Consider the following 72089-nt stretch of genomic DNA (forward strand, 5'->3'; position numbering starts at 1 on the left):
AATAAGCCAAGCACAGAAAGACAAATACTGCATAATTTCATTTATAAGATGTGCAATCTAAAAAAGTTGAATAACCATAAGCAAAAGGTATGATGGTGGTTACCAGAGGCTGAGTGGACTGGGAGTTGTTGATCAAAAGATATAAAACTTCAGTTAGACAGGAGGAATAGTTCAAGAGCTCAACTGTACATCATAGTGACTATAGTTAATAACAATATATTGTATATTTTTAAATTGCTGAAATGTTAAGTGTTCTCACCACAAAAAATAAGTGATATGTTAATTAGCTTGATTTCCACATGTATTTCTATATGTATTCCATTCCACAATGCATACATATATTAAAACACGTTGTAACAACACCATAATTATATACAACTTTTTTTGTCAACTTATCACAAAGTAAACAAACCTCTCTAACCTCCACTTAGGTCAAAGACTAGAATATTACCAGCACTCCAGAAGTGCCGCCTGATGTCCCCAATCATTCTTCCCTCCTTATCCCCAAAGGTAAAAACTACCTGACTTCTAACACCACAGATTAGCATTGCCTAATTTAGAACTTTATATAGCAGAATCATGCTTCTTTTGCATCTGGGTTCTTTCATTCAATGTTTATGAGATTCATCCATAATGTTATAAGTAGTCATTGATTTATTTTCATTGCTGTATAGTATTCCATTGTGACCACATCGATTTGTTCATCAATTGCACATCTGGGTTTCTAGTATTTGGTTATACATAACATATAATGCCAGTGTGAACTATCTTGTACATGGCCTTTGGTGCAAATTTGCATGCCTTTCGTTGGGAATATACCTAGGACAGGAATTGCTGGGTCATAGGGTTTATATGTACATGCAGCTTTAGTAGATAATGCTGAATAGCTTTTCAAAGCAATCCAGTCAGTTTGTACACATATAAGAGTCTGAGAGTTCCTGTCATTCTGTATCCTCACCAGCACTTGATTTGTCAGTCCTGAATTTTAGTCTTTTTGGTAGGTATGTATTCATATCTCATTGTGTTTTTTCTTTGCATTTCCCTGATAACTAATGAGGTTAAATGTCTTTTCACATATTTGTTGGCCATTTGGCTATAATCTTGTGAAATTTCTGTTCAAGTGTCTTGCCTATTTTCCTCAAGGGTTTTGTCTTTTTTGTTGATTTGTAGTTTCATATCTATCCTAGATAGATGTAGGTCCTTTGTTAGCTACATGTGTGCAAATATATTTCTCCAAATCCATAATACATAGGAAAACTAAATAACTAAATTTTGTTCTATAATTGAATAGTATATGGTATATATTTTAATTAAATGTTCATAGCAAAAAAAGTTTTTCATTATATCCTTTGAAAGTGTTTCAAAGAAGTGATGTTGTTCTTAATCCTTGCAAGTATTGTGTATGGAAGCTCAGAGAGACTAACAACTTCCACAGAAATAATGCATATGAAATATTTATAAACATTTTAGCCTATTCTGCTGTTGTATGACCATACAGATTTATTAGTGGGTTTGCAGTAAAGGGTAGAACACAATTTAGTAGACATCTCTGGATATAAATAGCCAACAACTTCACAAAAATCTTAAGAGGAAAATGAATTGGAGATCTGAGATTAAGTCCTGGGAGATTTCTATTGTGAATAGAAAGAACGCAGCTTCCTGCCCTCTTCCTGCAGCACTATCACCACTCCTACCTTCCATCCTAACACACACACCCCCGTCCATCCTAACCCTTTTTCTTCTCATCATGGGAAAAGACGGACTTTCTGTCCAAAAGTGCCTAGATTTATTACTTCCCAACTAAAAGACCTAGCCGATTTCTGTTAAAAAAAATTTATCATAATCACTTTTTTAAAAATTTCTTAAGAACTAGTTAAAATGCCACCTCTTTTATGTAGAACTTTTACCATGCTTCCAAGCCTGCTCTCTCTTTTTCTTCTATTCCTTGTTCTCTGCTGCTACTGCTGCTGCTTCAAAAAGTTGAAAGAGATATGGCCTCTGAGAACAAGTTGTTCTGTCCTATTTCTTTGCTGTGGGATCAGGAAAGAAATTTCTGGGTATCTTGGGTGCTCTAAACCAAAGGGTATTAAAAAAAAAAAAAAATCAACTGAGAAGGAACATTTCCTAACTCATTCTATGAGGCCGGCATTACCTTGATACCAAATCTAGACAAATATACCAGAAGAAAACTATAAACCAATATCCCTTATGAATATAGATGCAAAAATCTCCAACAAAATACTAGCAAACCGAATGTAACAACGTATTAAAAGTATTATACATCAGGGTCAAATGAGATTTCTCTCATAAATGCAAGGATGGTTCAACATAACAAAATCAGTATGATATATCACCTTAGTAGAACAAAGAGGGGAAAAACACAGTCATCTCAATTGATGCAGAAAACTATTGACAAAATCCAACACCCTTTCATGATAAAAACACTCAGAAAACTAGGAATAGAAAGGAACTTGCTCAACCTGCTAAATGGCATTTATGCAAACCTCACAGCTAATGTACTGAATGCTTTCCCCTAAGATCAGGCACAAGACAGGAAGCATACTTCCATCATTGTTAGTCAACACTGTACTAGAAGTTCCAGCCAGAACAATTAGGTAAGAAAAAAAAAAACGGCATCGAAACTAGCAAAGTACAACTATTTCTATTTGCAAATGGCATAATACTATATATTGAAATTCCCAAAGATTCCACAAGAAAGCTACCAGAGTTAATATTAATAAATTGGGCAAAGTTGCAGGGTACAAGGTCAACATACAAAAATCAGCAATGAAAAATACAAAAAGGAAACTAAGAAAACAATCCCATTTACAACAGCATCCAAAACAATAAAATACGTAGGAAGGTACTTAACCAAAGAAGTGAAAGACTTGTACACTGGAAGCTATAAACATTGCTGAAAATTAAAGAATTAACAAACTTCACTGCTCAGTCACTGGCAATACTAAAAAAAACAAGGCAGGCCTCTGTAATGCCAACATCACAGAGGAGCAGAGTACACTTTCTGCAGGCAAGCTGGCTTCCAAAGAAATGAAAGACTAAAGATGGAATTGAACCTCTAGACATATCTATGTTTCTCTCCCAAAAGCACCAAGATAAGTGCAGGGCAAAGAGATCTCCCTCTATGCTGAAGAAAACCTCAGCAGAGAAGACTAAGTGTTCTCCCTTAACACAATTCTTGGAGTCATTTTTGTAAAAGAAAAATCAAACTAATGGTTACCAGTGGTTCTTAAAGGTGGTCCATTGACCTCTGAAGGTCCTGGTGATCCTTTTGGGGGCTCTGAAAAAAATCAAAAATAGAACTAAGATGTTATTTGCCATTTTCACTGTGCTGACATTTGCACTGATGGTGTAAACACAATGGTGGTAAAACCATTAGACACCTTCGCATGAATCAAGGTAATGGCATCAAAGTGTACTCGCAGTAAAAAATTTTGCCACTTTCATGTAAGAATATCCTTCATGAAACAACACATCATTAATTTAATTAAATCTGACCCTTGAGTGGTCATCATTTTAATAATATGTGATGAAATGGGAAGTATATAAAAAGTACTTCTGCTATATAGCAAAGTATAATGATTTTCTCAAGGAAAGGTAGTTCTGTGATTGAACTGCAAGCTGAAGTAGTTATTGTTTTCAGGGAACAGCATTTTTACTTAAAAGAATGACTGACCAAAAAATACTGAGACTTAAGTATTTAGCAGTCATTTTCTCAAAGTGTGAGAAAACAACTGTTTATAGCTAATGATAAAAATCAAGTTTTTTATCTTACTCAAAATGAAGCAGAAATTAAAATTTTAGAAAACTTCTATCTCTGTGAGTTTGAGCTTTCCAATACTTAGACTTGCCCTACTGAGACCGGTGGTGATGTTAAAAAATGTGGGGTTTTTTGATATTAAGTAATGAAATGTGTCAACATTTAAAAAGTCTACAAAACTAAGTAAACCAGTATTTTCCAAATGATCAACACATGATGGTGCAAGATTACACATGAGTAAAAGATCCCTTGAAAGTGCATGCATGATTCACTAATGGATTTTAGTGTAACAGAGAACAAAAAGATCATTGAACAGAAAAAGATCAGTGGTTATCATGAGTTGAGGAGAGGGAGGGATAAACAGGCAGAACATAGAATTTTTAATGTAAACTATTCTGTACGATACTATAATGGTAGATATATGGTATTATACATTTGTCAAAACCCACAGAATGACCAAGAGTGAACTCTAATGTAAACTATGAAAGCTGAGTGATAATGACATGTCAAGGCAGGTTCATCAACTGTAACAAATGTACCACTGTGATATGAGATATTCATAGCAGGTGAGGTTGTGCATGTATGGGAACAGGAGGCACATAGGAACTCTGTACTTTCCACTCAATTTTGCAGTGAACCTAAAACTGCTGTAAAAAATAAAATTTGTTAATTAAAAAAAAGATCATTGATATGATTTTTGATTCCACACTGCAACCACCTTTAAGAAACTACCACTTACCAAGCTTTGGTGTAGCATCAAATTATCTGAAAAAGTCGTCTTTTTTTTCCAAATACATACCTCTAAGAGGCTGAAGTTTCTTTATACACAAGGTACTTACTTCCACTAAAAAAACATATCACAACAGATTAAATGCAGAAGCAGATATGAGAACCAGTTGCCTTCTGTTAAGCCAGATTTAAAGAGCTTTGCTAAAATGTAAAACAATGCCACTCCTTCTTTAAATGCTTTTCATAAATGCTGTATTAACATATTTATTATATTTTACTATTTTAAAAATTTAATTTCTAACATAGTAAATATCAAAATATGCAACACACATAAACACAAGCTCTTTGGGCTCCTCAATAATTTTTAGAACTATAAAAGGGACTCTGAGACCAAAAGGTTTAAGAACTGCTCCCATGTACCCATAGGTTTATTTTACATATAGTAGGGAATACCCATTGAAATGTTATACTTCTAGGAAAAATTTAGGTCTGTCTTCAAAGCTGACAGCCAGTTGTCCTTTGACTTATGGAATGGCAATCAACAAGTAAAGGCATGGAACAGAAGAGTGAACTCTATTCAGCTCTAGGACTTGAGCTCCTTTGAGAGAGAATGTGAGAAACAAACAAGAAGCCTAACAAATTCCTCCCATTTAGATTAAGAGGGTGAAGAAAGAGATACATTATTTGCAAACACAAGTAAGGAAGTAGAAAACTGAAGTGTGGTTTAACAAATGTTCTGGAGCCACTTCCAACTGAACTATATACAATTCACAGTCCAGCACTTGTTATCGCTGGCAAATCTACACGGTTTCACCGAGATTCAATTTCCACTTTATATTATACTATAAAAAAAGGGCAATATGTCTCCTAGGGTTTTAAGGATTAAATAAGGCAATAAACAAACCTCACAAAGCACCTGACATTCATCTCTTTGTTCAACAAAATGAACATCTATTATGACACTGTGATTATTATCGTCAGGAGGGCAAAAAGGATAAAAGACTAAAAAACCCTAATCTCAAATCTAGGTACGTGTGAGCATTTGGCAAGTAGATAAAGTATAAATTACATTACAATTTACTTATATTTTTAGCAATATTTTTACTGAATATGAAAGACACAGAAGTCCTCATATGTTATTAAAACTGACTAGCTGACTAAAGCCAGATAAGATTAAACTCTTAAACAGAACTCAAATCCTAAGTTATTTTAGTTATCCTAGATGGCAGCCCATGCAATTTTTTAAAATGTTAAATAGGACAGATTGTTCAAAAAGCACAAGGAAAGGAGTTAGGGAGACCCATGTTCAAATTTTACTTTGCAGAGTTGCTGACAGGATCAGAGCTAATGTACTTTAAAGTATCTAGCATCTTGTATTACTTTGCTGTAACAAAGGCTGCCATAACAAAGTACCAAAGACTGGGTGGCTTAAACAACAGAAATTTATTTTCTCACTGTTCTGGAGGCTAGAAGTCCAAGCTCAAGGTGTTGGCAGGTTTGGTTTCTACTAAGGCCTCTCCTTTGGCTTGTAGGTGGCCATCTTTCTGGGGTGTCTTCACATGGTTGCCCTTCTGTGTCTATATCCTAATATCCTCTTCTTAGAAGGACACCAGTCATATTGGATTAAGGGTCACCCATATGATCTCATTTTACCTTAACTGCCTCTTATTTAAAAGCCCTATTTCCAAATACATGCACACTTTAAGATACTGGGGATTAGGACTTCAACATGTAAATTTTGGAGCTATGAGCTTATAGTACATCTCAGTTGTTTAAAGCATCTAGCACTGTGCCTGGCACACAGTGAATCCTCGATATAGGTGCTATTAAGAAAAAAAGAAAAAAGAGTCCTGGAATGGTGGCTCATGCCTGTAACTCCAGCACTTTGGGAGGCCTAGGCAGGAGTATCACTTGAGGTTATGAGTTTGAGACCAGCCTGGGCAACATAAAAAGACCCCATCTCTGCAAAAATTTTTAAAAACTTAGCTGGATGTGGTGGTGTACAACTGTAGTCCTAGCTACTTGAGAGGCTGAAGTGGGAGGATCACTTGGGCCCAGGAGTTCAAAGTTGCAGTGAGCTGTGATGGTGCCGCTGTACTCCAGCCTGGGTGACAGAGCAAAACTCTGTCTCTTAAAATAAAAAAGAAGAAGAAAAAGAATAGTTCCTAAAAGGATTTAACAGCATCCCATGATAACAAGGGGGATTAGTTCTATAATTTAGAAAATACTGGATTGTTCTGACTAAAGGACTTCTAATTTTACTCCTTAAGGGAGCAGATAATCACTTTAGGAATCATAACACGTCCAGAATGGAAGACACAGAAAAGTTAGGAATGTTTCAACATTGTTCTAAGCCCATTAAATCGGGGGTGGGGGGGTGGGGGGGGGACTTTCTTTGACTTTCTCTACTGACATGATGTCATGAAATTAGGTGTATGCATTTGGACTTACATACATGTATCAGCACATTAGGGTATATTCTACCTCAAATAAAGGCAAAAGAAGAGATTGGAGGATACAGTAATTCTCACCCACCCTTCCCAGTGTATTCTCTACTTAAAGGGATCTAAAAGAGTTGTGTGGTGAGAAGAAAAATGGAGAGTTTTTTATATTAGACCTCCTTATCCACCTGGCCTCAGAAGTCTGCCACAGAGCCAGATCTGGGAAAGGTCAAATATGACTGGGTCCAAAAAGGAGGTACTTACCATTGCCTTCTCCTGCACCTCCTCAGCACCTATGCAACAAAGCAATTATGCTATTTTTCTGAAAATCCCTAATGCCGATTTACCCAAGTTTACTTAAGAGTTTTTTTGATACTGATTAATTTTTCATCCAATATGTATAAAATACAAAGCAATAAGAGACTGTCATCTAAAGGAATTTTCATAAATCACATTATTCTTAAAACTCTTAGTAATTTGTTTCATGAATTCAAACTTTTTAAATAATTGGCATTTGAGTGTAGTGAAGTATAATGAAGACACATGAAAATTACTTTTTAAATCAGGACAGAAAAAAACATTTTGATAGCACAATCTTTTTAAAGCACTTTATTAAGATATTTCTCACAAACTAAACTAGGGGAAAACTTATTTACTAGTAAGATAAAATTCTTATTTTACTATACAAGTGAAAAGCACCATAGAGAATTTGGCATCCTAACTCTGAACTCCAGAGTTCCCTGTTTCCAGTTCTTTTAGTACACACTGTAACACACTACTCAAAGCTTTCACACATATATACTTACATATCTCATCCAACACAAACCTTTCCTTGTAAATACACAGATTAAGATTAAATATAAAATACCATCTTTTTAGAAATTAGTACCAAAGCAGATTAGAACACAAATATTACTAATTGAAGAACCAGTAATTCTTTTACTTCAGATGGCATCAAATGTTCAACAATATTTTAAAGACTTTTCTATATAGGCTAAGATACAGCCTATTTTTCTTTTATGAGAGAAATGTACGTACAGTACCCTTGATTATACCCCTGCAAATGGGGCATTTTCTTAGAGAAGGGGCACATTCCTGGCACACTACCAGATGACCACAAGGAATAAATACAATGGAAACTTCTTTGTCCATACACACTTTACAAGTTCGTTCTTCTTGCAACCTCCTCAATTGTTCTTCCAGTGACAGTCCTGATAACAAAAAGTAACTTTTGTGAAATTCAGTTTCCATTTTATATCCCATAAAAAAAAGGGTAATATTTCATATTAGTTTTAAGTCTTAATTTTGTCTTACCTGAAACATCTTCTGTTGGAATATACTTCATATTCTTATCCACTGAGGAAAGAAAACAAACATACAAAAGGCATCACTCTACTAAATACAAAATTGCTTCACCTATTTGTTTTTCACCCACTACCTATTAAATGCTGTAGATTCTAGCTATCATCGTTGCATGTAGGAATACTACTTGGGTAACAAAAGACTTCACTTTTTTGGAACAAGTGAAATGTATAGATTATAGTTTGTTACTTAGATTTATTTTGCTCATGAGAGAGATGTACCTAATCCTAAGGATTTCTAAAATAATTTTCCCAAGAAACTCACCAAATAAGTTCTTATGTAACGTAGAGTCAATTTCTTTTAGACAGTTTTTGAAGATGTTGGCTGCAGCATTTCCTTTAACTAAAATGGTATCAATCAGTTCTCTTGCTTGTAAAGGTATCTGTGTTTTTTGTTTAATAACATCGTGTTCCTGTTTATTAATTACATTGGCCTTTAAAAGATTATCCAGGATTGGAAGCACACACGTCAGCTGCTGAAAAAGAGCCATTCTATTCTTCCGAATCAATGACAAGTCATCTTTATTTAAAAAAAAAAAAGGGAAAAAAATCCATTAGATTTTAAACTCCTTCAACTTTATTCATATAGTCACTAACAACCCTACAAACAATTTAGGCACTAAATAAATAGAGCTCAAAGAAGAACAAAATAACTTGTCTCATTTTAATATCTGTCATTTAGAAAACTTCCAGAAGATTTAGTTAAGATATATAGTACATACAGGATCTCTGTTTCTGTAATTTTTAAGTCTATATATTCACATGTTCTAGAATCCTGCTTTTCCTTTATTCTGTTGAAAGTAAGCAGAGAATTTTAGAAGACAGTAAAAATTTCCCAACTCTATATTCACCCCCAACCCATGGAATTAATATTGACTTCTACTTGCATTGTATCACTTTACTTTTATAAATACTTTCATATGAATTATCTCATTTGATACAAAGATCCTGTCAATTAAACAGGGTAATTGACTGCCTCTCATTTTCAGATAGGGAGAAAAAGACTCAGAAAAAAATGAGTAACCTGTCCAAAGTCACAGATAGAGTAAGTTGCAGAACCAGGTCTCCTAGACTAGTATTCTTTTCAGCACTCCATACTTAAGAAGCAGTAGTACGCTTGGGCTGTGAAGTCACGACAGACCAGGGTTCCCATGGTGGCCTAGCCACGTACTAGCTATGTGCCCTAATCTCCCTCCATACCACTCAGTTTCATCTGCAAAATATACATAATAACAGTACCTTCTGCAGAGTTGTGAAGATTAAACAATACATGTAAAGCATTAGCACAATATGTGGCACATAGTTCACTACTATTATTACATTTTATAAATATGTAGGTTTATAACAATTTTTTTAAAACCACATATGAATCAAGCCTGATTGTGCTTAAAAAGCAAATGTTTTTCCTTCACTCTCACATCACCTAAAATTCCATAGTTAATTTACATTTATGGAATATGACTGTTCCTTCTTTTGGTGATTTAATCACTATAAAATTTAATTGCCTGGTTTCAAAATAAACTTTCCAAAAAATTTTTAGAAGTACACCTCTATATGGTACAAGTTTAATGAGAAACAAATTATAAAAAGAGAAGTCTATTTTCCTTCCCCATTTACATCTTTCTAGCAAGTAAACTGCTCTATTCATCTCCGAACTACAAAATTCCCTTCTCTGACCAGAACTTATCCTTCTACCTTAATTCTCCTCACTGCTAACAAATTTGTTCCTTCACCTTTTCAAGATGTCCATGTCATTCTCAATTCTACTAGCACAAGAGCTGTCTCCTGGCTTTACTTCAAACCTCACATTCTAATCTAGGTATCAGTCAGGTGTTTCAATGATGTTCTCTTATTAGCACCCTTAACTCTTTCTTCCTCCTGATTCCTTATTTGGCCCTTTTCCTAATAACTCTGCCAAATCCATAATTCAAGACTATTCTCTGGCTCCCACAAAGTAGAAGAAAGTCACAAAACTAAGATGATTAGATTTCTTACAGTTATTTCATATAACCTTAGCTGTCTTTCATTACTGCTTAACACCCTTAAATCTTTTCATTTTTCTGAGGCCCTTTTTTCACCAAGTCCCTCCCACTTCCCAAATCAATCTACTTAATAAATTTTTTTTCATGTGCTAGGCACTGTGCTGAAGTGTTTTACTTGCAACATCTCATTTAATTCCTACAGCAACCCCACAGGACTAGTGCTATTTTACAGATAAGAAAGCAAAAAAGAAGTATCTTCCAACCCAATACCTCAATTTACACTACATGTGCAACCTTCACTGCTCTGCTGGCTCTTTAACCCTGTCTTTTAAATACTAGCCTCCCCAGATAATGTACATGCTCCTTGGGAGCGATCACTATGATTAGCACAGTATTTGGCACTGGTGCTCATGCTCAATAAATATTTCTTGAAGGAAAAAATGACTACTCAAAATACTTGGTTTGGGAGGCTGAGGCTTAATACAATCCAGATGAATACCAAAATCAGTTTCCCCACTATCCTTGGGTTGGGCAAGGGTTTCTCATCAAGCCCTAGGATTTCATCATATTTCTAGGTTTTGTATTTTTGTATAAGGATCACCTAGCAAAGATTGGGGAGTGAAATATATTTAAGAATACGATTTGAGGCCGGGCGCGGTGGCTCACACCTGTAATCCTAGCACTCTGGGAGGCTGAGGTGGGAGGATCGTTTGAGCTCAGGAGTTCGAGACCAGCCTGAGCAAGAGTGAGACCCCATCTCTACTAAAAATAGAAAGAAATTATATGGACAGCTAAAAATATATATAGAAAAAATTAGCCAGGCATGGTGGTGCATGCCTGTAGTCCCAGCTACTCCGGAGGCTGAGGCAGGAGGATCGCTTGAGCTCAGGAGTTTGAGGTTGCTGTGAGCTAGGCTGACGCCACGGCACTCACTCTAGCCTGGGCAACAGAGTGAGACTCTGTCTCAAAAAAAAAAAAAAAAAAAGAATACGATTTGAGGAAACTTTTTAAAAAAGTAGAAATAAGACTTGCACCCAAGTTTAAAATCTTGCTTTTACACAACAATTTAAATTTGTTATATATGAGGAAGAAATGCAATATATCTCAAGAAGAGAGCTTATTATGCTAAAATTCTCTGACTAGCATAAATTAGAGAATCTTATCAGAAAATAAACATATAGAAAAGCAGTAGTCAATGGTTCTCAACGAGGGACAGTTGAGAGGGGCGGAAAAGAGGTACAGCTTGGAAATGACGTGGGGGCTCCTAACAGCAGTTAGTGGCTGTGAGACACGGATGCTGTCCTGTAACATCTGAGACAGTCCTAGGAGCTCCATTAAGAAATAATGTGACTAACATTCCCAAATACCTGATGCCATTTCTTCAGCTTGTCTTTCCTTTTCTTCTTCTTTTTTTTCATCTTCAGCATTAAGAAGTGCTGATACAATATCACTAACTGTTTTGTAGTTCTCTCCAGTTGTTAGTATTTTACTCTGAACTGTCTGCTTTACCAAGCTTCTACTAAAGCCCATTTCCAAGGCAGATTGAACCACAGGTGTATTCATCATGACTGCATCTTCTGAAGAACTTTCTCCAGATCCAAAATGAACAACTATTTAAAAAGACATTTGCTAATATTAAATTCCACAAATATAAAACAATGGAAAAAAATAATGACTATGGCACAATCTTTGCTCTCATATCTTGGTAAGGAAGAAGAGCTATATGTATAAATTACCAGTAATTCCAGTAGAAGTTTGCACTTGGATAATGGTCAAATGAGAATATAATTAATATGCTGTACTTTTTAAAAATACCACTTCCCTGGCTACCTTGTAGACCTACTTAATGAAAGGCTCTTTAGGGATCTGTATCTTAAAATTCCCCCAAATGATTCTGATGTACCGCTGTTTCTGGAAACCAACAGGCCACACAAACTTAGAAGTGAGAAAGGATCTTCTCCAGCCAGGAAAAGTGAGAGAAATCACAAAGACTTCATGGAAAAGTGGCATTACAGTTTGGACTTGAAGAACGGACAGGGCCTAGACAGGTGCATAGCTGAGGTAGACAGAATAACATAAACAAAGATGGGAGGTATAGTAAAATGGAAAACTGGTTCACCCAAAAGACATAGTGAAAAAATATAAAATAAAGTAATATGACTTTTTAGATAGTGACAGATGCTCTAAAGAAAAAAGTAGTGTAAAGTGATTAAAAGAAACCAGGAGGCAGGCAGACAACTTAGGCAGGGTAGTCAGGGAAGCATTTTCTGCTAAAACAGTCAATGCTAGCTCATTTGGTACCTTTGTGAAAAATACAAAAAGATGTAATTCTGTGAGACATTTTACTGCCATCTACTGGAAAACTGTTATAATAAACATATAAATACACAATATCATCAATGTGTACTGCACTCCCTTGCTCAAACACATGTGGAATCCCTGTCTGAAAAGATAACATCAGAACAAAGATATGAATGAGAAGGAAGGAGCTATAGGAATACCTGAAAGAAGTGTTCTAGGCCAAGAGAATAGTAAGTGTTAAAGCCTTAAATCAAGGGAAAATCTTGACATGATCAAGAAATAGAAAGAAGGTGGTAGAAGGCTTATTATTTGCACCTCTCATTTGGCATTGCTTTGACCTATTTGTTGTTGTTTCTCTTGACCGTATCTTGTCTCCCCAGTTGGAATGTCAACACTTTAAGAACAAAGACTAGTATACTTCCTAGAATCCTCTAAAATGTCATTAATCTTAGATATATAATATTAGATAAAACTTTCCAGCATTCTTCCCTATGGCTTCAAAACCACCTTTTAAAAATATATTATTATTGTTCCTAAAATTCTCATAAAAATTCCCATTTTATATTTGAAATTTTTTCATACATACTTGGTGGATCAGCATTTTCATCTCCGGGAGTGTCTGACGTTGACAATAGCTATAAAACAAGAGAAAAGTTAATAAGTAAAATCAGAAATCTCAATCTGAACAGAGAAATACTAAGTTTACCTTAAGTAAATGTACATACTCTTTTGAAAACTAGGTAATTTATATACTTCACTTTGTTTTGTTTTACCCTGATTATCACATAGATTTCTTTAAACTTCACCTTATTCCAAATTAGAATTCAAGGATTTCTCCAGATTCAGGAAAGTAGAAAAATGTATTAATGGTTTCTCATTCCAGTAAGATTTGAACTGGGTTACTCTCAAAGGCTCTCAACTCCTAACAAGTTACTTTTTGTTTTTCTGGAAAAGAGTGAAGAGACACTAAACTTCCTTCTCCAACCTACCACAAATTTGTATAGTGGCATAATGAATGATTTTTCAAAAAACTAAAAACAATCTTTTTTAAAGCCCTCAATAAACAAGTTGGTTACAAAAGTAAAAATAAGAGGTGTCATTAATATAGATAGAAAATATGTAACTATAATTAACAAGACAACAAATGTAATTTCTAATATTTTTGCAATTATCATAAAGCAGAATTCAATGTTGTTGATCTTTAAAATGTATTTACCTGTTCAAGAAGATGAGGATATCTAGCTTGAATTTCATCAACAAACCCCTGCCCTTTCATGCGTATCAAGAACTCACACCTAAAACATAAGAGGATAATTATTTTAAAAATTGTTTCATATCAGAAATATAACATGATCATTCTAGAAAAATGGCTTTCAAACCTTTCTGATTGTACCCCATAATAAAAACATTTTACATCACAACCCAGTATACACACATATTTAACAGGAACAAAATTATCATGAAACAATATATATTCTATGTGTTGATGCATTCTGATTTAACACAACAAAAACAACAACCAAAAAGAAAAGAGTCGTGACCTGGAAAAAGGTATAAGCTAATGCTTGAAAAACGCTGTTAAGCACAATTTACTTTGTGGGCTGAATACAATTTCAGAAACTATAACTAAGTACTCCTAAAATGTGATCTTTCACAGTATAACAACTGCTAGACTTTCTCCAATGTTCACTCCTCCATTACATTTGAAACACAATTCACTACCCTCCCTCCAAAAAACACAGAATCAAATATTTTCACCTATACATAATGTAACAGTGTTTTTCAAATATTTGTTTTTAAACTACTAGGCCTTCTCCAAGATGTTCCGGGAAGTTCACATATCATCTGTTTCCACTGTGTACCTTTTGTTTCATCAACAAATGGTAGTAGGCTGGGTGTGGTGGCTCACACCTGTAATCCTAGCACTCTGGGAGGACGAGGCGGGAGGATCGCTTGAGGTCAGGAGTTCAAGACCAGCCTGAGCAGGAGTGAGATCCCCATCTCTACTAAAAATAGAAAAAATTAGCCGGGCACAGTGGCACATGTCTGCAGTCCCAACTGCTCAGGAGGCTGAGGCAGGAGGATTGCTTAAGCTCACGAGTTTGAAGTTGCTGTGAGCTAGGCTGATACCACAGCACTCTAGCCCAGGCAACAAGGAGAGACTCTGTGTCCAAAAAAACAAAAACAAAAACAAAAACACCAACAAATGGTAGTAGACAATTGGATATCCATATGCAAAAAAGAACAAGAACCTCAACCTATGCCCATAACTAAACTAAAAATGAATCATATACCTAAAATGCAAAACCTAAAACAATTAAAATTCTAGAAGACAGGAGAAAAATCCTTTTGTCCTTATGTTAGGCAAAGAATTCTTAGATAAGAAGCCAAAAACATAATCCATAAAAGATAAAATTGATAAACTGACATCAAAATTAAAAGCATCTCTTGTACAAAAGATACTGCTAAAGAAATAAAAAGACAAGCTACAAACTGAAAGAAAATTTGCAAAAATGACATCAGAGAGATGGCAGAGTAGAAGACACCAGCTTTCTTCCATCCACAAAAGAAGAGACGCCTATCCACAAATAAAAATAGCCCTGGGAGAAATCTATAGTCCAATTAACCTACAGCAATACAGTGAAGAAAAAAAAAGAATAATCACACTGGGGAGATTTGCTTAGCAGAGATGTGTGGAAATGGCTAAGAACAAAGGGGCTATATCCATCAGCCATCTGGTGCCATCACAACCCCCAGGGGCCTGCTCTGGGGAGGACCCAGCAGCCTTTGCCACTGAGGACCTCAAAAGCCTCTGAGATAGCCATAGACTTTCTGAAGGTTTCATAGTGAAAGATCCTGTGGTTCATTTGTACTGACCCCAGCAGCATACTCTGAAGAGGACACTGACAGCTCTGACCACTAAGGATGCTGCCGCACTCCTCCCCCTGAAAAAGCGCAGCTCTTGCACCACCCAGGGACAGAGCAGCCCCCACCCCTCACCTCCACACATGCTATAGAGCCCAAAGCTGCAGCTGCTACATGTGTACCAACACGTAAGATCCCTTGCTCTGTGGTTGTTCTCTTTGCACACACTCCAGATTCCAGCTTCACAGTTGCTCTATACACGTGTATGCCTGTATCTCAGGCACCAGAAGCACCCCTGCTATAGGCTAACCAACACCCCAGACCCCAGAGCCACTATTTCTCTGCAGGTACTACACTCTGAACCTTGACTCTGTGGCTGCTCCACAGGCATCCACATATCAGACACCAGTGCCACCACCACCATGAGGGTGCCAACAAGCCAGAACCAGCACCAAGAGGGATCCCCTTGGCCATGACATCTCCTGGGTGGGGGGGGAGGGGAGGGAATCAAGAGGTCCCCAAGCAGCCTTTGCCACCCAAAACCCAAAACCCCTCACTGTTGGTGTGAACACCCGCAGCACTGGATATTGAGAATCCCTGCAATCCTCGCTGACAATGACCTGAGCTAACAGAGCTGCACAGAGGCTCCACTCCATGGAGACAGAACCACCACACCCCTACCAATCAACACCCTCACACCACCCACAAGCAAAGATCTTTCCCAAACAAAACCAATTCTTAAATTCTAGAAGGGGTAACTGTTCAAGCAAATGCACAGATATCAACATAAGGCTACAAGAACAGGGAAAGGGAAGGAAAAAAAAAAAAAAGAAACATGAAACCACCAAAGGAACACAATAATTTTTCAGTAGTCAACCCCAAAGAAATGGAGATCTATGAACTGCCGGATAAAGAATTCAAAATAATTGTTTCAAGTAAGCTCAGCAAACTACAAAAGAACACAGACAATGAAATCAGGAAAATAATACATAAAATGAGAAGTTCAACAGAGAGAGGGAAAGCATAAAAAGGACCAAACAGAAGTTCAAGAGCTAAAGAATATAATTTAAAAAATGCAACAAAAAGCATCAACAGCAGACTTGATCAAGCAAAAGAATGAATCTGGGAACTCAAAGACAGGTCATTTAAAATTATCCAGTCAGAAGAGGGGGAAAAAAAGTGAAGAAAAGCCTACACGAATTATAGCATACCATCAAGCAAACCTGTATTTGCATTATGAGATTTCAAAGAAGAGAAGAGAAAAAGAAAGCGTAAAAGGCTTATTTAAAGAAACAATGGCTAAAAACTTCACAAATCCAGGGAGAAATAGAGACATCCAGGTACAGGAAGTTCATAAGACCCCATACAGATTCAACCCAAAGAGGACTTCACTGAAGCACATTATAATAAACCTGTCAACAATAGAAGATAAAAAGAGAATCTCAAAAAGAACAAGTGAAAAGAAACTCATCTCATACATGGTAACTCCATAAGACTGTATCAGTGGATCTCTCAGCAAAAACCTTACAGGCCAGGGTGCGGTGTTGTGCACCTGTAGTTCCAGCTACTTGGTAGGCTGAGGTGGAGGATTGCTTGAACCCAGGAGTTCAAGGCTGCAGTGATTACAGTTATGCCACTGCACTCCACCCTGGGCAACAGAGCGAAGGTCTCTAAAAAAGAAAAAAACTTTGCAGGTCAAGAGAGCGTTGGATGACATAATAGTCAAAGTGCTGAAAGAAAGAAACTGCCAAACAGGACTACTTTACCCACCAAAGAAAGCTGTCCTTTAGAAATGAAGGTGAGATAAACATTTTCCCAAACAAAAGCTGAGGGAGTTCATTACCACTAGACCTCACTTATAAAAAATGCTGAAGAGCTCAAGCTGAAATAAAAGGAAACTAATTAGTTACATGAAAACATATGAAGTATAAAACTCACTAGGTAAAGATAAATATATAATCAAATTCAGAATACTCTAAATTTGTAATGGTAGTGTGTAAACTTTAATATAAAGTTTAAAAGAGAAAAGTATTAAAAATAACTATAGTTACAATAATTTCTTCATGGATACATAAAAAGACATAAATACTGACATCAAAAACAAAATGGGGGGTTCAGAGTAAAAAAGAGTTTTTGTATGCAATTGAAATTAAGTTGTTAGCAGCTCAAAATAGACTGTTATAAGATGTTCTGTGTAAGCCACATGGTAACGACAAAGTAAAAACCAATAGCAGATCCACAAAAGCATACCACTACAGAAAATCATTTAACCATAAAGACAGCAAGAGAGAAAGAACAGAACAAAGGGTCTACAAAACAACCAGAAAACAATCAACAAAATGACAGTAAGCCCTTACCTATCAATAATTACCTTGATTATAAATGGTTTAAATTCTCCACTCAAAAAAACATACAGTAGCTGAATGGACTAAAAAAATAAGACCCAACTGCATGCTGTCTACAAGAGACTCAATTCACCATTAAGGACACACATAGTATGAAAATGAAGGGATAGGAAAGATATTCCATGCAAATGGAAATCAAAAGAGAGAAGAGGAACCTATACTTAGATAAAATAGACTTTAAATCAAAAGTTATAAATAGAAACAAAGTCCACAAGAGGATATGATAATTGTAAATATATATGCACCCAACATCAGACCACCTAAAATACATACATAAAGAAAATATTAACAGATCCGAAGACAGAAATAGACAGCAACACAATAATAGCAGTGGACTTCAATATTCCACTTTCAACAACAAAAAAAACCAGACAGAAAATAAGGAAATATTGGATTTGAATGACACATTAGACCAAATGGACCTAACAGATATACAGGCTGAGTATATCCCTTAACTGAAATGCTTAGGACCGGAGTGTTTTGAATTTTAAATTTTTTCAGATTTTGGAATATTTGCATTTTATTTGCCAGTTGAACATCCCTAGTCTGAAATCTGAAACCCAAAATGTTTCAATGAGCATTTCGTTTGACTATCATATCAAAAAGTTTCAAATTTTAGACCATTTCAGATTTTGCATATTTAGATTAGGGATATTCAACCTTTATATACAACATTCCATCCAACAGCAGCAAACCACACATTCCTCTCAAGCATAAATGAAAAATTCCTCAGGATAGATCATATCTTAGATCACAAAACAAGACTCAATAAATTCATGAAGGCTAAAATTATATCAAGTATCTTTTCAGACCACAATGGTATGAAATTAGAAATCAGTAACAGGACAAAAGCTGGAAAACTGACAAATATGTGGAAATTAAACAACACATTCTCAAGAATTAATGAATCAAAGAAGAAATCAAAAGGCAAATAAAAAAAAATCTAAGCAAAGTGAAACACAACAAACCAAAACTTATGGGATATAACAAAAGCAGTTCTAAGAAGAAAGTTTATAGCTATAAATGCCTACATTAAAAATGAAGATCTCAAATAAACAACCTGACTTTACATTTCATCAAACTACAAACAGAACAAACTAAATCCAAAGTTAGCAGAAGGAAGGAAATAACAAAGACGAGAAAAGAGATAAATGAAATTAGAAACAAAAGAGGAGGATATTACAACTGATACCACAGAAATACAAAGGATCATAAGAGACTACTTAAACAATTATTTGCCAACAAACTGGATAACCTAGAAGAAATAAATTCCTAGAAACATGCAACCTACCAAGGCTAAAATCATGAAGAAATGGAAATCTGAACAGCCTTATAACTAATAAGGACATTGAATCAATAATCAAAAATCATCTAACAAAGAAAAGCCCCTGACCAGATAGTTTCACAGCAGAATTCTACCAAATATTTAAAGAGGAATTAATCTCAATCCTTCTCAAACTCTTCAAAAAAAATCAAAGAGGAGGAAATACTTCTAAACTCATTTTACAAAGCCAGCATTACCCTGATATCAAAGCTAGACAACATTACAAGAAAAGAAAATTACAGGTCACTATCTCTGATTAACACAAATGCAAAATCATCAACAATATACTACCAAACCAAATTCAGCAGCGCATTAAAAGATTCATACGCTATCAGCAGTCCCCAGCCCTTTTGGCACCAAGGACCAGTTTCGTGAAAGACAATTTTTCCACAAACCTGGGGGCAGTGGGGGATACGAACAATGGGGAAGGAAGCGGCTGTGAAAACATACGAAGCTTTGTCCACTGCTTACCTCCTGCTGTGCGGCCCTTTCTTTCTAAGTTTCATGGAAGAATTTTTCCATGGAATGGGGGGTGGGGCACACCGCAGAGCTCTGCAGCCCAGTCCCTAACAGGCTGCAGACCAATATCGGTCCCTGGCCTGGGCTTCGGGGATCACAGCGTGATCTAGTGAGATTCTTCCCTGGGATGCAAGGATGGTTCGACATACACAAATCAATAAATGGAATATACCACATTAACAGGATGAAGGAGAAAAATCATATAATCATCTCAACTGATTAAGAAAAAGCATTCAACAAAATTCAACACCATTTCATGATAAAAACTTTCGACAAATAGCCATAGAAGAAATGTACCTCAACACAAAGACCACATATGACAAGTCCACAGCTAACATCATACTAAATGATGAAAAGCTCAAAGCTTTTCCTTTAAGATGAAGAACAAGACAAGGGCCCTCACTCTTGCCACTTCCATTGAACATAGTACTAGAAGACCTAGCCAGAGCAATTAGGCAAGAAAAAGAAATAAAAGGCATCCAAATCAGTTTAGAAGAAGTAAAATTGTCTCTCTTTGCAGATGACATGATCTTATGTATAGAAAACTCTAAAGACTCACCAAAAAACTGTTAAAACAAACTAATTCAAAGAATACAAAATCAACTTCACAAAGGGCAGTAGCGTTTCTATACACTAACAACGAACTATCTGAAAGAGCAATCAAGAAAATACAAGTAATCCTGTTTATAATAAAAAACAATAAGATACTTATGAACAAATTTAACCAAGAAGGTAAGGGTTGTACACTGAAAAACATAAGACGCCGATGACAGAAAGTGAAGATAACAGAAATAAATGGAAAGATATCCTATGTTCTTGGATTAAAAGAATATTGTTAAAATGTCCACACTACCCAAAGCAACCTACAGATTCAATACTATCCCTATCAAAATTCTAATGACATTTTTCACAGAAATAAAAAAACAAACAACCCTACAATTCATATGGAACCACAAAAGGCCTGGGCCAAAGCAATCTTGAGGAAAAACAAAAAAGCTGGAGGCATCACACTTCCTGATTTCAAAACGATATTATAAAGCTACAATAATCAAAACATTATGGTACTGACATAAAAACAGACATACAGACTAACGGACCGAATAAAGAGCTTAGAAATAAATCCACACATATACAGTCAACTAATCTTCAACCAGGGGACAAAGAATACACAATGAGGAAAGGATAGTCTCTTCAACAAAAGGTGCTGGGAAAACTGGATATCCACATGCAAAAAAAATTAAAACTGGAACCCTATCTTACACCACCTACAAAAATTAACTCAAAATGAGTTAAAGACTTAAATGTAAGACCTGAAACCATAAAACTTCTAGAAGAAAACAGAGAAAAATCTCCTTGAAAATGGTCTTGGCAATAATTTTTTGGATATGACACCAAAAGCACAGTCAACAAAAGCAACAATAAACAAGTAGGACTACATCAAACTAAAAAGCTTCTGTTCAGCAAAGGAAACAATAAAATGAAAACACAACCTATGGAATGGGAGAAAATATCTCCAAACTATGTAATTAATAAAGAGTTAATATCCAAAATAGTTAAGGAACTCATACAACTCAATAGCAAAACTCAGTAGCAAAAAACCAAATCATCACATTTAAAAATGGACAAAGGATCTGAATAGACATTTTTCCAGAGAAGATATACAAATGGCTAAAAGATACATGAAAAGGGGTTTGACATCACTGTCACCAGGGAAATGCAAATTAAAACCACAATGATATATCACTTCACACCTGTTAGGATGCCTATTATCAAAAAGACAAGAGATAACAAACACTGGCGAATACATAAAGAAAGGGGAACCCTCCTACAATGTTGGTGGGAATGTAACTTAGCACAACCATTACAAAAAACAGTACAGGGGTTCCCCAAAAAATTAAAAATGGAACTAGCATATGACTGAGCAATCTCCCTTCTGTGTAGGTATCTGATGGAAATGAAATCAGTATTTTGAAGAGGTATCTCTAACTCCCATGTTCAAGCAACTTTATTCACAATAGCCAAGATATGGAAACAACCTAAATGTTCACTGATGGATGAGTGGACAACAAAAATGTGGTAAAGATACACAATGGAGTATTATTCAGCCATAACAAAGAAAATCCATTTGTGATGACATGAATGAAATGGAGAGCATTATGCTAAGTGAAATAAGCCAGACAGAAAGATAAATACAGTTGACCCTTGAAAAACATGAGTTTGAACTGTTCAAGTCCATTTATATGCGGACTTTTTCAACCAAATGCAGATGAAAAATGCAGTATTTGTGGGATGCAAAACCCATGTATATGGAGGACCAACTTTTTTAGATTCACAGGTTCTGCAGGGCCAACTGTGGGACTTGACTATGCACAAATTTTGGTATACATGGGGGTCCTGGAACCAATCCCCCAAGTATACCAAAGGATGACTACACTGTAGAGTATTACTTACATATGGAATCTTAAAAAAAAAAAAAAAAAAGTCAAAATTATAGAAACAGAGTAGAATGTTGGGTGCCAGGGGTTAGGGGATAGGTAAAATGGGGAGATGTTAGTCAATGGGTACAAAGTTTCAATTAAAAGATGAGTAAGTTCTGAGGATTTAATACACAGCATGGTGACTACAGTTAACAATACTGTGTTGGATACTTGAAATTTACTAACACAGTATCTCTTAAGTGTTCTAGCCAAAAAAAAAAAAAAGTTACTATGTAAGGTGATGGATGTGTTAGCTAATTTGATTGTGCTAATCATTTCACAATGTATACATGTAGTGAACTTTAAACACATACAATTTTATCAATTATACCTCAATACAGCTGAAAAAACAAAAAGTTTGTAAAACACATCTGGTAAAGGAATTGTATCAGAATATATTGACTCTCAAAACTTAAAAATTTTCAATAGGCAAAAGATTTAAACACTTTACCAAAGATACACAGATGGCAGATAAGCACATCAGATGTTCAACATCATTAGTCATTAGTGAAATACTAATTAAAACCACAAGACACTACTACTACACACCTATTAGAATGGCTAACATAAAAAAGATTGACATGGGCTGGGTGTGGTAGCTCACACCTGTAATCCTAGCACTTTGGAAGGTCAAGGCAGGAGGATTGCTTGAAGCCAGCCTGAGAAAGAGCAAGACCTCATCTCTAAAAAAAAAGGAAAAAGAAAAAAAAGAAAATTAGCCTGATGCCGTGGCACATGCCTGACCCCATGAGTTTGAGGTTGCAGTGAGCCATGATGAGGCCACTGCACTCTAGCCCTGGCAACAAAGTGAGACTGTCTCTCAAAAAAAAAAAAACCAAAGGACTTAACAACCAAGTGTTAAGGATGTAGAACACCTGGAAGTCACATACATTGCCAGTGGAAATTCAAAATTGTACAGCCTCTTCAGAAAACAATTTGGTAGTTTTTTATGAAGTTAAAACCAACACCTGCCATACAATCCACCCACTCCTAAATATTTACCCAAGAGAAATGAAAACATGTTCATAAATATTTGGAGTGGCTTTATTATTGCTCCAAACTGGAAGCAACCCCAGTGTTCTTCAACTGGTGAATGGGTAAACAAATTGTGGTATGCAATACCAATACCTAATGGGATATTACACAGCAATAAAAAAGATCAAACTACTGATACACACTGCAACATGGAAGAATCTCAAATATACTATGCCAAGTGAAAGAAGTCAGACTCAGGCTATATACTGTATGATTAATTCCACTTATATGACATTCTGAAAAAGGCAAAACTATAGGAACAAATAGGAAATCAGTGGTTGCTAGGACTGGGGATAAGAGGAGAGACTGGCTATAAAGGGACATGAGGGAACTTTCTGGTGTGATGGAAACATTCTATATCTTAATTGTAGTAGTGGTTACATGACAGTATGCGTCAAAACTCACAGAAGAGAATTCCATGTAAATTATACCTCAATAAACCTAACTTTAAAAAGAAATAAAAAAATAAAATTATTCCTTCTCTTTTAAAACAATACTTTGAGAGGGTCAAATATAATAATCATGTACAGAAGTTAGTAAAGATCCCATAAGCATGCTCAAGACTCGTTTATTAACTAGATGACAAAGCCACTTGTCATTGCATGCTCGATCTTTATATAATTTTAAATTATTTTTACTCTGACAATTTATATTCACGTTAAAGACAGGAAGTACAATGGCCCGTTGTATCTGTGGGTTCCACGCCTGTGGATTCAACGAACCTCAAATGGAAAATATTAAAGAATAAAAAATACACCAATGAAAATACAAATTAATTTACATTGTATTAGGTATTATAAGTAATCTAGAGATAATTTAAAGTACACAGGAGAATGTGTGTAGGCTATATGCAAATCTATGCTATTTTATTTTTTTATTTTCAAATTTTTTTTTTTTATAGACAGGGTCTTGCTCTATCTCCCAGGCTGGAACTCCAGGCTCAAGCAATCCTCCAGCCTCAGCCTCCCAAGCAACTGGGGCTACGAGCAAGTGCCACCACACCTGGCTAATATTTCAAAAATTTTTACAGAGACAGGGTCTCACTATGTTGCCCAGGCTGGTCTTGAACTCCTGGGCTCAAGCGATCCTCCTACCTCTGTCTCCCAAAGCTCTGGGATTACAGGCATGAGCCACCACATCCAGCTCTATTTTTTTTTTTTTTTTTTAGAGACAAGGTCTCGCTATGTTGCCCAGGCTGGAGTGCAGTGGCTGCTCACAGGACACTGCAGCCTTGAACTCCTGGGCTCAAGTGATCCTCCCACCTCAGCCTCCTAAGGAGCTGGGGCTACCGTCATGTGCAACCATACCCGGCTTACCATGCCATTTTATATAAGGGACTTGAGCATCTGAGGATTTTGGTATCCTTGAGGGATCCTGGAACCAATCCTCCACAGATACCAAGGGACGACTGTATAATGAACTCTGCCTACCCCGTATTTCCCTCTTCTCCAATAAACTTCATGAGGACGGAGATTTTTCTGTCTTATTCACTGTTATATCCCCAGCATCTAAAAACAGTACCAAGTACGTACCCAAATACTTGATAAATGAATAAATTAACTGTGTTAAAATATAGTAATAACAATTCTCCATTTACTTTTTCATTTGCTGAGATTAAAGCTTATTCACAATTGAAATTTGTTGTTTTCAGAGAAGTATTTACAAAAAACACCCTTAAGTCTTTTCCCTTATTTAACCATTTAAAACAAAACATAATTTACAAAAATAAAGATTTTGTTTCATAAAGCACAAAATGTAGCAATTCAAACACTGGAATTTGGAAGCTGTTTTTGTCTCTGACACCACAACATCAGTTAAATTTTAAATTACATGTATACAATCTCATAGAGCCCAGCATAATTCACTTAAAATTCTGAAAAAAACATGCTTTTTTCTGACACAATTTAAAGTAAATAAAACATGTCACTTTTCAGAGCAAAAGAAGTCAAAATTTATCTTAAGGGTATGTTGGTACTTTGAGACAGGAGTCTGCCAACCTCCTCATTTGCTGGCAAATTAAAAAACTCCTCTTTCCTTCTCTTCAAAAAAAAATTATCTTGATATATCATGAATATTAATATAATTTTAAAATATAATTTAACAATGTTCTGATCTAAAGTATCTGTTACTTCAAAGTTTTTCATCATACATCATACTAAGTGACAAAAAGATCTTTTAATTTCTTGGAGGGGTTCAAGAGATTCTTTACTATTGTAAAAGGCACTCACAGGTCAAAACATTATCTATACTATATGATTTCACTTATGTGGTATCTAGGGTAGTCAAATTCACAGAGACAGAAAGTAGAATGGTGGTTGCCAGGAGGTGGGGAGAGGGGTAATAGGGAGTTAGTATTTAATGGATACAGAGTTTTCGTTTCAGAAGACGAAAAGTTTCTGGAGATGGCTGGTGATGATCACCACAGAATATGAATGTACTAAATGCCACAGAACTATACTCTTAAAAATGACTAAGATGGTAAATTTTATGTTATGTATATTTCATCACTACACAAAAAATTATCTAGTCCAAGTTCACATAGCTACTCAATTACAAAGACAGAATTAATCTCTAATTCTATTTCCACTAACAACACTGCCCCTAAAGTCCTTCTAGGCTTTAATAAAAATATGAGACACTACCAGAGACAGAGTACCCAAAAGGAGGTTAAGTGATCATAAAAAGATAAAATTGTACAGAAAAAATAATTTACAATTATAATTAAAATTAGCAGTCAGATAGGATTTTATTATATGCATTTTTATTTCATTTTTTAGAGACAGGGTCTTGCTTTATTGCCTAGGCTGGAGATCATAGCTCACTGCAGCCTCAAACTCCTGGCCTCAAGCCATCCTCCTACCTCAGCCTCCCAAAGTGCTGGGATTACAGGTGAGCCACCACACCCAGCCTTATTATATGCATTTTTGTATCTGTCTTATTCCTACATCCATTTTATGCCCCTTCTTGTTTTCCTTTTTCCTTCATACTTTTCTCCAATTTATGTTCTTTTTGTTCTATTTTACGTATCTTTGTAATCCTCATGTCCTCTTTAAAACAAAAATGAAAATAAATGAAATGTAGGACCATAATTGTATATAAGTCAACAAGAATAAGTTAAATTGTATCTTGTATGCATGGCTTACAAAAGAAGAACAGTACACCGAAGACTGCAGAACATTTTTCAATAAAATAATTAAAATGCAAATTTGGTCTTTGAGAAGGCTAATTCTCCAATGGTATAAAAGAGGCTTTGTTATGATTTAAATGTGTAGACAATCACGTAAGCATGCCTACTTCTTTTAAGCACAGAGATCTGTATAGAAATACCTTTTCAAAACAATTACCTTGGAAACCACTTGGCATGTTCTACCCACGGATCATCTCCAGATTCCCAACACCTCAAGCCACCATCACAACAAAAGCATTTCACATCGTCATTGCGACCTAAAAGAGGGGGGAAAAGACCAAAAATTGCATGAACATATGTTTTAACATGTAAATCAAAACGAACTAGATAAAATGTATAGCTATTAATTTAGTTCCTTACCCACATAATAAAAACCAGCACTTGCAAGCTGCTCAGGCTGAACTGGAACAATAGATGGCCAGTACATAAACGTTCTCATTCGAGCTGCATGTGTCTGCATGCTCAGATTTGAAATGCTAAACCTCAGCGTTTCTAGAGAATTTTCTAAAAACGGACAGTTGGGAAAATGTCTCCGGTGTTCTGACATAGCATCATCCTTTGGTTCCCAGTTACTTAGCTTTCCACCACAAGCAAAGCAGGCTACCCTATCTCCAGGCCCTATATAATAAAAACCAGCTCTTGCCAATTCTGATGGTGACAAAAAGGTTAATGGCCACATATGGTAAGTAAGAAATCTGGCTTCTTCCGTACTCATCGCGTAACTGTAGGGGTTAGTCCTCAATAGAGAGAAGTCTTCGACTGCTCTAGAATTAAGAGGGTTTGGTGAAAGGTTGGAATAAGAACCACTGAATGAGCCACTATGTTCCAAAGTGGGAGATAATGAATGTGCAAAACTGTTCCTCATCGGAGAAGTATTCTTAGAGGTGGTTCCCATGCTAGATGCAACCAGATTCTGAATAAAGCTACAGCTAGGATATAGCTGTTTATGCTTTTCAATAGGATTGTCTCCTTGTTTCCAGTTATCCAGCATCAGACCACAACAGAAGCATTTGACCTTGTCATTCACACCCGTGTAGTAGAAACCAGCACGAGCAAGACTCCTTTCTGAGACAGGAACACCAGCAGGGAAAGTTGAATATGTAGACATTCTGTAGAGTTCACATGAAAAGTCATACTTCATTTTTTGTTTGTTGCCATTTGTCCAATTTGACAAGATCGGGCTATCTTCCATTATACTCTTAATTTTTTTGATGTGAGGGACCTGGGACAAGTCTTTGGGAGGTAGTTTTGTGCATGAGTAGGTGATAGCACTGTTTGAGGCTAAAACCTTCACATGAAATTTCCCATCTCTTCACACTAAATTAGATTTTTACCACAAAAAGGGAATCAAATTATAGACTCTTACTTATATAGAATTCACTATACCTTCTTCACTGGATGCATATGTGTTTACACTTAAGTAGAACAAAAATCTCTCCTCAATTACCAAGATACTACTTAGACCTCTTAGGGATTATAATAAACTCTTTTAGATAATTCAAGTGCTATTCACTCATAATTTGGCATAAAAGTAAACTAAAGGCCTGAAAAAGTTGATCCACTTCTGAAAATATGCTAAAACACTTAGATTTTTCAAGGAGGTTTATATTCTCAAAATTCTAAACAACTGTAGAATACCAAATTATGCCTTTAATTTACTCTGGGTTATAAGCTATGAAGCCTGGATATATATACCAGCCCAATTACTGACTATGCCACAAGAGTAAAAAATTATATGTAGCCTTCTTTCCCTAAAACCACTTTAATACATCCCTCCCCAAAATCTCATTTTATTCTAGTAAATAAAAGTAATTAAAGTCTTCAAATAGTCACACTATCTAAAAGCTAATTTCATATAGCTTATCATCATAGTATTTAGTTAAGTGGGTTACATTAGCTTCAGTTAACAACTTTTGGGGAAGTCAACACCCACAACCTTTGTTGAACCTGTGCCTATTGCAGTGTGTATGATGTCAAATTAATTTTGCTTGAAGTTCACAAACTGTAAACTCTTTCATCCTTGTTAAATATTATATTTGTTTCCATTTCCTGCAGCAACATTTAGTCTTTCTAACTTTGTATACCACTCAATCAACAGAAGGTATTTTTGCCATCAACTTAACTAGTTAACCATAAAATTTCCACAACACACATTTTTACACTGCATTTAAAAAATTAAATAACCTGTTCTACATTTAAGGACCATTCAGGTCAAATATCAGTCATATTGTAATTAAAGATGAATCAATTTATCAAAAAATACAGATTGTCCTTTCCAGTGTTATCAAAAATTCCTAACAAAAACATTGTATTACCAACAGAATTACTGCTTAGCATAATGACCAAGTAATTAACTCTCCTAGCCTTCTTTCTGAAAACTCTTCAATATTTTTAAGATATAATTCATACACAAAATTACACTCCACAGAATTCAAGCTATATCCCTTTATAAAGTTGCAGTGTCTCCATAATGGGATTTATTACTGCAGGGGGTTAAAATGGGAGGGAAAAAGACTCTTCAGGGCTGTAAATCTGAAAAGAAAGAACAAAAGGTATTTTAGAAAACTGTATTTGCATGGCAAACAGAACTTACAGACTATTCAATTTATTCAGTAAAGTCTACAAATGATTTACACTTTAGATAATACATCTTAACTTCAGCACTTTGTCACCAAAACTTTCTACCTGGAAAAGCTTTTAATTAAAATAAAAAATGCAAGATACTCCCATAACACTAATATACATGTCTTTAAAATGCACAACTTTAAAGACAGATGGACACTTCCACACAGGAAAACATTTGGTCCTTGGTCTCCTACCCTTTTCTGATTTAAAGGTATCTCCGGCACTTTGCTGGAGGGGCAGTGTTTTAAAAAAAAAAAAGCCTCCGCTACGCCCAGTCAGCAACAATACAGCAACGTTATTTTTTAATGTCAAGTCTCTCCCGGACTAGGCAAACTGCTGTAAAATGCGCCAGGACTTATCAATATAAACCCTTAAACTCTACCATTCCCTCAAAATTTGAAAGCAACAACCACCTGAAAGCAACTCAACAAAACATAAAGCAAAGGCTTGTGAAACAGTGGCCCTGGCAATCAATAATGACCACCTGCACGACTGCTTTAATTATACCAGGTCTTGTATTTTTAAATTATAGATTTTTATCTACAAACACCGTACTGTTGATTTTGCTCTCTTTAAGCAATCTGTAGCTGGGCGGGGGATAAACTGGAAGGGAAAAGACGAGAACCTATGGGATTTACCTAATAACTTCCCAGAGTTATTTCTCACTACACACAATAGACGACTGCTAAAGCGACAGAGCGCAGTTGGAACTATCTGAAATATGAGATCCTACAACCACAAAAATGTTCCCAATATATTAAAGGAATGCCAAAGACTAAATTTTAAAATCTCGCAAAAAATCCAAGAGAAAAAACATCTTGGTCATAGTCCAAAGGCCAGAAAAGTGGGCGGCGGCCAGAGTAGGCTTGAAAACAAGTCATTTTTTAAAAAATCACTTTCGATTACAAGTCTTGAAGTTGGGGCTTCCTAACTAAATAAAAACCTCGGCGAGAGAAGAAAGCAGAGAGCCCCTGGCGACGCTCGACCGAAGGACCCCAGGCCCTGTCCTTCCTTGCCCCGTCGCAGCCTCAGGAAGGGGGGCTCCCGCGGGCCCCAGCGTCCCAACCCGCCTCGCGCCACCCGGGCCCGGAAGGAGCAGCACTCACCGCAGAGCCGGCGCAGCAAACACGGAAGCTGCGCGGCTGTCTGCAGACCTCCTCCAACCGGGGAAGCAGCGGCGCCCACAGGAGAAGCGGCCCGTGAGCCTCTGCTCCGGCGCTCCCGAAGCCCCCAGCCCCAGCCGAAGCCACGCCGACGCACAGTGACGTCAGCGCGCCCGGCCGGAGACCCGCGTCAACCGCAGCGCAAGGGCGCCCGGGAGTCTGCGGCCGGAAAGCGGAACCCGGCGCGCGTTCAGCTGTGGGGAAACGCCGGGAGGCCCGGGGAGGCCCAGCGCAGCGTGGGCGCCCACCCGGAGCTGCGCGGGCGTCCCGTGGGGAGAGGCGCACTATCCACATCAACTCGGTGTTTCTTTTTTTAACCCCGCGGTTTGTGCACCCTTAACATTTCCCTCTATCTGTCCCTAACATTCTCTTGAGAGAGGACATTGCCAACCGTGAGCCGTTGTGTTTGAATCTTGGGAAACCCTGCGGAAACGCCCTGGCGCCGATGGTTTTGCGCCTCCCCTGCGTCACCTCAGAGTTATGGTCCAGCCCCCGGCAAAAGTCCTCTAGTGTGAAGCCTCCTCTCGTCCGAAATGACCGCATTTGAGGATGAAGTCAGTCTGGTGGCATTTTTTGCTTCAGTTAGGTAAACAGTTGTAACCGTTTTTCTCAACGCGCTCCTACGTCGTGTCAACGTTCCACAGCTGGTGGTGCAAATCGAAAACGAAGCGTTGGCAAGTAGGAGAGCGTCAGAAGATTAACTTTGAAGACTTGATGTATTTTCTAATCAACCAGTGTATCTTTTGTTTTTCAACTCTTGGTTTTCGGTTCTGAAGACATAAACAGTAACAAAAAGAGTGTGCTTGAAATGCACATCGCTAGCAACGTAAAGGGTATTTCAGGCCAGGCTTCACTCCCAGGATTTTCTGAATGTTTGAATAAAATGGAATATATACATTAGTGTGCGAGTACACACAAATACAATTGTACATGAACCACAGAGGAGCCCACAGAAAAATTTTAAATAGTTAAGTGAAAGAAAATTTGTAAATAAAAGTCCTTTGTTTTACTGATCATGGACCTTTTGTCCGACGTCTGCAGACACAATGACATAAGGTAAATATTGTATGGCAGTGAACGAATTTTTCAATTTACATTCTGTAAAGTCACTCTTTGCCAATGAATTCAGATGCTTGATTGTCTCTGGGGAACTCCAGGGGGCAAACCTTTTAAAAACTTCCAAATAAGCCACTTAATTAAGCAGCCAGGGGAATTCCAAGACCCTGAACCATTTCCCATTTCCTGTCGGTGTCATTTCTGCCTGCCAGTCAGTCACAGAACAGGAGGTCTTCTGTTCAATGTTAATAGTCAAAGTATTTGTAGCTGTTTGTGATATGCAGAAAAAAAAATGCCGTGGCTCCCAATGACTAAAAACTTCCAAAAATCCACATGAGTCTTGGTAGTAGTTCAGTATTTAGTTCAAGTCACTATTTCTCGGAAAGTTACAGAACATTCCTAATGTATGTGGGAAAATACATATAGCAAGAACGTTCATTCTGAATTCAAGGTTATTTCTCTTTTTCAGTTCTTGTCCTGACCAAAAAAGTAAGATAATGAATATACTTGAGTGTAGGGGAAATTTGGCATTTCAAAAACTCGAAAGCATTAGATATTTTTCCCAAAAAAGAATGCAATATAATTCAGGTATAATAAGTAGTACCTTATAACTTTTAATCTTGTATAACCTTATAATCTAGTGTTAAATTTATCCAGTTAATTACCCATTTATTCCATTTTTAGTATTTTTTTCTTATATTGCCAGTGTAGCGTTGCTGGTAATTTTTAAAAATAGGCTATATATGTATGCTGAGGTCACTATTCTAATATTCTTCGTATTTATCTAGAAAAAATATTTACAAGATCCAAGACAATTTTGAAGAAGAAATATAAAGTTGAATGAACTTGTCTACCAGGTAGCAAGTTACATACAAAAGCCATAGTAATTGAGACAGTCTTGTATTATTAAATGAACAAGGATGGGCAATTAAAGGAAAAAGACAAAGAGCTCAAAAATAGAGACCCATGTATAGGTATATAGGAACTTGATACATGTCATTGTTATTGCGTATTAGTGATAAAAGGATTAATGAGTAATGCTGAATGAATGGTTATTCTGATGGAAAAATAAAATTAGATCACTACTTTATAGTATTTTTAAAAATCCTGATGGATTGAAAAAAAAAGAAAATTCCTTAAAAGTGAATAGCCATCCTTATGGATCCAGGGTTAAATTTGGTGAGTTGCAGTGCATTGCAGTTACTGTCACTATTAGTGCTCAAACTGTTTTATTTTAGGCCAATAGGAGCTTATTCAGGTTAGCTACTGAGTCTTTTTGAAATGACCCTAATAGTCTTTGATTACTTTCCAGGCTCATTTTGTATATTTATTACCCCATACACATAATAAGCCATGTATCCAATGCATCCTGGATCCTTTAGTAGGAAATGGTATTTAAAGACCATATTCTGAATGTTTGTCATGCTAATTGTTAATGAGTTCTGTTGTTTCTATATCTGTTGTGTGGACAGAACTGGCTAATATGACTTTGTTTTGTCTTGTTTTTTGAATAAAATATGTCATGAACTTATATTGATACTTCCAATTTAAATTCAGTAAGTCAAGTTTTTATTTAACCTCTTTGATTGTACATCAGACTTTTTTCCTTTACTCTGAAAATCTGTATTCTCCTCTCTAATCCCTTCCTGCCCCATGAATAATGACTTAAACACTTTTTTTTTTTTTTTTTTTTTTTGAGACAGAGTCTCACTCTGTTGCCCAGGCTAGAGTGCCATGGCGTCAGCCTAGCTCACAGCAACCTCAAACTCCTGGGCTTAAGCAATCCTTCTGCCTCAGCCTCCCAAGTAGCTGGGACTACAGGCATGTGCCACCATGCCCGGCTAATTTTTTTTTCCATATATATTTTTAGCTGTCCAGATAATTTCTTTCTATTTTTAAAATATGATTATGTATATTTATGCCCTTATAAATAGCATACTTTTTTCCACTTTTTTTCACTTAATAATCCTAGAGATCACTCAATACTGGTATATAGAAATAGATATTTATCATTTCAATATAGTACTCCACTGTGTAGATGTACCATAACATATTCAACTTGAACAATTTGATTCCAAAAGCAGTCAAAGACCATTAAGGGTATGTCAAAGACTAAGAAGCCAACCTGAATAAACTCCCCTAGCCTAAGATAAAACTAATACCATCTTAAATTCAGCTTCTTCCCTGTTGATGGACATCTGGGTGGTTTCCAGTCTTTTGCTGTTACAAATAGTGCTGTAATGAATAGTCATGGGCATACATCTTTAGATATATTTCCAGAAATTGGATTGTTAGTTAAAATGGTAAATTCATATGTAATTTTGCTGGGTATGGCCTTTCCATGGTGATGTTGGCATTTTGTAATCCAACCAGAAATGCCTCTTTTTCCCACAGCTTCACCAATGGACTAAGTTGTCAAACTTTTGGATTGTTGCCAATTGGTTAAATAAGAAATAGTATTTCAGTGTAGTTTTAATTTCATTGTATGAATGAAATTGAAAATGTTTTCCTATGCATCAATTATATATGTAGTGTGTTATTTATTTTTGAAAAATTAAGCAAACATAAAAGAGTGTTAATATTGTTCGTATGGTATTGTTAAAGAAAAAAGTGTTCTGACACTTGTTGAAATGGTAAGGCAGACTATTCAGGACTATGCAATTAAAGCATTGTAATAGGAAAGAGAGATTGGGCTTAATTTGAAATACAGCAAAGGCAGCTGGAGATTTATAACCAACAAGCAGAGTGAGGAGGGTCAATGTATAGAAAAGTACTAAAAGTACTAAGAGGTGACATCAAGGGCAGTAGAATTCTTGCTTAAGGCAGGCAAAGGGCTTATACAATGAGGAACTTAATCAGATATCAAGGGTGATCAGATATCAAGGTTGGGAGGGATCCTCACTAAATTGACTTAGAAGGATTCTTGGTAAGACTGAGGAAAGCAGGCAGGTTACAGGTGGTGCAGGAGTTGGGCCCAAGGTCCAGGCCTACTTGAGAACAGGGCTTGGAGGAGTTGACTAAAGTTTTGTCAAGGAGAGAGTCTTCGTCAATATGTACACAGATGAAATGTGTACTTTACTGAATTTTTGAAATATTTTATTTTTAAAAATTCAAATAAATAGAACCCTGGACATTAAGAACTTGCAAATTTTGACCACCTCAGAATTTCCCTCCTCAACTTTTAATTACTTAATAAGCATCCCAAGCATTACCTTTTCATCTGTTGGGGAAAAAAATCACTTTATGTTTCTGTGGTAAGACTTTGGATTTTTCTTTCACAAAATCTTTCATTAGGGTTTTAGAACTAGAAAGAATCTGATAGCTCACTTGGTTTAATCAATTTATTATATATATGAGGACTCAGCCAAAGTAACTGACAAAAGATTTTTACAGATATATTGAGAATCTGAACACACATGACAGCTTTAAAATTTTGGTATCTGTATCAAAAGTCAGGTTTTTTAAATTTACAGAAATATTATTTAGAGGCGTAATTAGTAATGTTAATCATTTTATAAATATAAATTATTAACGTAAATTAGAATCTCAGCAACACTAGTTTCAAAAATAAATGAGTTAGAGGCTGGGCGCGGTGGCTCACGCCTGTAATCCCAGCACTCTGGGAGGCCAAGGCGGGCGGATGGTTTGAGCTCAGGAGTTTGAGACCAGACTGAGCAAGAGCAAGACCCCGTCTCTACTAAAAATAGAAAGAAATTATATGGACAGCTAAAATATATATATAGAAAAAATTAGCCAGGTATGGTGGCTCATGCCTGTAGTCCTAACTACTCGGGAGGCTGAGGCAGGAGGATCGCTTGAGCCCAGGAGTTTGAGGTTGCTGTGAGCTAGGCTGACGCCACGGCACTCTAGCCTGGGCAACAGAGTGAGACTCTGTCTCAAAAAAAAAAAAAAGAAAAATGAGTTAAAAGGTAGAATGGAGGCCAGGCAAGCTGGCTCATACCTGTAATCCCAGCACTTTGGGAGGCTGAGGCGGGAGGATGGCTTGAGGCCAGGAGTTCGAGACCAACCTGGACAACATGGTGAGACCCCCATCTCTACAAAAAATTTAGGAGTGGTAGGGCATACCTGTAGTTCCAGCTACTCGGAAGCTGAAGTAGTAGGATTGCTTGACCCCAGGAGTTTGAGGTTGCAGTGAGCTATGATGACACCACTGCACTCCAGCCTGGACAAAGAGCAAGACCCTGTCTCTAAAAAAAAAAAAAAAATAGGATGGTAAAAGTGTTAAAGATGGTCCCATATTGTTTACTTCTTCACAGGAGGCTGGGACCATTAGCTCAAAAGCTCATCCTCCCCAAGCTCAAATTTTTACAACTCCAATTGCTTTAACTATAGCTCAGAAGACCATGTTTTTAGCCATTTAGACCCTGCCTGCTCTGCATACCCTAGCAAACCACACCTGGCATCTGCTAGCCAAAGATAAGACAAACCCCTGGGGCTACAAAACACTACAAGCCTCTACTACCCTTCCGAGTTTTCTGAGCCAGAGACTCCCCATCTTGCTGTTGGACAACATCACCTAGACAAGTAAACCCCCTTCTGGTTCTCCTCTCCCCCAGGGATTCCCTTGCCTTCTTCCCCTTCTGTCTCCACACACCTCTGTCTCCAGGTCTCCTGCTGTAGGGAATGTCCCCTTTGCCTGCAATCTGTCAAGCACCACCCAAATAAAGCTCGTTGCGTGCTGCAGCCACCTTGTGGTCACATCTTTTCTTTGATCAGCCCCAAATCCGTGAACTCAACAGAAAAGCCTCATGATGGGGGAAGAATAGTCACCAGAAGTGACTAGGCAGAGAGGACCTTGTTCTTTCTATAAATAGTTCCTGTCAAAGAAGGAAAAAAGAATTCCAGGATCTAAAAGGCTGATGGAAGTCCAGGGAAAGCCTTTCCTATGGACTTCCAGAAAGCAGTCGTGGGAGGTTGAGCACACAGAGGCACAGAGATATTAAAATAATTTGCCCAAGGTTACTCAGCTGTGATTGGAATCCAAAGCTTGCACTTTTAATTCCTATGCTACTGCCTCTGAAATTGCAGTAAATCTCAAATAATATAACGTATATAGACACTACATTCAAGTACATAAATGCCCATTTGTTATAATTAAGATTCTAGTGCCCATATTTGTGCCTTTTCTTATGCACTTTCCAGAGTTGAAATGCCATGGCTCATCATTCAGAAAACAGTTCCAAGTCCCATCTCCTACATGAATACTTTCTTAACTAGGTTGATCTTTCCTCTCTAAATATTCCTTTTGAAATCTAAAGGAGTACAGAATTTGGCCCATGATTCTCTACTTTATCAATCATTATGCCTTAGTACTTTATCAACAGTGGTATTTAAGTAGGAAGAAATCCCCTCTCACATGCCACCTCCACTCACGGGAAGTCATTCATTCATTCATTCATTCACTCAATAAGGGTCTGTTCTGTCAGGCCCTGTGTTAAGGTGCTAGACATATAGGTGAACAAAACACATGGTTCTTGTCCTCATGGAAATTTTGACAATAGAATATGGCATTAAACAAACAAGAATGTAAATATAAATTGTGATAAGTGTTATGAAGAACAAAGGGTTCACTAGAGAGGAGATCAAAGGGATATAATGTAGATGGGGGAAGTAGGAGAAAGCCTTTCTGAGAAAGTAACATCTAGGCTGAGACCTGAAGAATGAGTAGGAATTTGCTAGGGAAAGAGTGAATAAAAAAACGTTCCAGTCAAAGATCCTGAAGTGAAAAAGAGTTTGCTATATTTAGAAACTGATGAAAACCAAGGTGGCTGGGAGATAGAAGTGGGGATAGTGGCAGAAAGTGAGGTTGAAAACTATGCAGGGCCATGCTGACTTAAGGAGGAGCAGGGATATTATGCAACTTGAAAAAAATACCTGTTATTTGCACAGTACAAACTCTAGAAATTATACCTTGCCTAAATCTTCTAAAGGCTTGGGGATGGACAAGTTTTAAAATGACTAAGGAAAAAATAAAATACAAAAAATGATTAAGGAATACTGACTTCCTCTTTGTTTCAAGGGTATTCATATTACTTTTTTTTTTTTGAGACAGAGTCTCACTCTGTTGCACAGGCTAGAGTGCCGTGGCGTCAGCCTAGCTCACAGCAACCTCAAACTCCTGGGCTCAAGCAATCCTTCTGCCTCAGCCTCCCGAGTAGCTGGGACTACAGGCATGCGCCACCATGCCTCGCTAATTTTATATATATATATATATATATATATATATATATATTTTTTTTTTTTTAGTTGTCCATATAATTTCTTTCTATTTTTAGTAGAGACAAGGGGTCTCGCTCTTGCTCAGGCTCGTCTCGAACTCCTGAACTCAAGCAATCCTCCCACCTCAGCCTCCCAGGGTGCTACAATTATAGGCGTGAGCCACCTCACCCGGCCCATATTACTTTTAAAATAGTGAATCTCTTAAAACATCACATCTGATTGTTTTGCCTGGAATTTACTTAGTAAATAAACACCCATACTTTTTATTGTCGTGTGCAAGACACCAAAAGGAGGTGAAGATGGTTAGGTCACGTTACCTATGACCACAAAGGAACTTAATGGCCAATGGTGTCAAGTAATATAAGGAAATTAATAAAAAGGGTGAATGGAAACTAATGAGCATGGCCTAAGTATGAAATCAAGACTGCAAAGTTCTGAATTACAACACTTATTGTCTATTGTATGTTGAGGTTTAAATCATCTACCCAATTGTGGTGACTGAAGACCAGGTTGGGTAGGGGTGGGCTGGAGGCAATCAAATGGGTTAATGCATGTCAAGCACCTTGAAACAGTGCCTGACATATGGCCAGCTACCATTATTAACTACAGTAATGTATTTCTTCCAAAACAAAATTTCAATTCAACTAACATGTAGGGGAATAACATATTTGAATAAATAAGTTGGTATGTTAGCTATTTATTGCCAAAATGAGAAATGAGTAAGAGTTTTACAATGGAGATGGCAAAGTAAATTCAAATATTAACTATAGTATGTAGTAAGAACAAGACAAAATAGATGTTGCAAACGGGTATCAACTATCTAAATATTTATCCTATAGCTGAGTTATAAATCACCTAAGCAATATTACAATTAATTCAACCCCAGGAGCACACTAGCTAGCACATGGCAAGCCAGGTGAGCCTTTTCGCAGAGGCAAAATCAGTTACATCTCAAGGAAATAGTCTCCCAGCATCAGAATGAAGAGGTGACCCTTGTTTGGTCCCTAATCTTTCTCTTTAGAACTCTGGCAGAATTGGGGCTCAAAAAAATCATACACCAAAGTGAAGGCCTCAGAAGCAGGCTCAGAAACAAAGTTTCTCTCTCACCGTATTCTGCCCTGCTATCTCTTGCCCCTCATTCTCCCCCAAGGAAGCCATGGAAACTAGAATTCCTCTTCCCCAAGGCAGATCATAGAAACCAGAATCACTTTTTCCCACCAGCCATAAAACCTAAAAATATTACTCTAACTTTCCTTTGACTTACTGTGTAAGAGAGGGCCATAAAGAAATCCTCTGACCTACCTTGTTTGGTAGTAAGTCATAAAAGCCCCATTCTAGAAAGTGTCCTGCCCCATACTCAGGAGATAGGAATGCTGCACAGAGAGGCCAAGAAGAATCTGAACACACAGCTCTTTCTGAGTTTTCCCACTCAGTCTACTCCCATTAGCTCATACCTTTTTTGTACAATCACATTCTACATGGCTGTCCGTTCTTTGTCAAACCCGAGCATAAAAATAGTTTCCCCTGCGTCTCTGGGTCTTCATTCTGAAGCTTCCCATGTCATGTAAAATTATAATTAAATAAATGTGTTATGCTTTTCTCATTAACCTGGCTTTTGTTCTAAGAGTGTCAGCTGTGACTATTATAACAGGGAGGAAAAGGATCAACACCTTTCCGCCCCTACGCAGACTTTTGGGACTGGTTTAGATGATTGGCCTTTGCCTGTCTTCCCCAGAATATTCCCTATTACAGTCTTACTTGTGGCCCTAAAGCCTTAATACCTCTATAGGAAACAAAGGATAGAGAATTATGAGTTGGTCATGTTGAATACCAAAAAAGTAATGGAGAGGAGGAAATTTTGCTGCACTGACAATATATTAATAGAACACATTTATTCACCAGAGAAGCTGTTGGTCCCAAGAGTTGCTAACAAGCATACTCTCTAAGTCCCAGAATTAATACCAAACTGGTAAGAATAAAATTAGGGGCTTTTCCCAATGGGTAGGTCTGGCACAAGACTTCTTGAATGAATCAATAGACAAATAGATAAACAAAGTTATTGATGGGATTGTTTGATTTTTGTCTCAGGCATCCCATAGAATCGTACAGATTAAAGACAGATGTGGTTGAGCTCTGTCTTCTACAAGTGTAAACGAGGAAGCGTCTTCTAGGAAGGGATATAACTTGTAGTTCAGTATTCAAGAGGTATTAAGGAAGTATGGAAGGAGTCTGGGAGTGACTAAACTATCAAATATCATAGAAATAAACATACAAAGAACAGAGTAATTTTTTGTTGCTTTATTAAATTGTCCTCACAGAATTCTTTACAAAAACACCATGTCCCTATAAAGTCATTCAATGAATATGAAGACTTTCTATGTATGGGACACTGATCAAAAAAGGCAGAGAATTGTATTCCTGGTTCTTAATACAACTCCAAAATATTTAAAATTCTGACAAATAAACTCAAATATCTTAAATTTTACTTTACTTAAAATTTCAATAATGCTGAAATTTTGATTGAGTATTGTGTTTGTAGTGCTCTATTTTTTGTTCACAAGAACAAAAGTATTCATATATATATAAAATATATAATTTTCTGAGTTGTAAATAAATAAAAGAAATTTAAGGAAACCAAATCAATATAAAAGTTAAAATTATAGTACATTTTAAAAATGAATTCTAAAGTTTAGACAAAGTTTTCAATCTTCCTCATGAAAGAAATGTACGAACTGTACCCTTGATTGTACCCCTACAGATGGGACATTTTCTTAGAGAAGGAGCACAATCTTTGCATACTACTAGATGACCACAAGGAATAAACACTATGGACACTTCTTTGTCCATACACACTTTACATGTTCTTTCTTCTTGTAGTCTCCGCAATTGTTCTTCCATTGGTAGATCTAAGATGAGAAAACAATTTTTAATGAAGGCAATTTGCTCCTCCTCCAAAGAAAAAGCAAAAAAAAAAAAAAAACAAAAAACAAAAAACAATGTTTTCTACAGGTTTAAAGTGTTAATACTATTACCTGAAACATCTTCCGTGGGAATATACCTTATGTCCTGTCGTACTAAGAGAGAAAAAGAAAAAGCATTACTGTAACAAAAAAAAAGTTAATATTTAGCCACAGAATATATTTTTAACAAACAGTTTAGACTTTGGCCATACTCATGTTAAGGCAACGAAAGTCTTTAATCTTTTTGTGCAATTAATATTTATGAATTAGATTGAATTATTTTCAATAATCACAAATTATTAACAAAAGCATATTTTCAATTGACCTAGAAAGTTCCAAAAAATAATTTTCCAGTGCTCACCAAATAAATGCTGGTATAATGTGGGGTCACATTCTTGTAGAGAGTTTTTGAATATGGTGGCTGCAATATTTCCTTTTACTAAAATAGTATCAATCAGTTCTCTTGCTTGTAAAGATATCTGTGTTTTCTGTTTAATAACATCATGTTCTTGTTCATTAATCACTCTGGCAGTTAGTAGACTATCCAGGATTGGAATCACAGAAGTCAATTGTTGAAAAAGTGCCATTCTGTTCTTCCGTATTAATGATAGATCATCTTTATAAAAAAGAAAACAAACACATACATGTTCAAACTCTGCTTACAAACTTCCTTCCATATCTACATATATAACAAAATAAAAACTGTCTTTAATTCATAATCAGTAAGGCATTGATGTTGATTGCTAGGTTTGGGAGTACCTCATCCCTTGTGCCTAATAATGCTAATTGTAATAGGGACTAACACATGTATTGACCCATTTCATCTTTACAACAGCCCTTTAAAATATGTACTAATACTTTCACTTACAGATAAGAAAACAGAGCCACACTGAGGCAAGTAAACTGCCAAAGGGCATATAACTCCTAAAAGTCAAACTAAGGCAATCCGGTGTCATGATCTGTGCTTTCAACCATTCTGCCTCTAACCCCATAAAAGTTAGAACCCAATAAAATTGAAATTTCAATTCAATCTGGTCAAACTGAGGAAAGGTAAAATCAAGAGAATTAAAATATTTTTTCCTTAAATTATCATTCTTCCACAAAATTTCTTTAAAATTCCATCTTAAGTTGAAATTTTAATTATTTTCTCAAATCAGGCATATTGTCATTACCTAAATATTTTATAGTAAGGGGAGAAAAGCACTAAAAGCATTTTGAAAAATAAACCCTATTTGTCAGTGACTACCTTCTTGTCTTACAGGATCATCTTATTCTCCAAGATCTAGATTTTGTATCTATTGGTAAAATGCTTGTATTTGAAACTGCAATTTTATTATCTCTTTGGAATACGACTTATGAATATAAAGTTTACTAGTTAACTATCATATAGTTTACCACGATCTATAAAGCTATTTGTATAAAATAACTACTAACAGAAATTGGGCTAGCTGAAGAAAAAATTGTTTTAGGAGAGATGATTGTTAGGTTTTAGACACATTTTGCCAAGTAGTAGGACACATAAATAGAACCATCTAAAAAAGAATAGAAGATGTTTCTTAGAAGGTCAAGGATACAGAGATACATTTTGAAGACAACTGAAGCTCTGAAAGTAAATGAGAAAAGGATCAGGACCTAGAATAGTCCTGGGCACAAAGTTAATGCCCCATAAGTTATCTGTTGAACAAAGGTAACCACACCACGCCTTAGTACTATAATTTAAAGAATAAAAATAAAAAAGTAATAGGCAGAGGGAAAGAGAACTAGAACTTAATATATTCTGTTAAATTATCTATATTAGAGAAGCAGTAATATGTTAGAAAGTAAAAATGTAATTTGTGAAGTATATTAGTTTTCAATTTAAGTTTTATTTTTCTTATTATATTTTACTTAATATAATAACTTCTTTGAAATTCTTAAGATTTCTAAACTTTCATTGCTAGTAACTGGAAAAAGTCTCATTTCAAAGTCACAGATTGTATTTTGGCTTATAAGTTGTGAGGACTTGAATATACCTTTAAAGTATATTGTTCTTTTATTCTAGAAAAAATATCCTAAATTGCCTCTTTATTTACATACCTACTGTTCTTGGGAAACTATAAAGTAATTAATCTAAACGTAAGTATTTTCATTCACTCATTCAAAAAATATTTCTTGAACACAGACTATGTGCAGATACCGAGCTAGGTAGTAGATATAATGGTGAGGCAGAGACACTAAGGGCTCTTTTTGACAAGGTAAGATCATTATATTTAATATATTCTTGACTCAGTCATCTTTGGAGACTTTATTGATTGTCTTTGGAAGAAATAAAAATATTTTATAGATGAATGTCTTTAGACTTTGGGGGGGTTTCTTAACAATTGTTGAGATGAATGTTCTCTTCTTTGAGCAATTGTTGGCTGGTGACTAACGGCTAAAACTGAGAAAACTACAGAAAACACTTGTCTGATCTTCACAGGGAAAAAGAGAACCTGTCAAGTGGCTGGGCAAAGATGAACTTGGACTGTGTTGCTGCTGTACTGGTGGTGTATCGGACTGAGTAATTCACACTCTGGTAAATATACTATGCATACTATTATACTATGGGCCGATGTGTTGGTCTGGGTTGGGCCAGAAGACAAATCTGTCTTCATGAGCGGGGGTAGGTTTATCCCTGAATGGAGTGGACAATATGACTGGCAGTCATCCTGGGAAGAAAGAGATCCCAGATGGCCTCGGAAAAGGATAAGGGGAAAACTTTTTTCTCGTTCTGGGCTGTATGGATATTTTGGGGCCTGAACTTTGATAAAGGAAAGCATGGTTGTGACTTTCCAATGATTTGTGTCAACTGGCCACCGCTACACAGAGATAAACCAGAACCTAAGAAAAGAGATTTATGAGGATGGGCTGAGGGGCACTAAGAGAGGCCACATATGGTTAAAGTTGTAAATTGCCATCTGTGATATAATTCCCTTCTGTTATCCCTAAATCTCCAGTAAGAGCTTGCTAAAAGTTGCAGTCTGTTTTCAGCTGTGTTGAAGGGATTTCTGGTCCATGCCTGGCAAAGGAGAGATCAGCATTCCTCTTTGTCTAGGCCAGAGTGATCAGAGCAGTCAGAGCAGCCAGAGCAGCCAGATGAGAATGGACACACCCAGAGGAAGAGTTTTCATGAAGGGCAACAGAGTAGAGAATAGAGTAGCAGACAAGACCAGTGTGGAAGAACATGGGTAACTTTTCCTAAGGGAATGTGAAACAGCATCCTAGGACTTGCCTTATTTAGGGGTAGATGCTGTGAAGGGGAACTTCTTGTGTGGTCAGGTATTTATCTGGTATTTAATGCTCTGGTTTCTCTTTAGATCGTATAAATCTTTCGCCTTTTATCTGGTATTTATTTATAGTCACAGGCTAAAATATACTGTTATGCTAATGTTAAAATTAATAATTGTCCCTGATCCCACCCCAATTTACAGCAAAGAGTGGTGGCCAACTAGCCTGGGATCAAAAATGTCAGGTATAATTGCATACAAAGTCAACCACCCGGACAAAAAGTATAAATTAAGGAAAAACAGGAAGTAATACTTTCGATATACACATTTTAAATTGAATGAGCAACTCAAATGTATTTTATTGTGAAGAAATTTTTTAGAATTTGAATTCAGAATACTAAATATAAGAAAAATCTGACTGGATCGATGAGTACATTTTCAGTATTTTGTAGAGTGATATCAAATCCTTACGGAAATAGAGGCCATATTAATAAATATACATACCTGATTCTTTTTCCTGAGTTGCTCTTTCTTTCTCCTCTTCCCTTATTTCATCTTCTGCATTAAGCAAATCTAATACAAGATCACTGACGGTTTTATAATTCTCTCCAGTTGTTAGGATTTTACTCTGAACTGTCTGTCTTACCAGCCTTCTACTAAAGCCCATTTCCAAAGCAGCTTTAACCACAGGTGTATTCATCATGACTGCATCTTCTGAGTGGTTCTCTCCAGGTTCAAAATGAATAACTATATGGAACAAAGAATTTAATACACATGAGGATAGTCTCTATATTTTTTAAATTGAAAGTTATTGCAATATCAAAAACATAAAATCCAGATCATGTTTAGGTACTATTTTGTATGAACTTTGTTAAATTTAAAGTGATATTCATGCTCAGTCACCCAAATAAGAATATGGAATATTGCATTTAGATATAAAATATGCATTATCCACCATAACTGTGTATATGTATGTGAGCAGGAGAAGGAAACAACGTCCGCAATCACCCCCCACTAGAATTTAGATTCCTTTTTCTCTATGTTGAATGAACACATGGAATTTCTAAATCAAATGTTTCACATATTTTTGGCAGAGGCTAGTGTCATCTCTCACCTCTATCACTGCAACAGCCTCCTGCAATATTGTTCCCTTCCAGTTCATTGTCAACAGTGCAACCAGAGTGTCTTTTTAAAAACTCAAATCTGAGTGTGTCACACTCTTTAAATTCCATCAACAATTCCCTTGCTCTTAGGAGAAAATCTAAAATTCAATTGTGGCTCACAAGTTCTCATACAATCTGGACCCTGTTTACCGCTTCAGCCTCATCCCACTTACACATTTGCGTTCCACGCTTAGCCTGGAAGTCACAAACTGATGGCTCTTGTGTCAAGTTCTGCCTGCAGTGATGACCATGACCACTTTTAGAGTTCCTGCTTCACTTATTTACCTGTTGGCAACACCTACTGCTGGCCATACAGAATTTTGTTCAGTCTTTCAAAGGTGCCTGTTCCTTACATGCTGTTCCTTCTGCCTGGAATACTCGTTTCCTCCCTTTGTCACTTGGTTAACTCCTATTCTTCTTCTCTTGGGTTCTCTGCTAAGACAAACACTTCCTCTGGAAGGCCTTTCTGCTCCTCCAGGTCTGGGTGAATTGTCCTGCATGCACTCTCAAATCACACTTTCCTTTCCCTACCATATCCCTTTCTCCTAGCTGTGCATTTGTCAGTATTCCTTAGGTTATTAGCTCATGAGGCCAGGAGTTATGTTTATCCTGTTTTCTATTCTTTCCTCTGAACAGCAGCTATACAATAAATATTTATTGAATTGGATTGAACATAAGAAAACGGAGCAGAAGAGCTTGTTCAAATGTTGGTTCTATCATCTTTTAGGCTAAAGCTGATAGACAAGTCACTTAATCTGTCTGAGCCTTGGGGTCACTATTAAAGAATAGGAATAGTATTTTCTACCCTCTCCATTTCACAGAAAGAATATGTGAGCAACCTAATGTTATGGTATATCTGTTCCCACACTGGACCAAGAACAAGGGTTAGGCTAGATATATATAGCTCGTTAAAACTATAGATGCCCAAGCCCCACCCTTAGATACTCTGATTCAATTCAGTAGGTCTGAAGCAGAAACTGGAAATCTGTAATATTTTTTAAAGTTCTTCAGGCAACTCTAATATGCACTGAAGTTTGAGAAATATCAACACAGTATACTTGAAAATGCATTATAAATTATAAATCAATACAAATGCATATTATTATTGTCAACTTCCAATATTAACACTACCAAATGGTTCTATTTAAATGCAGTAATTATTATCAGTGCACATACTTGGTGACTCTGCATTTTCATCTTCTGGAGTGTCTGATGTAGATAATAGCTGCAGAAAAAAAAGGATATAAATTAAAATATAAACCTTGCCCATTGCAATAAAAATGAGTCAACAGACCTATTAATTTCAGGTGTTGCAAAATGACTTGCTTGCTGGCAAAATAATTTTTTTAAACCAAAAGCAATATTTTATTTCATTCAATAGTTATTCGCTAGGCCATAAACTAATAGAGTTTCTGTGTGTGTGTGTGTGTGTGTGTGTGTGTGTATTAACAAATATTTTCATTAAGGCAGGAAAATGTCAGTTCCATTGACCACGGTTAGGAAGTGTTAATATTAGGCCATCAAACTACTATCTAAGTTCTTATTTGCTTTTCCAAGAAGATTAGAAAGAGTAACAAAATTCTCTTTCTCAAATCTTTTGAAAAAAATTACTATATAGTAAAACTATTAAATCCTAGCCAGTTTTTTCCCTCAAGTAGTTTAATTTATTGCAACTCGACTAGACAAATGCTTAAAGAGAAACATAAGAAGTATTATTTTCAGATTGCTAATTATGAACCTATTCTCCAAAGAATAGTAATTTCTAATATCATGTCAGGTTTTATTTTTAAAAAATGTATGAGGCCGGGCGCGGTGGCTCACGCCTGTAATCCTAGCACTCTGGGAGGCCGAGGCGGGTGGATTGCTCAAGGTCAGGAGTTCGAGACCAGCCTGAGCGAGACCCCGTCTCTACTAAAAATAGAAAGACATTATATGGACAACTAAAAATCTATATAGAAAAAATTAGCCGGGCATAGTGGCACATGCCTGTAGTCCCAGCTACTCGGGAGGCTGAGGCAGTAGGATCGCTTAAGCCGAGGAGTTTGAGGTTGCTGTGAGCTAAGCTGACGCCACGGCACTCACTCTAGCCTGGGCAACAAAGTGAGACTCTGTCTCAACAAAAAAAAAAAAAAAAAAAATGTATGTTTTAAATAACTCTTGTCTTTTCATTAAAATAGCACTCGCTGTAATTATAAGAAAATAATTTCTCTGTTGGTAACCAATGATTAAAAAAAAACTTTCCCTTCCTACCTGTTCAAGTAGGTGAGGGTAATTGGCTTGTACTTGACTAATAAATTCTTGTCCTTTAATTCTTATCAGGTACTCACACCTAAAAGGTAAACAGAATAAAGTTTGGGGGGTTACTTATAAAAGTGAAATGAACATGTAATAATATAAATTCTTCATCTCTAGGTGCTTATCCCATTTCAAATCTGGTTAAGTGCTTACCCCAAATCACATAATCATTTAAGATCACTGATTCTAAATGTAAAGTTTGAAGAATAAATAAATCCTAGCACAGAGGGAACTGATTCTCTTGTATTTCTTTCAAAAAAAAATTTTTTTTAACTACCCATAAGTATCCTATGATAGAATTCAGATTTTTTTTGTGGTCTGTGAATTTTTAATTTGTCTTTTAAAATGCTGCTTATCACAGTTAACATAAATTTGATTAACTACTAGTAACTTTTTATATGGTTTGAATATTTTATAAAATTAATCTTACTATTTTATATTTACCAGGATATATTATGCTTCAGTTAATTTTGAAAAGCCCTAAATGTTTATCTTAATTTGAGCAGAGCTAATCTAGCCATTTGTAGACTGGTAAATATTTCAAATGAGCATAAACATACATATAACCACTTCACTGTTTGTGTAGCATATGGGGAACGGTTGGAGACAGTGCAGTGAAAGGCAAGTTGACATAAACAAGAGGCAGGATATAACTGGTAATCTGCCAAGGCTGAAGTAGATAAGAGTCAGGAGCCTCTTGGTCTACTCCAGTCAAGTAAGGCTGTCTGCACTCAGACCTCTCAGCTGCTCTCTTCAACTATTCTGAGATTCCTTTAAAAACTACCTGATGTATTACATTAATAACAGAGAACATGGAGACAGGTAGAAAGTTCTCTGAATAAATGATACTGCTCATTTTCATGATAGTTTTAAAAGCTGGAAATGTACAAAGAGGGACAAGAGAGAAAGAAAGAGGAAACTGAACACATTTTATAATGTCAGGTATTCACAAGTTTGGCAACTCCTAGATACCATACATACCTTGTCAAATTTAAGTACAAAACAAATTCATGACCCTACTACCAAAGCACATTTACCATTCTTTTTGTATATTCACAAAATTACCACAATGGAAAGCTAGTAGCACTTTTTAAAAACCTATGTAAGTGTTCTTTATAATCTTCACAATTTTTTAAACCTGCAATAGTTAGGGAGCACAAAGTTGATACAAGTGAAGATAAAGTACTATATTTAAAAATGTATATAAGGAAAATAAGTTTTATATGATGAAAATAAGTTTAGTAATCAACATTAAATAATACTAAAAGTTTTGACCATGAAAAATATAACCATAGGCCATGAAAAAGAAGAATATATAAAAGAGTGCGAATAATCAAAAGGATAGGATATGACAATAAAATACTATGTGGTGATGAAAACAGTTGAGTCTATATTTACCCTGACTACCCAATTTAATATCGTAACCTTAGCCTGGCATTTCTGGTCTCCCTTACTCTGCTCTTCTTCCTTTTATCTACTTATCTTCCAACATGTTATATAACTAATTTATTAAGTTTTTATTAATTGTCCTCTCCTGCTATAAAACAAACTTACGAGACCAAGGGTCTTTGTTTTGTTCAACTGAGTATTTTATGCACCTAGAACAGTGCTTGGAATAGGTAATCGATTAATATTATTGACTATTGAATGAATGGAAATATGTCCAAGACATATGCTGACTGGAAAAAGTTTTAAAACTATAATATCTACTTTATGTAAAACCATATATGTTTATTTTTATATCTTCATATGCATAAAGAGATGTCTGGAGAGATGTTTATTAAAATGGTTACCATGGTCATCTTTAGGTGGTGTGATTTCTGGACATTTTGATTTTCCTTCTCTGTACTTTTCTACAGGGTGAGGCTTTGTTTTTATAATGAATGTGTATTTTTTAAAATATATATATTTCTTAAAAAATTAAACAAATCCCAAATCCATTTCTTCTTTGTCTTAAATTTATCAAAACCTTTAAGTAATTATTTTTCTAAGGAATCCATCCTAAACTTATTCATGAATGTGTTTTTGAAACAAAAACAATAAAGTAACAGTTGACTGATTATAAATACATATAACCGACTTCACGATTATCACAAAAATTTGCAAAGAGATTTTCAAAACAATTACCTTGGAAACCATTTGGCATGTTCCACCCATGGATCATCTCCTGATTCCCAACACCTTAGTCCACCATCACAGCAAAAGCATTTGACATCATCACTGTGACCTAAAATTAATTTGGGGCCAAACTTATGAATGCATATAATTTGCTCACTAAAATGTGTAAGACAAAACATGTTGAATTTTTTTATTAATAATATCAGATTAAGTTTCTTACCCACATAATAAAAACCTGCACTTGCCAGCTGCTCAGGATGAACTAGAACACTAGAAGGCCAGTTAAAGAATGTTTTGAAGCGGGCTGCATGGGTCTGCATGCTCAGATTAGAAACAGTGTATCTTGAAGTGTCTTGAAGCTGATTTTCTAAAAACGGGCAGTTGGGAAAATGTCGCAGGTGTTCTGACATAGCATCATCCTTTGGTTCCCAATTGCTCAATTTTCCACCACAGGCAAAGCAAGCCACTCTGTCTCCAGGTCCTATGTAGTAAAAGCCTGCTTTGGCCAGATCTGTTGGTGACAGAAAAGTCAATGGCCACATCTGATAAGTAAGTAATCTGGCCTTTTCAGTATTCATTGCACAGTGATAGGGACTTGTCCTCAAAGCAGAAAGATCTTGATTTGCTCTGTTTACAGGATTCGATGGAAAGCTTGAATACGAGCCACTGAAATATCCACTGTTTTCCAAACCTGGAAATAATGAATGTGTGGAATTTCTTACTGAAGAAGGAAAAGTAGGCTGAGAAGTAGCTTCCAAATTGTTAACTGAATTTAGATTCTGAACAAAGCTGCAGCTAGGATACAACTTTTTATGCTTTTCAATAGGATTGTCTCCTTGTTTCCAGTTATCCAGCATCAGGCCACAACAGAAGCATTTGACCTTGTCATTCACACCCGTGTAATAGAAACCAGCACGAGCAAGACTCCTTTCTGAGACAGGAACACCGGCGGGGAAAGTCGAATACGTAGACATTCTGTAGAGTTCACATGAAAAGTCATACTTCAATTCAAACATGTTGGCGCTTTTCATCAAATTTGATAAGAATATGCTGTTTTCTACTATGTTCATAATGAAATGGATGGGGAAGAAAAGGGACTAGCCTTTCTCTGGGGAGGTAGTTTTGTGCATGGCTTTTGCTTTTATTAGTTTTGGTACTAGGTTGAACACCTAAAATGAGAAATCTTTCATTCTTTTTTCTTCTAGGCATTTATGGTTTCAGCATGGAAAGATTCTGAATCCTATACTGATACATTTTAAGGGACAAATATGAACAACTGCACCTTTGTGTAATCTTTATACATACAATGTAAACATGATGGTACATAGTAATCTATGATGAAAATTAAAACCCTTAATAGAAGTGTACAGTGTTTAAGTGGTCAGGATGCCATTTAGTGTCAAGCATCTCCATAGGTAGGTCACCTTCTCCAGGCCACTAGAATACTCCAGTGGCATTCAACTAACCTGAAGATAAAATGTTTGACTCACATAGCTGGCTTCTTTTCATGGTAGAAAACAAGTACCCACAGCAAAAATATTCAAACTACGTTTATTTTGCTTTTTGGAAATTGTGAAATTTGGTAGCCAGAAAAAAAAAAAAAAGCATAAGACCTCAAAGGGTGAAAACAATACATTGCCATTTTTCACTGATTATAAGATGCCTAATACCTGTTATTGAGAGGTATCTTACAAGTAATGGCATATCATTTTAATTAGCAGCATTTTTATTTCCTAGAGGTACATAAAATAATGGTGTGATTTATAACTGATGACATCTTAGATTCAATGAAATATGGTATATCCCAAATTTTTCTCAAATTAGTACTTTTTCTTTCTACAATCATTTTAATAGGGAGAACAAAACAACCTAAGATTTCCCTTTAAATAAAGAGCTTAAGTAGTACCAGGATTTTTTAACACATCTTAAAACCTGGTTTCAAGACTTATTAAGTAATAGTTACTTCCTCACAGATCATCAGGAACATGGTTGCTTAGTCATAGTGATCTTAAAAAGTTAAACATTCTATTTAAATAAATCATCAGAGATTAATTTATTTGTTCACTTGGTCTTTGGACTCAGCTTCATGCTATTGAAGCAACTCAGTGTTACTAGTTTCTCACTCTGATGGTATAATTGGCTAGACCCTGGAAATGTCCTTTATACAATCATTCACATTCTCATAGATAATAAACCATTTGAAGAACTAAATTTTAGACTTTTAAAATATATCGATATTCTTATAAATATATTGATGTTCTTATAAATGACTGAATAATTTCTTCATTCATCACATTTATCTTTCCTACTGCCTCTAAATTTGTTGTATCTGTCAAAAAGTCTTGTTCTTGAGATTCTTTGTCATTGTAGAAGTCTTTTACCATGTCAAAGTTTTCATCTGCATATTTCTCTAATTTCGCAGTGGGCTGAATATTAACTCTTTGTTCTAGATAACTGTTACTCATTTTTAAAACTTTGCCAAACACAAATATTGTTTTCTATTCTACACAGCAGCCAGTGGGAGGCTGCCTGGCCAACTTTGCAAAAGTGCTTCAATAATATGCCCCAGCTATAATCCCTTCTCCTTTACTTCCACAAATCAAATTCAAAATCAACCTCATTATAGTTACACCTCATATAACTTGATTGTATTTTTTAAATTAACATTCTTTGGATACTATAGCAAAACACTAGTTAACTACTTAATTTGTTTCTTCATGCACAAAACTACCTCCCGAGAGTAGGCTAAGTCCCTTTTAAGGATTTTAGGCCTCCATTTTGAGATGTTGTGATTTATAGAAGAAACTGAGAAAAAAATCTAGAAGAAGTTCGTCTCCTCTGTAAACCTATTAAAAAAAAAAGTTTCAAAAGTCAAATAATTCATACATGTTACACAATGATCTTTTTAAAAAACATTTTCTCCCAAACAGAGCACTGGTATTTTCTGATTGTCTGCCATGTGCAAGGTGCTTTACCAGATACTGTAGGGGCCAAGAAATCCCAGATAAGGACCAGAAGTCTCAAACTGGTGGCCAGTAAACGTATTGTTTGGCTTGCACAGAATTGCATTAAAATATTTTACTACTTTTTTGAAGTTTTTATTTTGAAATGAATCTACACTTACAGAGACTTACAAAAATAATACAGGGTTTCTGTATACTCTGCATTCAGCTTCCCCAAAGCTAACATCTTACATAACTATAGTCCAATTATAGAAACCAGAAAATTAACATTAATACAATGCTGTTGATTAATCTACATGCCTTATTTGAATTCTACCAGTTTTTTTCTTGGACCATAATATTTTTAAATCTTATAGTTAATTGCCAACATTTTTAAATAATATTCTAGGTTTCAAGCCTCTCTTGAAAAATCAGAAGATCTAGCAACATTGGGCCTGTATTTCTGCATGGCAGCAATCAGCTAGAGTTGAGCAGCAGCTGTACCCTTTAGAAAGGGCACATGCTGTCATTTTGTCACTGTGCTTTGACTCCCTGATAAGACTAACTGTTCTGGTAATCTCTGCTAGCAATAACAGTTGCTATTTGTCACCTAACTGGCACTATTGTTTTGCTTACAGTAGAATTATGAGCAAACTGAAATTGTTGTAACATCTGTGTCTATCAAAAATAACAAAAATGGAAGGTACATAAAGAGGTACATAAAGACATGTTTTGAGAAAAATACTTGTGGAAAAGAAGAATTATTCCTTCATGTCAAATATGGAAACAGAGTATGCTTTTGTTTAAAAGAGACACCCACAGTTTCATTCATTTATATCACCTGCCTGGCCTTTGTATGCATTTGAGTTTGCAAACTCCTTATACAGATCTTACACTAAAGAAGCTTTGGTGTGAAAATAAGGCATACATTTGTGGGTATTTAGGCAACAATTATACAATAAATATACAAAAATATGCCAAGATGTCAACCCTGAATCAATTCAACTTCTGTCCTGACCACTTCCAACACCCAGGCTTCCAAATGCTGCCAGAGAAGATCTGCAACCCTGCAGACTGGGACCGGCGTCACTTCAGACTCCACCCCGGCTGGCCCTTCACCATCCCGTGGCAATTCTACTTAGCCCTGCTCAGCAGCCTAGCCCATTGCCCTATGCAGCTCTTTCAAACGTTTGGTACCTTCCTCAAGTATCTCCTCTACTATGCCCCATCTCATTGTCAGTCGATTGCTTTGCCTTCTATTTCTAAAGAAAAGAGATTTCACTGAGCAGTAATCCTTTCACATTTTCGCATCCAAGCCTCTTTTGCTCACAACCTACTTGCTGCCTCAGTTAAACACTTGCCCTTTCAGGTGATCCACCCTCTCCTACCACCTCAGAAATCGTGCTCTTAACCCCATCTCCCCTCGTGTCTTCGACTCTCACTGCTCTCACTCTCTACTGGACCTTTTCCTTCCACCTAACAATCACGCTATGTTTGAAAGTCTATCTCAACTTTCAAATGAAAACAAACAAAAAAATCTTTCAACCCCACTTTCCACTGTAGCAACTACCCTGTATTGCAGCGCCCCTTCACAGCCAAGCAACTTGAACATGTGTCTATGGTTAGTGTCTCTACTTTTACCTCTCAGATATACTCCTTAAAGCCGGTGCCCCTTAAAACTACTCTCCAAATTAATAACACCAATGGCTTCTTTGACAAAACCAATGGAAATTTTTGCATTTGACACTGGGGCCCACTTCCTCTTAAAAATGCTCTGTTCCGTTGGCTTCTCTGCTACCACTCTCTTGGAATTCCTCTTTCCTTTCTGGTGGTTCCTTCTCAGATTGGCTCAGGTCCACAGGCTCTTGTCTTCTGACTCTATTATTTACCCTGTCAAGTGGGTGACCTCCCTAATCCCAGGGCTGTTGGGTGTTCCTACCCTCTTGGACACTCAGCACATGTATCTCTCTGACGTTGGAGGGTGTGTGCCTTTTCTTTCTGCTTCCTCCTAGGCAGTAAGCGCTTTCAGAACAGGAACTATATTTCATCTCTGTACCAGCCCTCCCCCACACAGCATCCACGGAGTTTGTTGTAAAGTGTAGACATTAAGACTTGTGAGCCAGGCATGGTGGTACACACCTGTAGTCCCAGCTACTCTGGAGGCTGAGGTAGAAAGATCGCTTGAGCCCAGGAGTTCAAGGCTGCAGTAAACTATGATCATGTCATTGTACTCCAGCCTGGGTGTCAGAGCAAGACTTTGTCTCAAAATGAATGAATGAATAAATAAATAAATAAATAGAAGGCCAGGCACAGTGGCTCATGCCTGTAATCTCAGCATTTTGGGAGGTCATGATGGGAGGATTGCTTGAGGCCAGGAGCTTGAGACCAGCCTGGGCAACGTAGTAAGACCCTGTCTCTAAAAAAAAAAAAAATTATGGGGTGTGGTGGCATGTGCCTGTAGTCCCAAGTACTCCGGATGCTGAGGGAGGAGGATTACTACAGCCCAGGAGTTCAAGGTTGCATTGAGCTATGATTGTGCCACTGCACTCCAGCCTGGGTGACAGAGACCCTGTGTTTAAGAAAAAAAAGACTTGTGAAGAAGTAAATGTTAGCAAACTTGACTGAGCCCTGCATGACCACAGGACCCCCCAACAATTTTACATTAATGTGTACAAAGTCTACTCAGTGATGGTTTAACATCAGGCTTTAGAGTCAGATAGCTGAGGTGCCCAGTACTAATCAGTCCCCCTTTACCAGGAGTATGACCTTGGGCAAAGAAATCTCCATGAGCCTCAGTTTCCTTATTGTGAAATGGAGATAACTGTGGTACCTGCCCCTTAAGATTGTGATAATGAAACAAGAAGAATATCTGTAAAGTCTTCAGAGAGGAACCTGGCACATAGTAGAGAGCAGCACTTAATGTTAGCAATAAATAATAGCAAATAAAGTTAATATTATTGTTACTTTAGCATCAGGATATACTGACTAGATTAAGAAGAGACCTCATGGGTTTCCAAGCTGATCACCAGGACAACAACCAAAAATCTGCTTTTCTGCTACCACCTGAGAACAGTCCCCTATTTGTTCGCATTTTACTGATTTCTAAGGTGCCAAAGCTCTACTTTAGGCTCCGTCTTGAAGCTTACTTGGCACCTGCAAAGACCTCTTGACAATCCTAATTAAAATGTCAAAGCTTCACCATTCCACCGCCTCACGACAAAAGTAAAATAAAAATTGAGCATCCGGAGCCAACCTCTGGGCCCTGGAGTAGTGTTTGACAACCGTGCCACTCCCTGACTGCTGTCCTCTGCAGCCAGCCGCGGGCGCCCCGAGCGCCCCTCCGCCAGCGCGCCTGGGCAGGGGCGCGCGCGCACGCGTACTCACTCGCACACGCTCCTCGCAGCGGCCGTCACCCACCTGCAGCCCTCAGGCCGACGCGCACCAGCAGGGACCAGTCTTCTCAAGTGACACCCGTCGCCCGGCTTGTTCCGTGCGGGGCGCGAGTCTCACGCTGCCTTTAAGGGGTGCCTCACCTCACCTCCCCGACCCAGCCCCACCTACGCACGCAGCCGGCGCCCGCGCTCCTCCCAGTGGTTTGCATGTGCACTGGTGCTTTCCTTTTAGAACTTAGGGGAACTCCAGCGGCAATAACCACTCACACTTCCCCTTAATCAGTGGCCTGGCAAACCCACTCGGGGATTTCCATGACCCTAAAAGCATGATTCTTTCTTAACCGTGGCATATCCGCGTGGCATTTTACGCTGCAAGACCTTTGTTTCATTGTTCGCGGCTCAGAGGAAATCTTGGTAACTAATGCAAAGAGGATCGTTGGTCAGCCTTACTGGAAAGGGTCAAAGTGCCCCTGGCCCCCACCCTCCATAAACTTTAAAGATGAAAAAGGTTAGACTTCTAATCTCCTACAAAGTCCAGAATTAAAAAAACAAAAACAAAAACTGAAATCTTTATGATTATTTTTACTTTTGGTTCTGATCAAGAAAGTAAGAGATGAAAGAAAACACAGGGGTATGTAAAAAAAAATCATGCAGCTCTCCTTTTCAGTTTATTTTTACCATTTTAAAGATTGGAATTATCTTCTTAGTTTCCTATATTGAAAAGTTTTTTGTTTTGTTTTGGTGGTTTTGTTTTTGTTTTTTAATAAGTAGGGCAGACTTGGCTATAAAAAAAATTCCTCCTTTTAGCCTTTTGTCTCACAGGGAAGGTCTCTGAGTTACAGTGACATGGAAACCTGACCTCTTTGAGTCTAACTGCACTGCCATATTTTCCTCAACATTATCTGTCTAAGCAACAAATTTAAGTAACTTTATCTAAGGGCAGTACATGCTAGGCTAACAGATGGATTGGAAGAGCTCATCTGATTTTCTGTCTTTCAGCAGATCAAAGAGAATCGCTAATCAAAGGCCGAACCCATATAGATTATTTGGGACTTCATCATTCAGTGGAAATGGCGTCCAGTGGGTTCAGCACAGAATCAGACTAAGCAGAGGCATCTTCCGACGTAGGTGGACTTGGCTATCCTTAGCAACTGAAGTTCCAGTTGGAATTACATAAGACTAAGTTTATTTCTCATACGGGGACAATCCACGTTTGAGCAGGCTTAGTTCAAGACTTTCTAAGCCATTTTTAACTCACTCTTGAGACAACTGAAAACATTTTGTGGACCTTACATATTTTTGATCATGTATCCACCAGAAGAATTTTGAAAAACTCTACATTCCCTTGCCCAGTTTTAACTTAACATTAAAACTCAAAGTTGTTGTAGTTGCCAAGAATCTACAAAATGTAAACATAGATTTTTTTTAATAAAATTGATACAGCATTCTTTTAAATATATTTGAGGGATGTAACACCAAAGCCATTTGACACCCACCATCATCCCTTAAACAGTAAGTCAGATTATCTTTAATATTAATAGTTCAAAATAATTATATCATTGCCTTTTGTCCTTGAACATTCCAGTTCCCCTTAAGATTGTTAATAATATGTTCATATTGGACATCTTTTATGATCTCTCTGTTACATACCTCTGAAACAAATACATTTATAAGTTGAAATTTAATTGTTCCCTTGGGCTCATAAGGCACTAAATGTCAAAGAAAAATTCCTCTTTGATTGCACTATCAGTATTCATTACTTTTCATACACAATTGGTTAAAATAATATAAAAATATTGTACATGTTAATAATTATTAAAGATAAGTAAAATTTTATTATAAATACAATTTTAAGGAATTTGCAGCTTACATTGTAAACAAGTTGTTCAAGTGTATGTTCATGGATATTATCTATTTCTAGAATATGATAGAGTTCAGCACAGATTCTGTTCCTTTTTTTCCTTTCTACAGATTACAGGTGTTGAAAAACCTTTTTCACATAAATACTCGGATGAGCCCATAAGAAATTTTGTTCTGGCAATTCTTTCACAATGTGATTATCTGTTTTATATTCCAAAAATCATTTAATGACCTCTAATCAAAAAATTTAATTACTTATCAGTGGACAACTCAATGTTGTTAAAATCAGTGATGTGGAAAGCACTGAATTTTTCTTACCCAGATAAGGTTGCCAGGGTTAGCAAATTAAAACACCAGACAAGCTTTATGCAGTGACAATATTGTACATGGCCAATGAGGTTTCTTCAAGGCACAATTATTGCTAATCGAAAACTTTTCCCAATACCCCTCTGTGAAGACTTGCAATATAGCTGGTATTGACAATTTTTGACAGTCTCTGGGAAGACTAATTAAAAAAACAAACAGGACACATAGTTAAATTTAAACTTGAGATAAATGAATAAATTTTAGTATTAAAATGTGTTATGCAATATTTGGCACATATCTATACTAATAAATTATTCATTAGTTTTCTGAAATTCAAATTTAAGTGGGTATCCAATAATTTATCTGCAAACGCTACACCCAGATATTAGAGTCATTCATTTTCTCAACACTAATACCAATTATTTCAAATTGTCCAGGAGATTTTTACACCCAGGGGTAATATACCATTTTAAAACTCACGATGGGTAAGAGATGTGAGTCTGTCTTTTGTAGGAAGAGAGAGAACCATTGTGAAAAGGGAGGTGAGAAGATAAAATAAGCCTGGCAACCTTGACAGCTCTTGTTTTCAGTCAGATCAGTTTTAGGAAAAACTACATACAAAAGTTGAGAATTAGGCTGTTAATTCCTTAAAAGGATTTCAGCTCCCACTTACCTATTGGTAAGTCTTTGTAAACACCCAAGAGAACACTTACCTCAATTTAAAGACCATGGCTTAAGAAATCCCTGAACTAACCGGGATTCCCAAATTCTTCAAGCTGGTAGTGAAAGCCAGGATCAGACCTGTCAGGCTTGAAACAGATCAAAATGTCTTCTTTGTAACCCTTTGCACAATTTTAATGATTTTTTTCAAGTAATTGTTTTCCCACATAAATGCACATGGGCAGGGACAATATATATCTTGCTCACTGCATTATTCTAGTACTAGGAGAGTTTCTACACATAGTAGGTGCTCAGTAAATCTTTGTTGACTAACAAAATTGGAGCCAGTCTATCCACTGGGCTTGCTTTATTCTAAACCTGCATCCAAATTTTTAATAGTATAATATACCTTGCATTTTCCTTCTAACCTTTTGTATATTCCAAATATTTTATATAAAAACTTCCTTTCTCCTTTCAGCATCCAGCTCACTTAAATACATTTTATCTCCAAATACTCTTTTTGAGACAGAAGTATGCAAGGAAACATTTGAGGAGTGACAAGGCAGACTCATGCTGTATAGCAATTTCTATCTCTAGTTTGCCAATTCTGTTCTACTGTCAATGTGTGAGCAAGCTATCAGTGAGATTATTCACCCCATTCCTGGCTTGGAACTCTGATAATTCCCAACAGTGGTGTTTTCTAAATATCCTATTAATTAACTTAGAAGTATTTTTTTCCCTTGAGGGTAATCATGATAAAAAAATATTTTTTCTATGGAGGGAATTTCACATATTAAGAATGCTGTAGCAAATGCAGTTCCAGCCCAGTGTTTTTTTCTGGAAGTTTTTAGATTTCTACCTATAAAGATTCTACCCAGGAATCTAGAACTGAAAGTGAAAGTGAAATCTAACAGGGAACATGCTGTTCTGATTCCAAAGTACAGCTGGGAGTCATTGTAAATTCTGGGAATTTCCTTGTCTGTTGATAACTTCATGACATCTTGCAAATAAAATACTATAAAACCAGCCTTGAACCAGTGCCAGTGAAGATCAAACATACAAAGAAACATCCTTTAATATACACCTGTTCTCAATATGATGCAGTTTGCCCTTATAAATGGAGGCTTATTTTATTTTATCCTGATAGTACTGGAAAAAAATATAATTTATATAGCATAAGGTACAGCGATCTTAAGTATATAGCTTTATTAGTTTTGACAGATGAATATACTCAGGTAACCAGATCAAGATCAAGAACATTTTCCATCACCTCGGAAAATTCCTTCATGCCCTTTTCCAGTCAATACCCAGCTAGAACCCACTCCCATCAGCCCCCTCCACTCCTCCCCACAATCACTATTATGGTTTCTATCACCATAGATTTGGTTTGTCTGTTTTTGAACTTCATACAAATGGGATCACACGATGTGTACTCATGCTGGCTTCTTTCACTCAACGTATTTTTTGGTTTCATCAATATCATATGTATCAGCAGTTTGTTCTTTTTATTGCAATAGTATTCTGCTGTGTAAATATACCATAGTTTGTTCATCCATTCTCTTGCTGATGGCATTTCAGTTGTTTCCTGGGTCAATCCCTTGTGAAGAGAAAAGCTATAAGCCTTTTAGTTTAAGTCTCTTTGTGAATCTATGAATTCATTTCTGCTGGATAAATATCTAGATATAGTATTGTCATTGGGTAGGTGTATGTTTATTTTTATTAGAAACTGCCAAAAGGTTTACAAAGGGTTTGTGCCATTTTACACTCCCACCAGCAACGTATAAGAGTTCTAGCTGCGACACATCTCCTGCAAGACAGTATTGTCAGCCTTTTTAATTTTAGCTCTTCTTTGGGGTATATCATGGCATCCATTATGCTTTTATTTTTTATTCCCTGGTGATTAATATTGTTGATTATATTTTCATATGCTTCTTGCCAGTTTATATATCATCTTTCGTGAGGTGCCTGTTCAAATCTTCAGCCCATTTTTAAATTGAATTGACATTTGTGTTATTGATTTAGGGGAATTCTTTATATATTCTGGATATGAGTCCTTTGATATGTGCGTTTAAAACGTTTTCTCTTCATTTGTGGCTTGTCTTTAGCCTTCATTAAGGGTTTCTTTTGATGCGGATAATATTTTAATTCTATGAAGTTCAACTTACAATTTTTTCTTTTATGCATAGTATTTTATATCCTGTTTAAGAAATATTTGCCTCCCCCAAGATTATGAAAATTTCCTTCTATGTTTTCTTTTAGAAGCTTTGTAACATTCCTTTTTACATTTAGGACTAGGATTCATCTCAGATTAATTTTTGCATATGGTGTCGGGTGAGGGTTAAGGTTCATTTTTTCTCTAAACATTGTTCCAATACAATTTATTAAGAAGACCCATTTCCTCTTGGATTGCCTTAGTGTCTTTGTCAAAAATCAACTGAACATACATGTGGAGATCTGTGGACTCTTTATTGTTAATCTATTTGTCTATACTTATGCTAATACCATACTGTATTGATTACTGTATCTTTATAGTAAGCATTGATATCAGATAGTATACATCCTCTGACTTTGTTCTTCAAAATTGTCTTGGCTATTCTGAGTCATTTGAATTTTCATATATCTTTTACAATGATATTTGTCTTGTAAATATCATTTTTAAAAAGATGATTTATTTATTTATTTTTTTTTTTTTTTGACAGAGTCTCGCTCTGTTGTCTGGGCTAGAGTGAGTGCTGTGGCGTCAACCTCACTCACAGCAACCTCAAACTCCTGGGCGTAAGCAATTCTCCTGCCTCAGCTTCCCAAGTAGCTGGGACTACAGGCCACGCGCCACCATGCCCAGCTAATTTTTTCTATATATATATTTTTAGTTGGCCAGATAATTTCTTTCTATTTTTAGTAGAGACGGGGTCTCACTCTTGCTCAAGCTGGTCTCGAACTCCTGACCTCGAGCAATCCACCCGCCTCGGCCTCCCAGAGTGCTAGGATTACAGGCGTGAGCCACCGCGCCAGGCCTAAGATGATTTATTTTGCTGCTGGAAATTTGATTAGCATTGAGTTCAGGTCAATCTATAGAACAATTTGAGAAGTATGGACATGTGAATGTTATTGAATCTTCTAATCCATGAACATGGTGTATCCCTACATCTATCTGTCCTCTTTAATTTTCTTTATTTTCAGTGTAACAATCTTTGACAACTTTTGTTAAGTTTAATCCTAAGTATTTCACACATAGTAGAATAAAGCATACCTATTACATTTGCTCCCATGAAGTAGTATTACTAGCAGAATTTTAGAGCTGTGACGGCTGTGGCAGTGGTTCCAGGCTCACATCAGCCAGCGGAGAGGCTCTGGAGTAGGTCACAGGTGTGAGCTGTTAGCAGCTCCTCACAGCATTTGGGGTTTAGGTGCATGGGGAGATATAGAAGCCAATTCATGATTTAAGGCTAAAAACACTAGGTGTCTGCCCTAGGACCTGATTCTTATAGGAGCCAAATCAGCTAAACACTTGATCCCTCTGAGGGTGAAAATGTTGGGACAACCCCCTATGCCAGCTAGGACACAGCACTCTCAGACAGGGGACGCTTGTTTGGAGAAGAGAGCTGGACTAAGAAGACTGGCAGAGGTGCAGGAGAGAGACGGTACCCAAAGAGCTGTTTGTACATAGAAGGACTTTAGTACTGATATTCTTCCTCATTCTCAAAGTCTTCCAGCCTTCCATTGCTGACGTCATGCCTGTTTTTCTATAGAAAATATTTGTGAAGCACATAGGTTTGAGTGTATTCCTAAGACCTAGAAACTTTAAAAGCTGAAGCGATCAACTCCAGATACCTCCCTCCCTCATTCTACCATTTTCCCTGCTTACAAGGTATGGGAGGAGGAAGACAGGGCAATTTCCCGGATTCTTAGGGCCAAGCAGAGGGGGTACTATCATAGCCCCTTCTCACTGGCACCGGGATGAGGCAAGAGAGGAACAAAGGGCACAAAATGTAAGGAAGCACTCACCCTCAGGTTTGTGTGGTCCAGTCCTGGCCCTGCGCAAGTAAAAAATGTGCACCGAGTAGGTCTTTCTGAATTGGGAAGCAAGAGTTCTTGTTGAATTGGTCTTGCAACTTCTGAATTAACTTGGCATAAAATCTTCTCAAAACAAAAAGCTCTAATCTCTCTAGAAAACTGGAGGCAGTGCTTGTCTTGGCACGTCAGGGGCTTCCTTGTATACAATGCTCAAGGTGTTTGGGGACAGCAGTGGCAGAGCTCGATGCAGGCCCTGTGGTGGCAGCAGTGCTACTCTGGAGCCCAACGGTCTTACTTTGAGTCCCGCTTTGGTCCTTCCCAGCTGTGGGACTGCAGCAGGTTCTGCTGGTGCCCAGCCCACATTCCCTTAGCTCCTTGTGCACCCGTATCCCAGATGCTGGGAGAGCTGCTAACAGCTTATACCTGTGAACCACTGCAGAGATTTTTCCTCTGGCTGATGTAAGGCTGGGACCACCGCCTCAGCTGCCACCCTTGCCATCCCCTCCCTTTCCCCTGTGGATCAGGCTAAAACTAGTCCCCGTCCTCGCTCGGCTCACTCCCCTGCCATAGCCGCCGCCCTCACGTGCCACAGGCTTTCCTGAAGAGTAGGAAGGAACCCCAATAGGTCAGGTGTTCCCAAGTCCCCGTCCCAACTTTGGCTTCTAGGGAACCTAAGACAGTGGTGCCTTGAGCAAGTTACCCATTACGCACCAATTTGTAGGTCAGCTGTAATATGGGGATAATACTAGTACATACCTTTTAAGAGTGTGACGAGGATGAAATGAGCTAATATTTTCGAGGTACTTAGAAAAGTACAGGGAGAAAGAGCTCAGTAAGTGTAGCTCTTATTCTGAGAGGTTGATGCCATCTGATAGATATGACAGTTCTTTATGTTTTCAAAATGGGTTATGTCAATTTTTCATAGCAACCCATCACTACAGCTGAGAGAAACAAACCCAAAATGTAATCCACACTAATGAGAGGAAAGACACAATATTTTCATGCCCCCCCCCACTGTATCTCTGTCAGTAGAAAGTGATTAAATAAATTATATGTTTAGATGATGGAACATTTTGCAGCTACTTAAAAAATTAAGTTGCCTGACAGAAGCAAATTCGAGTTCTTCCTGGAGGAATTCTCCCTGCAAACTGGGTCTCAAAAACCCAGTGAATATAAGCTTTCATGTAAAGTCACAAACAGATTAGAATCATCAAAAGTAAAATATAAGAGAATCCAAAATGATCTAAAGAATTTTTTGCAATAATTGAATAGGACTACCTGACTTCATGTTATCCTACTTTATACCTGAGAATTCAGGAAGAACAGGAAATTGGAAAGGAAAAAGTAAATCTGCTTTTTGCACAGATTGAGAAACATTTCCTCTTATAATAAAATGGAAAGCATTAGTTTCTACAAGTTAAAAGTACAGTATATTGAGATAAAAACTGAGAATACTGGATTTCAGGTCTTGTCAGTAAGGGAATTTTGAAAATAGCCCTCACCTGATATGATGAGGCGTCCTTCACCTTTGGCATTATTCCTGTTCTGATGGGTAAAAATTTTGAATGTGGCTAAGGTTGATCATCCCACTACGTGGGGATATTCTACAATGATGTAGGAAAAATTACAAAGTTCCAGAGAGTAAACCAAACATGGTAAGAAATCTTAGTTAGGGGAGCTCCAACTATTCAGATATCTGATACCAAACTCATGCTATTAAGTGCGTCCACAATGATAATTCTTAGGAATATTCTAAAGATAACTTCTTGAGTTGCTGATAAATTTCGGCTCTTACAAGACAGAGGAAGGGTAAGACCTGACTTTTTTTTTTTTTTTTTTTTTTGAGACAGAGTCTCACTCTGTTGCCCAGGCTAGAGTGAGTGCCGTGGCGTCAGCCTAGCTCACAGCAACCTCAAACTCCTGAGCTCAAGCGATCCTCCTGTCTCAGCCTCCCGAGTAGCTGGGACTACAGGCATGCACCACCATGCCCGGCTAATTTTTTCTATATATATTTTTAGCTGTCCATATAATTTCTTTCTATTTTTAGTAGAGATGGGGTCTCGCTCTTGCTCAGGCTGGTCTCAAACTCCTGAGCTCAAACGATCCGCCCACCTCGGCCTCCCAGAGTGCTAGGATTACAGGCGTGAGCCACCATGCCCGGCCAAGACCTGACTTTTATTATAACTTGAAAGAACCGGTTGATAAAGTAAAAAATAACGGGGGCTTTTAAAGAAAGGAGCAATGGTGATTTTTTTTTTTTTTTTTTGTGGTGACTGTTGTGGATCGCACTCTCTGGCAAACAGACCCTGAGTTGGAGAATCTGTGCATAATCTGGGTTATGGGAAAGTGCTCTCAGAGACAACACCTGTAAGGGAACGAAAGAAGCAAGATTGAGCAGAGGTGTTAATACAAGTTGAATCATACATAATGCAGTTGCAACGTAGGTCTCAGCAGATCTCACGGGAAACTCTGAAACTGGGATGGCACTTCAAAAATGTCTCTAACTGAAGGAGCCAGGCCTCTCCTCCCATCTCAAGTCCTTAGGTAGCAGCCTCTCAGGATGCTGCCAGAGAAACCACGCACCAGGTCCCTCAATCCAGCTCAGTAGGCTGCCTTGGGAGAGTCTCAGCTGAGAGCCATTAGCAGTCAAGACACTCCCAGCAGCTGAGGTAATGAGTGTGCTATGAGTGAGAAAACGTAACTCATGCTGCCAGGTTATGTCTTTGATTAGTGAAAATTCAGCAAAATATTTGTTTCAAGAAAATCTTGAATTGGAGTTAACAGTAGAGTAAAATTCTTTTACAACTCAACCAATGGCCATTGGCAAACAGCGGAAGCACCTCCATCAGGGTAGAAACTAACTTTTTTATATCTAGCTGAAAATCCTCTTTCTCAATATCAAAAGGCTCAAATATTTGTATCTGGCATTTTAGCCTATGAGTTGACAATACTTCTTCATAAATTTGGAAGTCCTTTGAGACAAAACATACCCAAAGTATTAATCATGACTTATCTAAAGATAAAGTGCTTGCAATTTTTCAAATTTTGAATCAATTGATCTTTTATATTCTTTAAGAGGGCTTGTAGGCTATGAGCAATTGTTTGGTGGCTTAATTAAAGCTTTTTTACTTTTTATAAAATACCATTTTTACCCTTTGCCTAATAATTTTCTAACTAAATTTCTATAACTGAAATAATTTCTTTTACCATGTCACTATCTAAAAGTGGTTTTCTTTTTTTACGCCAGATTTGAAGCCATTTAATACCTGGCTAAAGTTACAAGCTCAGATCCTGTTAAGCATTTTTGTTTGTTTTTTTGTTTGTTTGTTTGTTTGAGGAAGGCTCTCACTCTGTTGCCCAGGCTAAAGGGTAGTGGTGTCATCATAGCTCACTGCAGCTTCAAACTTCTGTGCTCAAGCGATTCTCCTACCTCAGCCTCCAGAGTAGCTGGGACTACAGGTGTGTGCTACCACTCCCAATGAATTTTTCTGTTTTTTGTAGAGACAGGGTCTTGCTCTTGCTCAGGCTTGTTAAGCAGAATTTTTTAAAATTTTTGTTGGGGCAAGGATAGCTGAAAGCAAAGTTGCACCAAACCAGCAAATGCAGTTGCTGCAATTCTATCTTCAACTTCACAATGGTTCCCTGGGCCAAAAACATACTAAGTTGTCCCTGAGTTCAAAGCATTCAGCAAATAATGGCAATGCAGAGTCACCAGACACGTACACCTGATTGCCGTGACACATATGGCAATGCTGTATTAGCTAGTGGGCTACGCTCTGCATCTCTGCATGGACATATACAGCAACACAAATTGGAATACAACGGAACCTGTCCTCTCTTGGCAGAGTCTCAACCCAAAGTAATGGAGTGATCAGCAATCATCCCAGCTGGTATAATACTGAATTGTTTTAAAACCAACTCATAATTGATGCCAAGTAAAAGCACTGTGTAGCCATTAAAATATAGCATAAGTGAAGAAATAAATAAGTACATTTGAAACCTTCAAAAAGATTTTTTGTTAGATATTCTGATTTCAGATGACTAATTTCATCTATTCTTGTCAATTCTTTTTTTGATTCGAAGGAAGACTTCTTATCAAATTCACTATGTATTAAAAGTTTCTGAAAACGTCTCTAATATTGTCTACTTTAATATCTTAAAGTTTTTATACAACACATAAACAGCTTTTTGGTTTGTCTCTGCTACAGTGTCTCAATTACAATGAATTGCAATTGCCATTCATTGTAAAATTTGAAATTTGAGACATACCTTCTTTCAGTCTTTTTTTTTTCTTCTTCTTTACTGTTCTGGTTGTAGAACTGGCTCTGCATCTCCATTTGATTCTGCATCACTAGTATGCTTTATTTTTAAACTTAAAATTTTTTCTATACTTACTTTTTAAATTAGAACAATAATTATGTTATAATTAAAATAAGTATTTCTATTTAATTATCAGTTACAATTTATATAGATGTCACTGTAACTGTGCTATCTGCATCAAACATTCAAATAATCACATTCCAATGTTACATTGATGCATACGAAAAATCATTTAAATCAGTTCGTGGACACCAACTCTCTTGGTTACATGTTTATATGACATGACACATGCCCACAATGCATAAAGCAATGTCACAATGACATCTTACATGATGGAACAGCTAACATGAAGTGTAGCCCTATCAGAACAATGGAGTTGCATCAACAGAAAAATATCTTACATAGGTTCAATTTTTAAATTTAAATATAAATTAATTAAAATTAAACTGAAATTAAAAATCTATTTCCTTGGCGATTGAGGCTAGCCACATTTTAGGTGCTCAGTCACCCGTGTGGCTAGTGGCTACCATATTTGACACAACAGCCTGTACCATAAATTGCTTTTGAATCCCAACTTTGATCTTCTCACTGTTTGCTGTGTATTGGACTCTTTGTCCTTTGGATGGACAGCAGCTCAGACTCATTGTTCCTCACTGCTCTCAGTTGAATTATCTATTGTGTCATAGCTTCAACTTTTGGGCCCCATCCTCCAGCAGCAGCTATTTGGCTGGTACTGCACCCAGACCATCCTGACTCTCTTGCAAGGTGTGGAGAACAGGATGGAGTAAACATTATAAAGAAGGAAACAGGCCAGGCAAAGTGGCTCATGCCTGTAATCCCAAAACTTTGGGAGGCCAAGGCAGAAGGGTCACTTCAGGCCAGGAATTTGATGCCAGCCTGGGCAACATAGCAAGACACCATCTCTACAAAAAATAAGGGAAAATTAGCTGTGTGTGGTGACGTGCACCTATAGTCACAGCTACTCAGAAGGCTAAGGCAGGAAGATTGCTTGAGCCCAGGAGTTCCAGGCTGCTATGAGCTATGATCAAGCCACTGCACTCCAGCCTGGGCAATAGAGTGAGACCCTGTCTCAAAATTTAAAAAAATTAAAAAATTAAAAAAAAAAGGCAACAGAGGTCAAGATAAATGAGGAGGTTGTAAAAAAGCAAATGGCAGTTCTAAATAATTCTTGTTGTTTAGTCTTAGACAAATGACTTTGAAAAAGAAATACTTGCAGAAGATATTACTTAACCACTGACATAATTATTTTTGAAGGTCACACAAAATAATGGAAGAATTGGAAATTAACATTCTCATTTTCAAAAAGGGGAAAAAAGAAGATTCTGCAGATAATTCAGATTAAATAGATTTAATAACCATCTTAAGCACAATCCTGGCATGGATTTGTCAAAGGGTGGCGTGTAAGTTTTTAGAAAATGAAATAGTGATCACTAGGAGATAACTCACAATCATGTAGAACAATCTGAGCTCAGCACACCCCACTTCCTGTTTTGATAAGCTGATGAGGCTGTTGGTAGTGCTGCAGACGTCTGAGTTTCATCAAAGCACTTGGCAACGTCTCTCACAATATTTTTGTGGCAAAATGGACACAAACAGGTTGGATGATAGTATCACTTCGTATCTGATGTTCGACCCAACTTGATGTTTGTTAAACAGATTCTTTTCTCCTTGCAGAAGATTTGGACGATGTCTCTAAAGAAATGATGCCTCAGGGTCTGATATTAAATCTGTCCTTTGCAATATTTTAGTGAATATAATTAAGAATAGATTGAATGGGGACACTGCTCATTTTTACAGGCAGCAGAAATCTGGGATTGATACCCAATAAATTAGAAGATAGTCTTAGAATTCAAGAAGATCCCAACAGTTGATATATGTAGTTTAAATTTGCCTTACCAAGGCATAAAATAGCTCAAGAATATAATAGAATTGCAGAGATGTGATTTGTAGTTTAACTTGTGTTTACCTGGGGCCATACCGGCTTGGGGTGGGTGGTGTGTGGGAAAGTACGTATAGTCCCAGGAAAGTGGGTCATGATAGCAGTGGTCTTTGATTACTATAATTACTGCAACTCTAGACACATGTAAACCTCTTTCCCTAGACAACATCCTTGGTGGCCCCCACTTCTCCCAGCGAGCAGTAAAGGTCTCATCTGCAGCTGGCATTGATCTGGCATTTCTGCCTTGTAGCCTCTGCTCCTGCTGGTAGGTGCAGGCTGTTGCTGTTGCTGCCACTCCTACCTGGGCAAGCCCCAGCGGCCCCTCCATCCCACGGCCACTTTACAGCACACAGTTTGAAAAGGAATCTGCTCCCACCAGAGTTAAGACGTGCTCAGTTTCCACTGTGCAATGCAGAATAGTGATCTTCAAATGTAAAAACTGCTTTCTTGCTGAGGTCGAGTTTCTACCATAGAGCAGAGGTCTCCAACTTTTTTGGCACCAGGGACCAGTTTCATGGAAGACAATTTTTCCATGGACCAAGATAGGGGGTGGGGAGGGATGGTTTCAGGATGATTCAAGTGCATTACATTCATTACAGTTGCAGCTGCTCCCTAGCACTAGCATCACCGCCTCAGCTCCACCTCAGATCATCAGGCGTTAGATTCTCATAAGGAGCGTGCGCAGTTTATAGTAGGGTTCTCGCTCCTTTGAGAATCTAACTCCAGGCTGATCTGACTGGAGGCGGAGCTCAGGTGGTGATGTGAGCGGTGGGCAGCAGCCCTAAATACAGAGGAAGCTTTGCTGGCTCACCCTCCGCTGACCTCCTGCGATGCAGCCCGGTTCCTAACAGGCCATGGACTGGTACCGGTCCACGGCCCCTGGGTTGGGATCACAGCTGTAGAGGACAAAAATGAAAGGTGGAATTTGCAACTTTGTGGCTGCTTTGCCATTCTCTCCACATTGCCCAAGCATTGATATTGGAGTGCTTTAGGGCTCTTAGTATTGCCATGTACACTCATCACCTAAAGAAAATTATAAGCTGGAAGTTCATAAATTTATATCTACAGTTCATATTTCTCTCCTGAGATTTATTTATTTTCCTTCTTAGTACGTGCTAACTAAGTGTACTTAAGAGTATTCCAGTACACCACCTGGCATCATATAGATCTTCTATTCGTCTAGTCTTTGAACCCACTGGAAGATACGTCTGATGAGAGCAAGGACTTTGTATTCTCAGTACATAGCACAGTGCCTGGCACTTAGTAGACACCTAATAAATATTAGTTAAGTGAAATAATAAATAAAAGCATAACTGATTTTTCTCTCCAGGTCTAATTCTTCTCTTACCATATCTGTGCTCTCACTCTCTTCCCCCACCCCTGACACATCTTTACATAACCTGGATGCTGGTACCTGGACGCCCCCTTATCCCTTGAGATCTAGATTGCCTTGAGCCCAAGTCACGTGACCTGGAGTGCCCAAGCTTCCCATGGATTTCTGGAAATGTATGTGGTCTCGTGATCCCCTATGCCTCAAGCATCCTCATCTGCACATGCTGTCTCTGTCCAGCCAGCATCAACATAGACGTGAAATCCAGCCTTTCCGGCAACCAGAGTACATAGACGTCACAGAATCGCCAGGGTCAGTCACATCACCTACTGCCCACAATGATTTGGGCATTTCGAGGTTGTCCTTTGTAGACTCCCTTCCTTCCATGCTCCATCCAGCTTCTTCCTCTGTCTTCCCTCCCCCCGCCTTTCTTTCCCTCTCCCCCTCTCTTCTGCTTTCCTTCTCTCAGCTCTCCCCAGTTCTCATCTTTCCCCTCACACTGAAGAGCACCAAATTCCTCCCCTCTGTGAAGCACTGACCCAACCTGTCCCCAGCATTGGTTTCTACCATTTACCCAGATGTTTACCTGTCTATCCATTTTGCTGGTGACAAAACTGAGAACTACAGAGTAGTTAAGTTTTTGCTCAAGGTCACACAACCAGAAAATAAGGATCACAAATAATCATGTCACCTAGAGACAATCATTTCAGTAAATATTTCCATGGTTTTTCTATCATTTGATTTTTTATTATTTTTTATTATTATTTTTTTTTTGAGACAGAGTCTCGCTCTGTCGCCTTGAGTAGAGTACAGTAGTGTCATCACAGCTCACAGCAACCTCAAACTCCTGGGCTCAAGTGACCATCCTGCCTCAGCCTCCTGAGCAGCTGAGACTACAGGTGCTCACCACCACACCTGGCTAATTGTTCTAATTTTAGTAGAGATGGAGTCTTGCTTTTGCGCAGGCTGGTCTTAAACTCCTGAACTCAAGTGATCCTCCTGCCTCAGGCTCCCAGAGTGCTAGGATTACAGGCATGAGCCACAGGGCTTGCCCTCATTTGATTCCTTAAATGAGATATTGCATCACAATTTTGTAACCTGTGTTTTTTTATTTTTTATTTTTTTTTTTGAGACAGAGTCTCACTCTGTTGCCCAGGCTAGAGTGAGTGCCGTGGCGTCAGCCTAGCTCACAGCAACCTCAAACTCCTGAGCTCAAGCGATCCTCCTGTCTCAGCCTCCCGAGTAGCTGGGACTACAGGCATGCACCACCATGCCCGGCTAATTTTTTCTATATATATTTTTAGCTGTCCATATAATTTCTTTCTATTTTTAGTAGAGATGGGGTCTCGCTCTTGCTCAGGCTGGTCTTGAACTCCTGAGCTCAAACGATCTGCCCACCTCGGCCTCCCAGAGTGCTAGGATTACAGGCGTGAGCCACCACGCCCGGCCGTAACCAGTGTTTTTAACTTAGTGATATAGCATGGATGGTTTGCCATGGCAATAAACACAGATCTACACCATCATTTTCATGGTTACACAGTGTCCCATTATGTGGAGATAGAATGATATAGCCATCATGTAGTATTTTAAATAATGTGGAGATGAACATCTTATCCATTCATTTTTGTTCACTTGTCTGATATTTTATCTTGATACAAATTTCAAGAAGTATTGTCACTGAGTCCAAGAGTATACATCAGTTTACCTCAACATATTTGAGACTAAGAGATAATTTTATTTTATCTTTTATTATGTATTATTTCTAATTACTTTTCTAGATTGAACAATGACAAAATTTATAATTAGGTGTTTTCCATTAGAGTATTAGTATAAAAACGGACCACTATATGTTATCTTTTCACATCCGACTACTGTCAGTAAATTTTGCCAAAATAAACATATACATATTTTTCTCCACGAGCTCACTAGGCTTCTTCACATGGTGTGTCACACTTGAAACATTAGACAGTGAACTTTGGTCTAATGGTGTTGTTAGCACCTTCTAGTGGTAACAAAGCAAAATCTAGCAGTGACAG

The 72089-nt window shown here is 37.2% G+C and overlaps 2 protein-coding genes and 1 non-coding gene across 3 annotated transcripts; 1 reads left to right on the forward strand and 2 right to left on the reverse strand.

The window, feature by feature from the left end:
• Positions 1-7628: 7628 nt before the first annotated feature.
• BIRC2 (baculoviral IAP repeat containing 2) lies at positions 7629-27716 on the reverse strand. Its single transcript, XM_069469020.1, has 8 exons — positions 26765-27716; positions 26562-26661; positions 13809-13887; positions 13179-13227; positions 11659-11901; positions 8575-8829; positions 8263-8304; positions 7629-8159 (listed from the first exon to the last, which is right to left on the reverse strand). Exons 1-8 carry the CDS (start codon positions 27594-27596, stop codon positions 7966-7968), a joined length of 1794 nt encoding a protein of 597 aa, XP_069325121.1. The 5' UTR covers positions 27597-27716; the 3' UTR covers positions 7629-7965.
• A 12447-nt stretch (positions 27717-40163) lies between these two features.
• On the reverse strand, positions 40164-50829 carry BIRC3 (baculoviral IAP repeat containing 3). Its single transcript, XM_069469021.1, has 8 exons — positions 49490-50829; positions 49279-49378; positions 47107-47185; positions 46033-46081; positions 44198-44440; positions 40810-41064; positions 40521-40562; positions 40164-40394 (listed from the first exon to the last, which is right to left on the reverse strand). The coding sequence occupies exons 1-8, from the start codon at positions 50337-50339 to the stop codon at positions 40201-40203; spliced, it is 1812 nt and encodes a 603-aa protein (XP_069325122.1). The 5' UTR covers positions 50340-50829; the 3' UTR covers positions 40164-40200.
• Positions 50830-57823: 6994 nt separating this feature from the next.
• On the forward strand, positions 57824-57968 carry LOC138385496 (U4 spliceosomal RNA). The gene has a single exon (XR_011233733.1). It is a non-coding gene; the product is annotated as a U4 spliceosomal RNA (small nuclear RNA).
• Positions 57969-72089: the final 14121 nt, after the last annotated feature.

The sequence above is a fragment of the Eulemur rufifrons genome, chromosome 6 (assembly GCF_041146395.1).
Source record: "Eulemur rufifrons isolate Redbay chromosome 6, OSU_ERuf_1, whole genome shotgun sequence".
Lineage (NCBI taxonomy): Eukaryota > Metazoa > Chordata > Mammalia > Primates > Lemuridae > Eulemur > Eulemur rufifrons.

Excerpts from the sequence above, each read along its gene's own strand:
- BIRC2 (XM_069469020.1), bottom strand. The coding sequence starts at position 27,596 with ATGGAAGATAGCCCGATCTTGTCAAATTGGACAAATGGCAACAAACAA. Across the intron at positions 13,888-26,561 it reads CATGCCAAGTGGTTTCCAAG|GTGTGAGTTCTTGATACGCA; the intron begins GTAATTGTTTTG and ends CTTATGTTTTAG. Across the intron at positions 8,830-11,658 it reads AGCTGAAGAAATGGCATCAG|ATGACTTGTCATTGATTCGG; the intron begins GTATTTGGGAAT and ends TTTTAAATAAAG.
- BIRC3 (XM_069469021.1), bottom strand. The coding sequence starts at position 50,339 with ATGAACATAGTAGAAAACAGCATATTCTTATCAAATTTGATGAAAAGC. Across the intron at positions 46,082-47,106 it reads ACCCTCACCTACTTGAACAG|CTATTATCTACATCAGACAC; the intron begins GTAGGAAGGGAA and ends TTTTTTCTGCAG. Across the intron at positions 40,563-40,809 it reads ATTATACCAGCATTTATTTG|TACGACAGGACATAAGGTAT; the intron begins GTGAGCACTGGA and ends TTTCTCTCTTAG.